At 39.4% G+C, this 72,089-nt stretch overlaps 3 protein-coding genes and 1 pseudogene across 5 annotated transcripts; 3 read left to right on the forward strand and 1 right to left on the reverse strand.

Moving 5' to 3' along the window:
- The first annotated feature begins 12,890 nt into the window (after positions 1-12,890).
- Positions 12,891-39,352, forward strand: LOC120107474 (actin-related protein 3). Its single transcript, XM_039120753.1, has 10 exons — positions 12,891-13,360; positions 16,064-16,298; positions 16,384-16,608; positions 19,876-20,022; positions 24,199-24,291; positions 26,788-26,907; positions 31,224-31,334; positions 31,422-31,547; positions 31,633-31,731; positions 38,817-39,352. Exons 1-10 carry the CDS (start codon positions 13,314-13,316, stop codon positions 38,895-38,897), a joined length of 1,284 nt encoding a protein of 427 aa, XP_038976681.1. The 5' UTR covers positions 12,891-13,313; the 3' UTR covers positions 38,898-39,352.
- An 8,325-nt stretch (positions 39,353-47,677) lies between these two features.
- Positions 47,678-48,191, forward strand: LOC103696245 (annotated as a pseudogene).
- Positions 48,192-54,118: 5,927 nt separating this feature from the next.
- Positions 54,119-65,642, reverse strand: LOC103718201 (mitochondrial inner membrane protease ATP23-like). 3 transcript variants are annotated; one of them, XM_039120746.1, is made up of 5 exons: positions 65,318-65,628; positions 65,031-65,155; positions 56,715-56,852; positions 56,485-56,568; positions 54,119-54,521 (listed from the first exon to the last, which is right to left on the reverse strand). In XM_039120746.1, exons 1-5 carry the CDS (start codon positions 65,436-65,438, stop codon positions 54,387-54,389), a joined length of 603 nt encoding a protein of 200 aa, XP_038976674.1. In that variant the 5' UTR covers positions 65,439-65,628; the 3' UTR covers positions 54,119-54,386. The 3 variants fall into 3 exon arrangements, with proteins under 3 accessions (XP_038976674.1, XP_038976676.1, XP_038976675.1); XM_039120748.1 differs by lacking the exon at positions 54,119-54,521 and adding an exon at positions 54,528-54,898 and having other exon boundaries at positions 65,318-65,639; XM_039120747.1 differs by lacking the exon at positions 54,119-54,521 and adding an exon at positions 54,905-56,013 and having other exon boundaries at positions 65,318-65,642.
- Positions 65,643-66,531: 889 nt separating this feature from the next.
- Positions 66,532-69,463, forward strand: LOC120103667 (cleavage and polyadenylation specificity factor subunit 6-like). Its single transcript, XM_039120751.1, has 2 exons — positions 66,532-66,783; positions 67,142-69,463. Exon 2 carries the CDS (start codon positions 67,198-67,200, stop codon positions 69,088-69,090), a length of 1,893 nt encoding a protein of 630 aa, XP_038976679.1. The 5' UTR covers positions 66,532-66,783; positions 67,142-67,197; the 3' UTR covers positions 69,091-69,463.
- Positions 69,464-72,089: the final 2,626 nt, after the last annotated feature.

Genomic DNA, 72,089 nt, shown 5'->3' on the forward strand with positions numbered 1-72,089 from the left:
ATCTCGGCCCGAGGAGCATTGACAGGCGTGTAGTTCTCGTACCTCCCCATGTACGTCCAAGGCCGTGGTGGAGACCTCGGTCGAAAAGGGGTCCTCTGCTGAGGTCGTCCCTGCTGCCGGGGCGGGCTCCTCAGCCGGAAGAGATTCTTCTCTCGACGGGGAGATCGACTCCTTTGTCGGCCGCGTTCCTCGCGGCGTTTCTTCTGCTTCTTTGAGGCGGGCTCAATTGCTCCCCGCCTGGAGGCGACCGCCTCCTCGGCCTTGGCGTACTTCGGGCTCGGGCTAGCATCTCCGTGAAGTCGGCCGGGAAGCTCTTTCTCGATGGAGAAGAGGAATCGGTAGGAGCGAACCCCAGTCTTCAAAGCCGACATGGCTATTGACTGGTCTAGCTCGCGAACTTCCCAGGTGGCGGCGGTAAAGCGGTCCAGATACTCCTTAAGGGATTCCCCCTCCTTCTGTTTGATGTCCAAGAGGGCATCTGACGTCCGTCGTTGGCGTCGGCTGGCAGCAAAATTAGTGGCAAACTGCCTGCCGAGTTGCTCAAAAGAGGATACCGTGTTCGACTTCAGTCCAGAGAACCAAAGCCGAGCGGTCCCTCGGAGGGTTGCTGGGAAGGCCTTGCAAAGTATGGCCTCCGAGGACCCTTGTAGGGCCATGAGGGCCCGATAGCTCTCCAAGTGGTCGAGAGGGTCGGTGATTCCGCTGTAGGGCTCCACCTGAGGCATTTTGAACCTCGTGGGAACCGGCTCGTCCTCGATCTGGCGGGAGAAGGGGGACTTGGTAGTGAACTCAAAGTCTCCCTCTTGCCTCGCCTTCTTGCTGTGGAGCGCCGCAATCTGGCGCTCCAGATGCTCAACTTTTCGGTCGAGCTCCCCCGCCCGCGGAATTGTTGCCGTGATCTGCGCCGGTTTGCGGTGGTCTGAGGCTGACTCAGCCTCAGAAGGCTGGGGTCTTCTGTTGAAATCTTCCCCCGGTAGCTCTCTCTGGGGGGAAGTCCGCTCTTCGTTGTTGGCTCTGGAGGAGCCATGCAAATTCTGGCCTGGGAGAACCAGGCCGTTGGGAGGAAATTCCGGCAGGACCTGGGCCTGCGGGGGAAGCATTGGTAAAGCCTCCTCGTGCCGTAAGCCTTGGACGGCGGCGGCCAGGGCCTGGACTTGCTGTACCAGGGCATTGACTGTTCCGGCTGGACCTAAGGAACTGGGTCAGCCGGAGTTGGAGAATTCTGGACGGAGCGTCCAGGACTTTGCGGGGGACGCCGGGAGATGTTGGAGGCTCCCTTGCTTCTCAACTTCATGATCGCTACTCGGGCCCTTCCTCTAGCGCCAACTGTTGCTGGAAATTGGACCCGGGGGCGATCGTCCGTCGAGGAGGGGGAGCTGTCGGCGGATGCGAGGGAGTGGTGATGCGTCGGCGGGCGGCGTCCTCTGTCGGGGTGCCTGCAGAAAAGCCGGTGGCCGGGTCTTCCGGCGCCGGCCCTCCGATGCTTAAGTCAGAGGGGGCAAAATAGTGTTCAAAGAAAATGGGAGCAGTAGTGTTTTTTCTCTCTCTCTGTGTTCCCCCCCTCCTTGAGAAGCAACGGTTTTCCTTTTATAGGGGGGGTTTACCTGCGATGTGACCGGACAAGGCCGTCGTACAGCTCGGCACGTTGCTTGATCTGGTGCACGGACAAGTAAATAATTACACTGATGTCGGAGGTAAGGCCGTCGTACGACCTGAGCCGTCACGCGATCGGGTGAATCATTGCATTGATGTCGGCGGTGAGGCTGGGGTCAGACTTATTATGGCGGACAGGACTCTGCGAGCTGATTTGCCGTGGAGAACTGAGGATCCGTAGATGAAAGGAGCCACGCGCATTAATTGTTGCGTAGGCCGGAGATTCACATTAATTGTTGCGTAGGCCGGAGATTCACATTAATTGTTGCGTGAACTGGGGATTTGCCGGGATCATGTGTAATAAATGCTGGGGCAGTGGCAGGATATGGCCCTTGGCCGGACCTCGGAGAGGTACGGCCGCGGCAGGTGGTCGACAAAGACAAGCCTTTGAGGTCGGAAGTCCTCTAGGTCGGATGATCCGGGATCGGACGTTCTGGGGTCAGGCGCCGACCTCAGTCGTCCGGGGTCGTCGACTGCGTAGTCTTCCGGTGGCAGGGTTATTGTATTACTGGGGGAAAACCGTATTCCCCCAACAGATCCTATCATGGATTACAAGCTTCAATTCACCAAAAAAATCTAGCAAACTTGCTGTGACCCAATCTAAAAAATTAATATGTTAAGCCAAATACAAAGAGTCCTCCTAAATAGGCTCATACTGGGTCCCGTTGCTTGCAATTATGATATGGTTGAAATGATAGTTGATCATAGTTAGCACATAAAATTTATGCTTTTAATAAACTTTTCATCCATTACCATGTCAGTGTAAGAACTTTAGATTATTTTCTTCACTCCAATTATAGCTTTTGCACTAGGCTTTATATTTTTTTGTTGCTTACCCGATATATTTTTTCTAAACATCAGCCCTTTATATGGTGATAAAAGAAACATTTGTTCATATCTTTGCTTGGGACTCCTATAAGACTTTAAATAACCTATTTGATTTGTTCCAATTAAAGACATTATATTAAACCAACTAAGACTAAAATCTAGATAAGTTATGCTTGAAAATTTTGCAGGCCCATACATACCCAATATACCATATCTTGACTAATATCAAGATAAGCTATGTTTGAACTTGCAGGTGGTGCATCCTACATTAGGCTAGGGGTGGTCAGGTTAGAGGCTAACAGGAGTCTACAGAGAATGAGAAGGAGATAGAGATGGAGTGCCAAGGTTGAAGATAGTGTTGAGGTGGATAATATATCCACCGATAATTCAGAATAATCACAACATCTATTTTTTATATATTTTTTTTGTTTCCTATCAATGATAAAATGAAAAATAGATTAAAACTAGAAAAAAAGGGGGAAGGGGGTTGATGCTTATGTCCTCTCCGGCGAGGCTGTGTTCTCTTAAGAAGCGAGGTTGTAGATCATAGGAAATATGCAGTTGTATTACTTGTTGGATCCAAAATAGGGATATTGCGGAATAAACTAAGCCAAAACCAAAGCTAACTAGAAGCAATATTCACACATGCAATATATCAAACACCTGAAGAGCAAAAAGAAAACACACCAAATTTACGTGGAAAACCCTCCAGTGTAGAGGAAAAAAAACCACGGAGCAAATTCAATCAATCTGCTATAATAGATATAGAGTTTACAATCCTCAAGTTTATGCCCAAAACTTGAGTTCACAATAAATTGGAAAAAACTCCAATATCACCTTCCTAAGAGTAACAATGATCTCACCCAAACCACCACAGTGTGATGAACCCAAGAATGTAATGAGATCCCTAACAATGAATACTATAAACTCTCTATAGCATCCAATACAACTCTTAGATAGAAACCCAATTTGTTAAATCTTCGTGTGAAAATCACACCCAAGAAAAAAAAGGGCAAGAAAAAGAACCTGTTTCTTTTTCCGTACGGCGCAAGCAAATCTTTGGATTTTCCTCTCGCGCCCTCCTCCTCCTTTTTTTCTTTTTCTCTGTCGTATGCTCCTTCCTCTTCTCTGTTTTCTTTTCTTTGTTTCTCAGCCGCAAGCTCCTCTATTTTTATGTTTGATGTGCCGCAGCCTTTGATTCACGCCTCCCTATTATATTCTTTCACGCGCACACTCCCAGGGTCTTGCAAAGGCAAACAAAGGTAAAGCCCTAATGGGCTTTCTGGGCCTCTCTAAGGGGGCTGGACCCACTTACAATCTCCCCTCCAGCCCACAGAGGAAGGAGACTATACTCTAACTTGCTAGTTAGAATCCATGCCAGCCAATCTGGCACAAAGTTTCAGCTTCTCTCTTGTCACAACTTTTGTCATCATGTCAGCTGGGTTCTTATCAGTGTGAATCTTCTGTAGTAGTACTAACTGTTCTGTAACTACCTGACGTAGCCAATGGTATCTCACATCTATGTGCTTCGTACGTGAATAATATGTAGCATTCTTGCTCAAATCTAATGCACTTTGACTGTCACAATGAACTACGTACTCATTTTGCTTCAAACCCAAATCTTGGAGAAACCGTCTCATCCAAAGCATCTTTTTTCTTGCTTCAGTAGCTGCAATATACTTAACCTCAGTGGTAGATAAGATAACACACTTCTGCAGTTTCGACTGCCAAGATACAGCTCTCCCTGCATAAGTAAACAAATATCCTGAAGTTGATCTTCTTCCATCAAGGTCACCTGCCATATCTGAATCTGTATAGCCCTCCAAAATTGGTTTTGAGCCCCCAAAAGTCAAGCACATCTTGGAGCTACCTCTCAAGTATCTGAAGATCCACTTCACTGCTTGCCAGTGATCTTTTTTAGGATTAACAAGGAACCTGCTAACAACTCCAACAGCATGAGCAATGTCTGAGCGTGTGCAAACCATAGCATACATCAAACTTTCGACTATAAAGGAGTAAGGAACTACTATCATGCTATCTTTCTCTTCCTTTGTAGAAGGACAAGTCTTCTTACTCAATCTGAAGTAACTACCAAGAGGTGTACTGACTGGTTTAGCCTGCTTCATGTTAAACCTTTCAAGTATTCGCTCAATATACTTCTCCTGTGATAACCACAGCTTCTTGATTTTCCTGTCACGAAAAATCTGAACATCTTGTCCTACTATCAACATGTCATCTACATATAACAGAAGAATAATGAATTTTTCATCAGAAAATTTTCTGACATACACACAATGATCTGCCTCTGTCTTGGTATAGCCATGACCCACTATGAATGAATCAAACTTCTTATACCATTGCCTTGGAGCCTGCTTTAACCCATACAGACTCTTCTTCAACCTGCAAACCATGTGCTCTTTTTTCTTTACTTAAATCCTTCTGGCTTAACCATGTAGATCTCTTCCTCCAAATCACCATGGAGAAAAGCAATCTTCACATCTAATTGCTCAAGTTCAAGATCTAAGCTAGCTGCCAAACCCAGAACAACTCGAATGGAACTCATCTTGACAACTGGAGAGAATATCTCATCAAAGTCAATACCTTTCTTCTGCTTGAAGCCTTTTACCACCAATCGAGCTTTGTACCTCACTAGCTTTTCACCATCCATCTTTAGCTTGAACACCCATTTGTTTCCTATAGCCCTTTTACCTTTAGGAAGCTCTACCAACTCATAAGTGTCATTCTTCTATAGAGAACTCATCTCTTCCTGCATAGCCGTCACCCAGCTCTGCTTGTCCTTATGAGTCTGCACTTCCTGAAAGCTCTCTGGCTCCCCCTCCTCAGTAAGCAAAACAAACTCTGATTTAGGGTATCTAGTTGATGAACGATGCTCTCTGGTAGACCTCCTAACCTGAGGCTCTACCGCAGTAGGCTGCTCCCCCTGCTCAACACTCTCTGGCAGAGTAGACTGCTTCCCCTGCTCAAACAAATCGTCCTCATCAACAACTGGCTCATCACCTTGGTCTTCAACTTGCATCTCTTCTCTATCAGTGGCACTTTCTGGAGGCAAAGAGATAGATATAAAGTCAGGAACACCTTCAACTATTTGACTGGGCTTCTTTACTTTTTCAAAATCTGCCAAGGTCTGGTCTTCATGAAAAACCACATTTCTGCTTTTGATGATCTTCTTCTTCTCTAGATCCCATAGCCTGTAGCCAAATTCTGCATCTCCATAACCAACAAATATGTAAGGAATAGCCTTATCATCAAGCTTTGCTCGTTGTTCCTTAGGCACATGTGCAAATGCCTTGCACCCAAATACCTTCAAATGAGAGTAGGAAACATCCTTTCCTATCCACACTTTTTCAGGAATATCAAAACCTAAAGGAACAGATGGAGACCGGTTGATTAAGTAGCACGCAGTAAGTACAGCTTCATCCCAGAATGACTTAGGCAGTTTAGCCATCCTCAACATACATCTGACCTTTTCTATAATGGTGCGATTCATCCTCTCTGCAATACCATTATGCTGTGGGGTATCAGGAACTGTCTTCTCATATCTAATACCATGCTCTGACCAAGAATTCTCAAACTCATTAGATGTGTACTCACCTCCATTAACTATACGAAGACACTTCAATGGCTTCTCTATTTCTCTCTCCACCAAGGCATGAAACTGCTTGAAGCACTTAAATACCTGGTCTTTTGTTCTTAAAATATAAACCCACACTTTTCGTGAAGCATCATCAATAAAGGTAATAAAATATTTACGACCACCTAAGGACTCTACTTCAATGGGACCACACACATCAGAATATACCAAATCCAATATGTTGGGTTTTCTACTAGAGGCTTTCTGAAAAGAAATTCTCTGATGCTTGCCAAGTAAACAGTAATCACAAAGATTCAATGACATACCTGTATGGAAAGGAATGAGGGACTTCCTTTCCAAAATCTGCAATCCCTTCTCACTCATGTGAGCCAGCCGTCTGTGCCACAGATCTGGTAAAGCATCGTCTTCAGTCATATTCACTGTACCACCACAACTTTACTTGTATTTTATAAAGTGTACAGCAAAGCTTTCCTCTAGCAAATACCATTGACCTCCTCGATAGTTTCCATCTCCTATTGCCAAAATAATTATCATACCCAGCTATATCAAGAGCATTAGTAGAGATCAGATTGAGACGCATATCTGAAACATGTCGCACATCCTTGAGTGTAAAGGAGCATCCAACATTGGTAACAAAACAGATATCACCAATTCCCACAATATCAGCATAACTGTCATTTCTCATCTTCACCCTGCCAAATTTACCTGCTCTGTAAGTAGTGAAAAGCTCTCTCCTTGGAGTGATATGACAGGAACATGGTGAGTCAATTACCCACTCCACATCGGGATCTGCAACATGACAACACTGGTCCTCTCCCACATAGAGAACTGCCACTGCTTCATCTGAAACATAAGCAGTGGTGTCTTCATTGCTGGCCTTCTTCTGATTCTTTTCCTCTTTCAATTTCTTTTTCCAAGCCTTGCAGTGTTTCTTCATATGACCCTCTTTATCACAGTAGTAGCACTTGATTTTTTCCTCTTGTACTAGACTGACTTCTGGAAGTACCGCGCCCCTTGAAATCTCTGCTCTTACCTCTTCTCCTGTTTTCTGTAACAAGAGCCTGTGCACTATCCTTACCCATATCTCTTCTTCTTGTTTCTTCATTAAACAAGTTATCTTTCACCAGAGTAAGTTGTAGCACCCTATCAGGAGCAGAGTTGCTAAGTGACACCACCAAAGTCTTCCAACTCTCAGGCAATGAACTCAACAGTAATAATGCCTGCAACTCATCATCTAGCACTATCTTCGTTGTGGTTAACTGATTCACCAAGTCTTGGAACTCACTCAAATGCTCAGTAGCAGATCTTCCCTCTTTCAACTTCAAATTCACAACCCTTCTAATTGCAAAGGCTTTGTTTTGGGCTGTCTTCTTCTCATAGAGACCCTCTAACTTCATCCAAAGACTGTAGGCATCTGTCTCTTGAGATATATGATGGAACACACTGAGATCAATCCACTGTCTGATATACCCAATAGCTTTTCTGTGCATCTTCTTCCAGTCACTATCACTAATGTCCTTTGACTTAGCATTAGCACCTTCAATGGGCTCATGTAAATCCTTACAGTAAAGGATATCCTCCATCATAGGCTTTCAAATAGAATAATTAGAAGCACTAAGTTTCATCATGGTACCAGAAGAATTCTCCATCTACTTCCACAATATCTCCACACCCACACAACCTCAGCTTTGATACCACTTGTTGGGTCCAAAATAGGGATATTATGGAATAAACTAAGCCAAAATCAAAGCTAACTAGAAGCGATAATCACACAGGCAATATATCAAACACCTGAAGAGCAGAAAGAAAACACACCAAATTTACGTGGAAAACCCTCCAGTGTAGAGGGAAAAAACTACGGGGCAAATCCAATTAATCCACCATAATAAATATAGAGTTTACAATCCTCAAGTTTATGCCCAAAACTTGAGTTCACAATAAATTGGGAAAAACTCCAATATCACCTTCCTAAGAGTAACAATGATCTCACCCAAACCACCACTGTGTAATGAACCCAAGAATGTAATGAGATCCCCAACAATAAATACTATAAACTCCCTATAGCATCCAATACAACTCTTAGATAGAAACCCAATTTGTTAAATCTCCGTGTGAAAATTACACCCAAGAAAAAAAAGGACAAAAAAAAGAACCTGTTTCTTTTTCCGTACGGCGCACGCAAATCTTTGGATTTTCCTCTCGCGCCCTCCTCCTCCTTTTTTTTCTTTTCTCTGCCGTATGCTCCTTCCTCTTCTCTGTTTTCTTTTCTTTGTTTCTCAGCCGCAATATCCCTGTTTTGGACCCAACATTACCGGTCTCTAAAACTTTAAAAATCAAATTGTCTGTGGATCACCTATTGTTATTAGTGCTATGACTATATAAATTAAGCTAATTAGTTAACTAAGAAATTTTCAGAAGTAAGTGTACTATGAGAAAGTTATAAGAGTCCTATGGGATATTTAATTTAGTTTAGCAGAAGTTGTATATGTGATGAAAAATTTGATTCTAAATGGCAAATCTAACCAATCTACATTGACTAGCTTAACCCTCTTGTTAAGTGCTTTGCTGATAGAGTATATGGGGGATCACTTGGCTTTTGTTATACTGATATTGGGTGTTGTGTATTACTTTCATCCTCTTGTTGTTCAGAGCATTGTATTACGTGATCATTAGCAGGTAGTTAGTTACTAATTTAAGTTAATAACTGTGACCATTTCTACAGGATAGCAGGATAGGAACTTTCGCTCCTATTTTTATTAGGAAAATTAATGATGCAGAAGATTATTAGTTTATTTTCTCAGCTTTCTCATTTTGCAATTCTTGCACGAAAGAAGTTATGTTAATTTGTAAGTTTGTTTGGTTAATTTCCTTAATAACTTGCAAATATTTTTTAAATCTACTTTAGTTTTAGATTGTAATGGGTTTTCTCAAATAATGCCAAGCGTACATGGCCTAATTGAGATGGATTTTTTTAAGGGTTGATCATGGATTGATGTTGCTGGAGATAAACTGCTGGAATAGTATATATTTGAGCAGGGCAGGATTTGGCTAATATACTTGTGGTTTTTCTTGGTTATCTTTTTTCTTCGTATGATCAGATTATTTTTTTGGTTCCTTTTTCTTTTGAGTGATGGAATTTGAATTTGATACTTTATAAATGAAAAAGAAATACATGCTGCACTAATTTTAGTTTCATTTGAATGTTATGGATTTTCTTTGTTATATAGAAAGTCAAGTGATCTTCAATTAACTGAATGGATATTTCTTCTTTTGATTAATTCAATTTTGCTCTTCATGTATTGACAGAGCAATTCATGCATAAAAACTGCTTACAACAATATGCTCAAATTAAGGTCATCCATACCTTTGCTAATATATCAAACTGTTAATGAAGGGCATCCACATGCATCACAATTCAGATCTACTATTTTGATAGATGGAGTGACTTTCATATCATCTCGGACATTTTCTCGTCAAAAAGAAGCAGAGCAAGATGTGGCAAAACTTGCTCTTGAAGGCATATCTAGGAAGATAAAGGATGAAGGAATTCCCCTAATTCATGCAGTATGTTGCATCTATCTAATCATTGTTTCATTTAAATTTGTCATTGCAACATTTTTACACTTCCAAATGTTGTGTAGTGTTTGTATGTTTTACTCCAACAATTGATATCACTAGTCTTGCAATTTGAGTTATTTGTTTCTTAATTTGTTTTGATACTTGTACAGAAAACAAGAGAGCTAACACAAAAAGAACTGCTATGATATTGTATTGAGATATCTAAGCCTACTTTTATTCGTTAATTATATTGTCTTCCACTAAGAAGATTAAGAAATTTTTTGTTCCTTCTTTGTTATTGCTTTGCTAAGTCGTGCATTTATTTGTGAATTCAGGATGTTGCTCATAAAGCAAAACAAGGGTTAGGCAGGCATATATGTTCCATGTAGGTAAATTTAAGATTACCGAACAAAAAGCATGAAAATCATAACTACAATGCTTTATAGGATATTTGCAGATCAGTTAATCATTAAAAAAAATGATGCAATGGATGTCATATCCGAAAATATCTTATCGAGAGATTTAAAGCTGCCTTTTATTCTTTAATTATATAGTCATACACTAAGAAGATTAAGAAATTTGTTTTTCCTTCTTTTTGATTGTTTTGCTAAGTCATGCATTTGTTTGTGAATTCAGTATGTTGCTCATAAAACAAAATAAGGTTTAGGTGAATTTAAGATTACCCAACATAAAGCATCAAGTTCATGGAATATAAATCATAACCACAATGTTTTATAGGATATTTTCAGGTCAGTTGATCATTTGAGAAAATGATGCAGTAGATGTCAGATGATTTGTTTGTTAGTCTCAAGTATTGTCTAAAGTTTCAGATCAATTATTCATGTAATAAAGGGCAAAGAATGTTGTATCATTTGTTTGTGTTTGAAATATATTACTAAGTAATTGGACTCCATCACTTTCACTTCATGTTACTTGTTGGGTGCAACCATTACATAATAATGTGTGCACATGTATGCGTTCACAAGTTCACTTGTGGAAGTGAGATGAGCTATGATATCTTATCTCTAACTTTGCGTTACTTAAAAATAAGAGCATTGCAAGTTAATTTCTCAGTAAATCAATATAACTTCTTACCATTTGGAATGGCGAGATAAGCTATTCTACCCACTTTGTTTTCATACTAAAAACTAATTGATATAGCTCTAGAACTGCTTGAAATTATCCCCTAACATTGTAAACTTTTACTTTGGAGCTTCATAATCTTTTGTTCAGTTATAACTAAATGCAATTATTTCTACTTTTGCTAATGTGAAGTCTACCACTATTTTGAGGTGTCTTTCTCTGCTATAATCAATATTGTCATTAATCATGATGAATGTTTTACCCATAAATTTTTTTTGAGCATCACAATATTGTAATAACCCAGGTCCTCACCTAAAATGGCTAGCCGAAGGTATTATTTGGGTTCCTTGATCCTATATAAGTATCCAAGATCTATCCAGCGAATAACCGATGTGGGACTAAACACACGCCTGCATGGGTCCTCATATACTTCCTCCGTTCAAGTTCCGATATCCTTGTCAGGTTAAGGATTCAAATCTATTCAAATCTAATAGAATAATAGATTGAAATCAGAATATAGAAAGAGATATCGGCATACTGGAAGAGACATAAGAATGAAACCAAGTGAGGATAAAAGTGATAAGAAATTGATTTGGATGGTATGGATTTTGCGCCAAAGATTTGGAAACATTCCCATTAGGAGATTTTTTCATCATAAAAAAAGACCTCTTTTAGTGAGTTCGTTTTAGGCCTCCAAATGCATTGGGCCGCCCCTGGATGGATACAAACATTTAGTATATATTATATATTAAAAATAAGACTTGGAATGTTAATGGTCATCCATCTTCCTTTCTCCTGTTGCTACATTTCTTGTTACCTTTTATTGCTAAAAGAAAGGACTTCTCAACTCCCCCTTACAATAGTTCTATTCCTAAGATCAAACAAATAATGAATAAGTAGAAAAGAAAGAGTTTTTAGCTCTAAAACTATCTGTTTGAGTCACCCATATTGTCCTCAATTTCAGGTATACATCCTAAGCTTAAAGGGTAATGTTGATATTGTGACCTTACTTTTTTAATTCCTACGTGCTTTTAATTCCTTGCTTAAAAGGATACATAATCTCGCCATATCTATTTTAACCTATTTTAAAGGGATTCACAACGGTCTCTAATGCTTTTCTTCTATCATATTAACTCTATTAAATATGAAAATCAATTAGATAGAAAACATATTCGCATTCCTAGTGCTAGTGTCCCCAATGAAGCATGATTTAAATGAAGATAAGATTTACTGACTGTTTACACCATATTTAGACCGATGGTTGTGATCTAAAGGTCGATAGACTAAGAAAAACGTAGGTTGAAATATACAAAATGCAAGCTAAATGAATGGGGCGGAGACCTAAGGGAGCGAAGAGTGGGTTAGTTATACACATCTTACCACTATCTAGAGTATGGAAGAAGTGGAATAGTTGTATCTATCTTATGACTACCTAGAATATGGGAGGAATAAGGACTTTTATGAGTTTTGTAATTCAGTTTCATCTCCCTTCTCCAAGAAGAGGTTTATATAGAGAATTTCATAAATTAAAGGTGCTAATAGAAAATAGGATTATAGTGTGTCATTCGTATTTGGCCATGTAGAAGATGTAGGTATGATGGTAAGATTAGTTTATACTTATTTGGAAGAGATTAGAGAAAACTTCTACAAAGACAGAGATTCTCCTGACAAGCAAAGGTTAGTAGGGTGAAAATGAATGTATTGATATAATTTACATTAGGGGCACATTTGGTTCGTGGCCAGAATAGAAGTTGAAATGGACTGAAATAAGAATTAGAATAGCCATATTCTTTGATGCATTTGGTTTATGACAGAAATTAGAATCAAATTTGAATACCTGAGGAGAGTATAGATTGGATTTATGAGGATTGGGACATTTCTATTTTTCTTAAAATTGGAAAAAGAATGGGAGCCATTTATTTCTATTCATCCTTCAACTAAATATATCCTAGATTTTCAGAAAAACAAGTCACAAAGTTAGTGTAGTTTATGTTTATGAGTGCACTGTATTGGGCGTAGCTCAAGCTATGCATTCCAAACCATTCTTCTCAGCCCAGGCTGGCCTGCCGAATGGGCCTTGCAGATCCACATATGTCACTCGCGTCCATTTCAAAATAGAGAGAGAGAGAGAGAGAGAGAGAGAGAGAGAGAGGTGTCAGAGGGAGAAAAACAGTAAGCAAAAGAAAGGCCGACGCACAGCCACAGAGCCGCCCAACGGATCCAAAGCGCGATCGTCGCTGCCCACAGTATTTAATATTTCTCGGGACATCCGCTGCGGCATCGGGATCGCAGTTAGGTAACGTGGCGGGGGCCTCACGCCGACACCCACCGCACGGATGGAATTGGAATCCCTTCCCCACCGTTGAGCCGCCGCTGTCGCTTCCGATCCACGCCTCTCTCTCTCTCTCTCTCCTCCCTGTCTCCCTTCCCCTCTTAGCGAGATTGTGGTTCTCACCGACGCGGCCAGAGCACCCGCCCTCATTCCTTCCGCCGCCCGCGGTCACTACCATGAGCGGATGCCCTAGGCGGCGCCACCTCTCGGATCTCGTCGGCAGATCCACCCCCTCCGCGCTCTCCAATGGACGCTGCTTCTCGGCCGGCCGTTGTCATCGACAACGGAACCGGGTAAACTCTTTTTCCCCAACTAGAGCTCTTTTGGTCGTGTACTGTGAGTTTGACTTGGATTGACTCATTTCTTCGGACAATTTTTTTTAGCTTTTTGCTCTTGTTTTGATACTTTGAGCACGGGATTAGTGTTAGTATTATTTGTTTTTGGTCTCAAGATGGTCGGAGAGGGAGTGGGGGGATTGGGAGCTGGGAATGTGGAAGATCCAGTTAGAACTTGGACTTCTTATTGTTGTTTTTTTCCCGAATAGACGTTACGTATCTGGTTCGGAGCTCTATGTGTGGTTGGTGTAGTTTGGAATGAGACTCTGTGTTATTGGATCTGGGGAAGCTAAGTTATATTTTTGAGATTGGATTGATTCTTTCGGAAGGATGAAACACTTGTATTCAAATGAAAATAATTCGATCTTTAGCAAGGGGGAGGTGATTTTTAGGTTAGATGTCATGGATTACCATTTTCTATTGAGTTTGCGGCTTGCGTGATATATTGAACTCATGTTACTGCTGCTCTTCTGTCAGTGTTACTTACTTGACCTTGTTTGCAATATGGGTGCAGTTAGTTAGTGGAGACTTGCTTTTAAGGAAAGCATGCACAGGTGTTGAGGCTTCTGTACAATGTGTGATCCTTCTTATGTTATATACCATAGAGGATCTGAATTTTGGTTGAGAAGATTCAATGAGTGTTTTGTAGTTTTTAAATGCAGCTTAACAGTTGTTAAAAGGCATGGTAACATTAGCAGTAACCCTTGATGCTCCATGGATAACAATGATAAGCGATAAAATGAAGGAGGAGGGATTGGAGAGCTGCTTTCTGTCTATGGTATGAACGAAGGGGAGCACTGCCAGAACAACTTCTTGGATCTCATATAATTGGGTAGAATGGGTAACTGCAAAAGAAAAGCTGAAAAGACCTAAAGCGGATTGTCAAAGAGTGGAATAATTGAAAAAATGCCTTAAATTTCATGTAAAATCCTAAAAGGAATGCAATTGTTCCCGTGCCTTCTTCTGTGATTTGTCCAATACGTTGTTTTTCAAAAACAGCCCCTTGGAACTTTACTTATCCCTGTAAACTTGTATCTAAAGCATATCTTGTTATTTTTTAACTAGATTTTGTATCAAACTTCATTTTGGCACTACTATTTTAACTCTCAGTCTGTTCTTTCCTCACAGTTTTTTACTTAGGGCTGCAGATGGATTTAGTTTTCCTGAAACTGAGCCAAACCAACCTGTGACGTGTTTTGAACCCACATGTCTTAATTGTAAAGCTTCGTCCAATTGATTGTCATGCATCAATGTGAAACACGAATAGGAACCTATCAGGATTGGAACCTAAAATTGGCACTATAAAAACCCATTACTAACTAATGATTTTCCAATTACATTAATGGCCCGTGGAATTTTATATCTTGGGTTCCAAGGAGCAATCTTTAATAAGTTATCAGTTGATTTGGATTACTGTTTGGGCAGATTTTTTTTTAGTTTGAATAATCCTGTCTATAGTTGATTTAGAAAACTATAAGATATTGAACATTTGCTGCTATGTGGTAGTCATTTTGCCATTCTCCATCACTTGTCTTGGAGTATACTATGCCTTGAAAAAACTAGAGCAGGGGAACAAATTAACCTTGTTGAAAATTCTGAGCAGAAACTGGCAGGATGGAAAAGCAAGATCGTATTTGATCGATGCAGAATAATGCAAATTAAACATCTTTGGTTTAATTTACTGTCTGCATAATTAATATTTGTGCATAGCTAGTCGATTGATTTGAAGTATCAACAGAGTTCTGCAGGGAAGAACATTGAAATAAAAAAGGCCACTCACTTCTTAATTGAAGGACGGTTTGTTAGTGCAAAGTTAAGGGAGTTCTTGGCTTATGACTGTACATCACAACAGTTATGGTAATTAGCCATGATAGCCAAAAGCTTTTGGAAGATGTGGTCAAGATCTGCTAGCACTGAGAATATGCTATGTAAATTATTGATTCTTTCTCCAATGGCATCCTTTTGTTTCCTACTATAAACATGAAGGATACTCAGCTTGGGAAAGGACTTTTTACATATAGATCCCCCTCCCAGTACTCTCCATTTGTTCTCTATATTTTTTTAGTGCAGCTGTAAACAAAGAAGCAATATGAATGTTCTGGTAGATTGTATGTTGCTGCTTCTAAATAAGAAGGCATCAGATGAGCAAGAAATTCAATATTCAATGAACTTGTTCACTTTATCTGAGTAGTTCTAAGGTCACTGTTGCTCAGAAAATAGTGAAGATGGTGGTTTTTTTTTTCTTTCTTTCTCCATAAAACCCTATTTTTCCTTCCTAAATGAGGGAGGCTCATCTGCTGTGGCAAATCCTGAACACTGCCATTGAAGTTGTTTTAGGACTACTTCCTGATCCCGAATCCAGGAAAACTTATGAATAAATTTGCCTAGAAAATGTTGATCTGCTCTCAAGATGAGAGGGGAGATACAGTTCACCTTTTTACTGATCACGTTATTGCATAGATGATGTAGAGGGGGATTCTAATATTTCATGTTTAACTACTTGGAGTGAATGGCATTTTGGATCTCTTCTATAAGTTCATTCATTTTCTTCATCAACATTTCCACACTCATAAGCAGGTCTTTTGTATTGCTTATGCTTGTCTGTTTTAACAATAAATCTTTCTGTTTATCTTGACTATTTCACATATTTCTTGCATTTAGGTACACAAAAATGGGATTTGCTGGCAATGTTGAACCATGCTTCATCATCCCTACAGTAGTTGCCGTCAACGAGTCTTTCTTAAACCCGTCAAGGAGTTCTAGTAAGGGAAATTGGCTAGCACAGCACAGTGCAGGTGTAATGGCTGATCTTGATTTTTTTATTGGAGAGGAGGCTTTATCTCAGTCTCGCTCTAGCAGTACATATAATCTTAGTTATCCTATACATCATGGCCAGGTATAATATCTGCTATCCAACTGTCATGTTTTCCAATTTATGCAGTCCTTGTGAACATTTTTGAGGTAACAGTGCCATTTTATAGGTAGAAAATTGGGATACAATGGAACGATTTTGGCAACAGTGTATTTTTAATTACTTGCGCTGTGATCCAGAAGATCATTATTTTCTATTGACCGAGAGCCCGCTGACTGCTCCGGAAAATCGTGAATACACAGGGGAAATCATGTTTGAGACATTTAATGTCCCTGGTCTGTATATTGCAGTCCAGCCTGTCCTTGCTCTTGCTGCTGGATATACTACTTCCAAGGTTGGCTCTAACAGCTACCTAGGCTGGTTTATTCCTCATTTAGCAACATATATTTTTCTGTATTTGCAGCTAAGATGATTGCTATAATAAGCCTTGGTAGAATTTTGTCACACTCTAATTTGGAAAAGTTAATGAGGTATATGTGTAAAAATGTATATATTGGATTAATTATCATGTTGTAAAGTAAGGATGTATTTTCCTATACATAACTGCATCACAAGAAATACTTTGATTATTTACGTTCCTTGTAATGATTGTGAGGAATCACCTTTTTTTTCACATATGCTAGAACATATTGTTTATATTTGCTATTTAAATTCTAATATTCTAAAACTATTACAGTTGTCAAATTTGGAAATACTCTTTTACTTTATAATCTATATCACCTCAGAACTTCAAACAAGTGTGCATGGGTTTTAGTTTCTCTTTAGATTTTGATATTCTGAGAAGCATGCCTGCAGGCAAGCAGTTGCATGATTAATACCATGGCTTGGAAGTGCAAGACTGTGTTTTAGTTTTGCCAATATAGGATTGCGAATAGTTGCTAAAGCATTTTCATTTATTTAGCACTTTAGGTTTATTTTCCTTCCCTGTTCTTCTTGGTACTCAATTCTTGGAAATTCATGTCTTTAGATTCAACCTGTAAGTGTGAGTTCTAATTGATTGAGTTTGTGAAGTCACTGGGCATTGTATACCAGTAACTTGGGTTGATCTGGCTCCTTCAGTATTTAAGCTGGTCTTCCTCTTATTTTAATTCCCGATAAAAGATCCAACCTGTAAGCATCTAAAAGCATTACATGACTCAAACTGTATCTATTTTTTTTTTTGAACTTTATGTCATGTTTGTACATCATATGTAATGTATGTCATCTTATACATGATTTAGCCAAATTTTTCTTAGGCTATACCTTCTCTAAATATATATTTCATGGGCTCTGGTTTATACCTATATCTTAATTTTCTTCTTATGTGCCATAATCTAAAGCAACTAAAACTAATTGTTAAGTTTGCACATTGTATGTAGACACATCTATTATACAATTATTAGAATTTTACTCTCTTCTCCTACTTCGGTCTCATTCTTTGTTCTGTTTTTCTTTGAAATTCTTTCTTAAATATTGATGATATAGAAACAGATCTGACCATCTTATTGCTGAGCAACCTTTGTTCCTTCCTATATATTTATCTTTTTTCTGGTAAACTTGGAATCCTTAATTGAATACAAGACAAGCCAAGTACTTAACGTAAATGTTCTTTTCTTCTAGAGTGTAGAGCTATCAAATTCTATTTTGTCCCTATTTTCCCCAAGTGCATGGGCTGATGCATATATAGCAAGTGACATTGTTTTCATGTAGTGTTAAACTTGTTTTTGTTAAGACTGAGGACCGCTTTAAGAGCTAGCTGAACATAAGCTGCTTATTCAATGAGATTTCGTCTTACATTCTCATCTTTGTTGACCGTGGGCCAGAAAATCACCTAGAATGTTATTCTTCCTACTGAAATTGGGAGCATAAGACCTATAATTTTGGTAAGCATAAATTCAAGGTGGTATGAGGGGTGGAACATCTAACATCACCTCCTAACCCTCTCAAAATGTCAAAGAGGAGGGATGGGTAAAGTGGCCTTACTTATTACAATGGAAGAATACTAACACACTTAAAACTAGGACACTGGGAACAGAAAAAAGCAAGCATAATTTCTATAAGAAGGTTGACGAATTGTTTGCTTTTATGTGCTTCCTTCATAGCTGAATTATAAGATTTAGTCCACGAGGTAGTTTGGTTTCACTGGAAAAGAGAGATTGCTATCTGAAAAACTGCTTTCTCAAGACCTGAGTAGATAAGTTATTTATAGAAAACAATGAAAATTATGGTTCTTTAGACCTAAGAAAAACATTTTTAACATAGAGATCTCAATCTGTCATTTGTTTCAACCTTTCACTGGTTGTATTTTGTCTTCTCTTTTTCTCCCTTTTCCTTTCCAATAGGTAAGCTAATTTGTTCCTTCATGTCTTAGTAATATTAATAAATTTTCCTTTCCATCATTGGTTTTGTACTAATATGATAAGCCATAGATAATTGTGTGGACGGAAGTCTAGCTTGACTGTGTGTGTGTATTTGTATATATTTCATTATTATTGTATTTAGTGGATGAGTGGGGTTCAATACCCTTAAAGTGAATAATATGAATTGGGCAGATCAAATAAAGTGGGAAAGTAGATAGCAGATGCCTGATGGCAACTTATGTCTCTCATCTTGGTTATTCTACCATGTTATCCGCTAACTTCCTGTAAAGGATTTTGAATTAAGGTATCCCTTCATATGAGTAAAGAAAAAAATTATAGGCAATCAGGATCATTTTTAATTTGGGCTTTTGTTGAACATGTTATCTTTATTCAAGGCAACAAAAGGTATCCAAAAATGGGTTTTCTCCCTAATTTCCTACAATATACCTCATATTCCTCTAGATGGGAATGCTGAAATGATGTTGATGAACCACTCTTCTCCGAATTCTTTTAAGGCAATCATCAAGTAGTATACAGCCAAATCAGTATCACTGCACATTTATGTTTTCACTGGAAGTTCCAGTATGGAAGAAAGAAATATTAGGAAAGCTTGAATGTATTTGGGGTAGGGCCACTAGCATTTAGGGCAATGTTGGTGTTGCTTAAAGGAAGTACTTTTTTAATTTTTAAAGCAAAAAATGTACTTACTGAAAAAACAAATGTTTGGTAATGTTATCTAAGGAGTGCTTCCACAAGAAGAAAAGTTAGAAAAGCTGTTTTAGGTGAAGCTAGATAACCTTTCTTCTAGCTTCTTCTTTTGTAAGAAGAAGATCTTTAAAAGCAGAAGCAACACCAAACATGCCCAAGTAAGCAGTACATATGTTTCTGCAGCGGTCGTAGCAGCACAAAATGTCGATATTGTAAAGGAATACATGTTCAGCCAAACTATCTCTTTGCATCAGCAGGTGATTCATTCTCTCATGTGCATGATAGAGAAAATAATGGTATCCAGTAAAAAGAAATGTAATTGGTAATTTCTATTTGACAAGCATGTGGTTATCGATTTACACAACTTAATTTGTTATCTTTTAACTTATTTTTCTTATGATGTATCTGCACATTGTTGTATAGCTATATTTAGAATTTTAGATACATGCATTTTCATTCCAAAAAACTGTTTTCTCTCTACATTTTCTTTTATGTTTTTGACATTAATATTGCATAGGATATTATTCATTAAGTTGGTCAGTTTGCTTTTTCAGTGTGAAATGACAGGGGTTGTAGTTGATGTGGGAGATGGAGCTACACATGTTGTGCCAGTTGCAGATGGTTATGTGATTGGGAGTAGCATCAAATCCATTCCTATCGCGGGCAAGGATGTTACTCAATTTATTCAGCAACTTTTGAGAGTACGAGGCTCATTAATTTAATCCCCTCTACCTTGTAGAAGTCACTAGAGCTGCAGTTTGCCTAATTACTATGACCCATTTGCAGCTTATTAACATGCAAGCAATAAATCTTATTATGAAATACATTCCAATTTAACCGAGTTCTTGTATATGACTAGTGATAAGAGATCAGGCTTATAAATTGGCTTGCTATATCAAGTACAATTCTTTATGAAACCTCATTAAAGTGTTCAATTTTCTATGTTAAATTTGATTATGCTTGCACAACTTTTCCTTGAACTATTGATCAAGATATGAAGTTGTGGTCATAAACTGATCTCTTTCAGTTGAAATGGGTTGGTCTCAGTTGGAACTTGGAATGGAGCCAAAACTGACACTCAAGACTTGGTTTCTCTCTAGTTTTGCTGGTTTCAGTGGTTTGCCTAAGTTTGGCCAAGACTAACCTAAACTAGCCGTAGATGTTTCTTTTTTTGAAGTTTTTTTGCTTTTGGCTGTTTATCATGTTGGAGTCATTTGGTTATTTCTTAAGTACAAAGGCTATATGATGTCAACTTTGGTTCGTTTTCCTTTCTTGTTTCCTGGCTTAAGACTAGGGAATGGATAATAAACATCATACTATGGTCATTTCCTTATTTCAGTAAGTGTGGAGGCAATATAGTGTCACTTTTCGGTCTTTTTATTTTCTTGAGATATCTGATATCTTAATAAAAGCCTATGATACTCTTAAAGACTACTACATGAATGCTGAATGAGAAAAAAGAGATCAATGTGGACAATTAAATATGAAACACCATTTTTCATAATAATAGCTTCTATTTTCTTATGTGAAAATAAATATAATATTCAGTAACTACATGAATTCAATTAAATAACCATTCAACCTTGAAAATATGACAAAGAAATGCCCACATTCTAAATATTTGTGAAATTTCCGGAAAATGATGAAGAAAAATTGAATAATCTAGGCTTTCAGAAGCTCTACTCTTGATTATTTTAATGAATTTTTGAACAGCTGAAGTTTTAGAATCAAATATCATGTTTTATATTTATAGTATCACTATATTTATGACTTTTGTTTAAATGGGACTTCATTTTAAAATGCTTTTCTCAAAAGACTTCGTCTCAAAATTGTTGAAATTACACAAATAAAGAGCCTATATAACACAAAACTAAGTAACTTCTCCTGGCTTGTTTTGTTTTTCTGTATTTGTTCTTTTTGAAACTTTTTTGATTTTCTTATTAAAACTTCAAAATTTTTGTAAACTTGGGTCTTGGTGGAAGTGGCTTTAGGAATATAATGAGTCCTATTTGTGCTTTTCTATGTAGTGCTCCCAAGCTTCTTTGGATATCTTTATGTCTCCTAAGCAAGGACGACAGAACCGGTACCAGGCACCGTATCTGTTGTCTGGTGGGATGAGTTTGTATGGGCCTATGCTGTGCCATGCTGGGCCTGTACCGACACATCTTCTATGGTAGGTAGGGCTGTTAATGAGCCGAGCTGCTTGGGCTCGGCTCGGGCTCCGCTCGGGCTCGGCTCGTTAGTCAAACGAGCCCGAGCCCAATATGAGGCTCGTTTACACCCGAGCCCGAGCCCGAGCAACTCACGAGCCCAAACGAGCTCTAGTCTCCCACTAACGAGCCGAGCCCGAGCCCAATATGAGGCTCGTTTACACCCGAGCCCGAGCCCGAGCAACTCACGAGCCCAAACGAGCTCTAGTCTTCCGCTGAAAAATCTTATTTCAGCACCATAATTCATAAAAATCTGACTATATAGAGAAAAATAGCCTGTTATCAAGCCCGAGCTTGAGCTCGAGCCCGATTACGAGCCCGAGGTCGGGCTTGTTCTGTAGCTCGTAATTGAAACAAGCTTTAGGAGCTTAATCCCAAGCCTTTGCTTTGCCAAGCAAGCTCGAGCTCGAGCCCAATACAGAGCTCGTTACCGAGCCCGAGCCCGAGCTTCTGTGAAACGAGCCGAGCCGAGCTCTCCCAGGCTCGGGCTCGGCTCGGCTCGTTAACAGCCCTACTATTGGTAGGGGAAAGGGAGAACAAGAGAGGAAGAGAGAGAGAGAGGAGAGAACTTCCTCTCCTTTTCCTCCCTTCCTCGCTCTCTCTCTCTCTTCCTCTTCTCCTTCTTTCCCTCCGGCGAGAACTCTCGATTTCAATGGCGGAATCGTCCCGGTCCGCCGCCGGTATGGCCCGCGATGCCCCGAACCGGGCAGTTCGGAATGATTCCACAGACCTTGCTCCTAAGGCTCTGAATGGATATGGATGACCACATCTCAAAGGAGGGTTTTCATTTTATCTATGGTCTAACACCAGTGTATTCTCAAGTCCAAGGACTTATTCTACTAAAAGACATGGAGATCCACTAGTTTTGACGGGAGAAGGGAAGATAAACAGTAATTTTTAATTTTCAAAAATTTGAAATTACACCAAATAAAAGCCCTTTTGTCAGTTATTTAATCCGTATCCTTGTTAATTAAGAATAAATCCACAATCTATTATTTAAGTTTTCTATATAAAATCTAATCATAATCATCATGATGTGGAGCTTGTGATGGTAGATATGCAAGGAGAGAAGTCCAAAAGACAAAAGTAAAAAAAAAAAAGAAAAATAGAGAAAACATATGATTTCCTCCTAGCTTGATAGATTTGCTGGCTTCAAATTGAGCTCTCAATAAATTACTTAGGCCCCTTTTGGGGGAGCTTTTGAAGGGTCACAAAATACTTTCTGGCCCTCCACAAGCACTTTTGGATGAAAAAGGGTATTTGGTAAAAATTTCGGAAAGTTGTTTTAGCTTTTTCAGAAAGCTAAAAACAGCTTTTTGGGAGAAGCTTCATTTTGGAGCTTTCTGAAAAAGCTGTTTTGAGCTGTATCGGAAAGCTATTTTTTTAACCAAAATACTTATAATAAAATATAGCAATTACATACTTTGTCCCTTTATAAACCTAAAAATTTGTTGGAGCCCTTACAAAGAATCTTAGCCGTGGATCAAACTTCCTTTCATGCAAGAAAAGGTATTCTTGTTTCCTATTATTGTATTATCCTATAAATATAATATTATATTACATTATATCATAATACATTAATATGTTATGTTAAATAATTTAATATTATGTTATATTATGAAAAATTAATGTACGCTAATAATTATAATATTTTGTACCTTTATTATTGTATTATACTATAAATATAATATAATATTCCATTATATCATAATATATTGATATGTTATGTTAAATAATTTAATATTATATTAAATTATTATTCTATAGTATACAATGTTATATTACTATATTATAATAATATTATATTATATTACGGTAATATTATACTATATCATACATTTATGTATTAATATATGTTATATTTTATTATGCTTTGTTGTATAATACTATGCAATGTCCTTTATGGTAATTTTGTCATACAAAAGTACTTTTTCAGTTTGTTTACCAAACATATATATTAAAGTGCCACAGCATTTTAGAAATGTAGTTACCAAACAGCAAACAACTTTTTATAAAAGCTTTACTTCAGAAAGTTTTACTTCCAAAAGCTCTACTGCCAACAGCTTCCCCAAACAGGGTCTTACTCCTCACTACTTCCTAAAAAAACTTTAAAAACATAATCTTTAAAATTCAAAGTAATTTGAAAAGAGAGATTTTCTTAGCCCAGTGTGACCTTAATTGCATCATACAGCCCATTGAACAATTACCATACAAGAAGCATCTCTTTTTCAAGCATTTCCCCCTTAATATGCGTGACATATACAAAATATCTGGAACAAATAGGAAAGAAACCCCAACGTGATTACTGTTCATAAACAGCCCATATTATGCTATAGGATTAATGAAAACAACATGTAACCACCTTGTCACATAAATCTAACTACCAGACTGGTCAACCTTTATAGACCTGCCTCCCCCACTCCCTCAAAAATAAAAAACTCATCCCTTCTTTCTATCTGTATATCTGCAAGCTTGCATGTAGAATTGATGTTTAGCATTGATCTGGTTCATTTGCATGTACTGACCTAGTCATATGATTCTACTTCTAGCATTGATGTAAGAAAACCACTTTATTGTTGGGTAGGAAAGTCATGTCTTTTTATTTTGAGATGCACGTTATATGTTTATGGTTTGGTGCTCATGATTGGCTAATTTTTTCATTCATAGGAAAGGGGAGAGCATATACCACCAGAAGACTCTTTTGAAGTAGCTCGGAAGGTGAAAGAAATGTATTGTTACACTTGTTCAGACTTAGTCAAGGTAATTTTTCTTTTCATAAGGTTTTTATTTGATAGCATTCTATTTTTAGTTCTGTAATTGAAATGTACTTTTCACTCTTATATTTTTGAGATTGTATCTGTCGAAGATAAATAATATTGTTTCTCGGTCAATATCACTATGGTTGCTGTAGAAATTGTAATTAGTCAATCTGACTTTTTACTAACTAAAGCAAATCTTACTGCTAGTGGTTTCAGTCTAACTTCTGATGATAATAATTAACTAGACAGAAGGTTATTGAAGTATTTGAAATGTTTTTATTGATCGAGATGTCTTGAAGAAAGTAGTCTAGTATTACTGGTTAAAATGTTACCTCATTGGTTTCAAACAAACCATAGAGTCAAGGATTGATGTCCCAGTGCATCTCAGTGCATCCTGCTGGTACTGTTCTGTTCCAACAAAAAATGGTACTCAGGATGCCCCCCAAGATGCTAGATCACTCATTTTTCGGGACGTCATACCGACTGGGATAAACCAGGACATTTATGTCCCGACACTTGGGATGGTGGTGGGCCCCAAGATGCCCTTTTTTATTTCTGATTTTTCCCTCTTCATTCTTATTGTTAGTGGTTGTTCTGGTTTGTCCAGACCTGTCGCGGTACCATATCAACTTGGGACCAAACCAGGATGGGTATTGGCGTGGCGACTTCAATCCTTGCCATAGATGATGGGCATAATTATTTATGCTTCTCCCGAATACTTGATATCAGCTTTACAGATCTTCTTTCACCAGTAGTTCCTACTAAGATTTGCCCCTGGTGTTATTTTTAATCTTTTCTGTTTTCGTTCCTATAACTTCTGTCCATGTTAGCTTAAGTCTTTTTATGTTCTTCTTAAACTCTTGAACATATGTTTTACTAATTCTGATTACTGGAGCCTCCTTATATTTTCCTTATGTATGGTTGTAACATCTAAATTGGCTCCATCATTTTGTTTTCAATTATTGTAACTCCTGCAGGCGCTCAGTTATATCTTTTCCTCGCTCTGTTCTTTCTATTTTTTACACCACCGTCTTACATTCTCATTACTGTTAAACTAGTCTATTTTTCCTCTTTGCCCAACATGCTAAGTCATACAACATCGTAGATCATTGCTTTCCTTATTGATGCAAATTTTCAGCAAAATATTAAGAGAAGTAGATTTAAATTATTATTATTTTTTGGATCTAGATTTTCAGTAAAGATCCAGTTTAGGACAATACTATATCAACTTCATACCATTTGTTTACAAATTTACGGTATCAACTTCTGAATTTGATCGTAAGCTGATACCAATCCTGCAACTTTGTTTTACCTATCGAACCTTCCACAGATTTTAAACCAAAAGCGACAAATTCTTCTTCTAGCTGCAAAAATTAAATGACAAGCATAACCCGTCACCGGTGCCTCAGACTTCATAAGCATAATATTTTCATTGTGTCTATAGTGCATGGGTCTTCTTAATTCTTCCTTCATATGAATGTTTCTTTACCTCTGCTGGTAGGTTTTTTCCTGCTCTCTTGGTAGAGTTTCACACAGAGCTTGGTATAAAGTATAATTCCAGCATGGAGGTCATTTTTGTAGTTACATCTTGAAAAAAGTTTGTTTATAATTTGAGGGAAACACTTCTATCTATGTTGGTTATAATCATGGTATGCCGTACTGACCCGAACCGGGCAGTGCAGAGCGTACTATACCATACTGATTTGTTACCGGTACTTGGTACGGATGGCGTACCGATATTCCGTCCCGTACCGTACCGACATTATGCTAGTGTGGCACCGGTATGGGGTCCGGTACTGAGACGACGAACCTTGGTTATAATGTCTAAACACATTTTCATTTCTCAGATTATGGTTATTCATAAATAGCTAAATGACTTGGGACTTTTCTTCTTTTGACCTTGCTTGTTGGTCATGGATTAACCTGTCGATTTTTCTGGTTCCAAAACTTGTAATTAGTAGTACTTGACCACAAAAGTACTTTGCTCTGCTATTACCAATTTTATCATCTTAAAGAACACGTTAGCGGCTTTTGTTATCAAATTAATGAAGAAAAATTTAATCTCTAAACATGCATTAGTTATAATATCTGCGGTAGCATGAGTTCTGTATAAGGATGATAAATTATTATTGTTTACGTGTTCGCATAGTTTGTCATTGTTCACTATCATTTACCTGTCGACTCAACTTATCATCTAATGTTATGTGATAGAATTGCTTGTTACACCAGTCCCTTGCTGGGTTCATATCATTGACCTATTGTTTCCTTTTTGAACTTTCCATTGAATAAATATTACTTGGACATGTTGATAATTTGAAACAAGTTTTGCTTTGCCTGATGGATCGGCTCTTTATCAGTACATTTATATTCAGAAGCAATTTATGCATCTGCTTCTAATCAGCTTGAGCACAATGCAAATATTTTACTGTTAATAGGATCTCAGAAGAAAAATCTCTAGCACTTTAATCAGTGATTATTTTATATCATATTGTCTTAGGAGTTCAATAAGTATGATAAGGAGCCTTCTAAGTATATCAAGCATTGGACTGGTGTTAAGCCGAAGACTAGAGCACCATACTCCTGTGATATAGGATATGAGCGCTTTCTTGGGCCTGAGGTAGGTTTTTCATTTTATCATCTTGTATCCACCTCATGCCACCATGTTTTTCTCTATGAATTATTTATGTTTATATGGAAAAAGTTTTCAGTCATTTTTTAGTTATCCACTTGACAGAAATTTACGGTATTCTGAAAGAGGATTATCTCTTTTAGACCTTTCTTGAGTTATTTGTTCTTGATATTTAATTTAAGCATGCTTCATCCATTATAATTTGTGGTGGGTATTCAGTAAATTTCTCTTAGACGTTAAAACAAAAAGTCATTTGAGCCAAAGATAAACCATGGAAGCCCAATAAAATCTGCAACTCGGAACTTTAATGTCCAGTAATTGAATACATATACAAATATGGGCATCAAGATGCCAATAAAATCTGCAACTCGGAACTTTAATGTCCAGTAATTGAATACATATACAAATATGGGCATCAAGATGCATATGTCAAGATGGATTTTAATGTCAAACCTGTAAGATCTTTTCATTTCTAAATTTGCTGTTTTGATCATATAAAATCCGAATCAAACCATCACTTGCTGCTGCTACTGCTACCACCATAATCATCACCACTTCACCACATGCACTGCCGCCAAGCTGGCTGATTGGTTCATAGCTGCTGCTCATGTTTTGCTTCCTGATGCTTTTCTTGCTTCCAGCAAAAATGTTACTGCTGATGTGCGATGTCTGCACTTTCTGTGTGATGTTTGCTTCTAAATGCTAGTATCATTTGCAATATTTGATGATCTGGTGGTATGTTGAGTTTACTGTATTCACCTTATTCAGTGTGAGATTGAGAGCCACAATCCATCCATGAATTGAGCCTTTTGAGCTCGGCATTTAGTCCATTCAAAAAATGTTTGTCATTTGGCATGTTATCCATCCATTTCGTGTGCTTCCAAGAAGGTATGCTTGATTCGCACATATTTTGGATTATTGCTTTCCAATCTGCATGTTTTTGAAACCCACTTTGCTTCTCCTGGGGAATTAAAAGAGATGAATGGAGTAAAGATAAGGGATTTTGTTTGCTCTGATATGACTTTGATCAGCTTGTATGGTCTCTTTGGATTAGGGTTCCATGAAGGCTTTAAAGCAGGTTGTAAACCGGCTGGGGGAACTATGACTTAAAATCTGTGCTTGCTGTCCTACCCACCCTCATATGAGAGAGAGAGAGAGAGAGGGAGACTGGTTCATAGGTTTGGATGAAAATTGAAGAAAGGGGAAGGACTGTTGCTTCATGGATTCACAGTGTAGAGTGGGAAATAGGATAACAGGCTAGGTTTCCTGGCAAGGTACGCGGTACCGACTGTACCGACGTACCCGTGGGCATCGGTACCGGTACGGTACCGAACCAAACCGAGCCGAACCGGTACTTTACTGATGGGGCTAAAAGCCAAAAAAAATTTGGACCCGGTACGGACTGGTCGGTTTGAGTCGGTACCGGATCGGTACGCGTCGGTACGCATCGGTACCGGTCGGTACGGTTCGGTACCGAAATATGTAGCCGTACCGTACCGGTACGGTCCGGTACCGATATGTACCGGCCGGTACCGACCTGTACCGATCGGTACGACAGACCATGTTTTCTGGCATTATAGGTCTTGTTTCTACTACCTATACACAAAAAACTACCAAAGTGCCATATTGTCAAAAGATAGGCTGATAGGAATAGTTGATTACATATGATAGTAGAAATCAAAGATTTATTAAGCCTTATATAGCTCTTGATTGCCTGAGTAGAAGAAACTTTTGAAAAACTTGAGCTTAAAACTTGTTAGAAACGTGGCTTAAATTACTTGGTGAAATTTCCTATAAATCAACTAAATTATTATGCAGGTGATCCATACTTGCATGAGAACTCAATATTCAATGTCAGATGATGCATCCTAACCAAAGTTTTGTATACTAGTCGCGTTTAACCAACTTGTGCGGCGAGTTGTATGTATGGATAGAGAATTGGTTTGAACATATTATTTTAATACCAATCAAATTTGAGAAAGAATAAGATGCTTTTCTTTGGCCCAAATGACCCGATTTCAATGAGGCAAGCCAATGATGTGTTTTTGTTTTTTAAAAGGTTTTTACAATTATACCCTTTGAGATATGCAAAATTGCAGGAGTCATGGATACCCTTTCAAAGTCATTATTTCTTTTATATACTTGAGGGCCCATTCTTTGGGGGTTTAAAAACTTACCTAAGATTCTGTATTTTTCTGGGTGAGTGTTTCTCAGGCAATATTTAGAGAGGAAAATAATTTACTCATGTTCTTTTATGAATTGGAAAGTGTCTCCGAAATCTATTACCCATGCTTTTTTGCATTACTATTTTCTTGAGTAAGTTGCTAAGATCTATCCATATTTTCCATAATATTCTGTCTATATATATTATATTTATAATAAAATATAATGATTATTTATAATATATAATATTATTATTGTATATAGTACACGTAATATTTTTCTAGTTATCCCTTGCTCAATAAGTCCTATGCCTAGATCTAACCTATGGTTTCTCGCACCCCCATTTCTAAGCTTGAATCTCGACCATCTAGGTCATGGCCCATGTTGCCATGTTGGCAACTTCCACCACCACCTCTTTCACTGGCCCTTACGTCTCCTCATCTACCCACCTCCTTGAGATCACTCTGCTCCAACACTACTCAACAGTATCCTAGCCATTCGAGCCAAGGCACATGGCAACCCCTCCCACTACCCACCTTCGTCTCCCCTTTTCTCCTTCCTCTCCTTTGCTTACACGCTCTCTCTTTTGCCCATGGAATTCTTCACGCCGCTACCTCTTTTTCCATTGCTTCTTTCTCCTTTAACTCTTTGTTCACCCCCACCCACCTCTTTGGCCTCTCGAGATGTAGCCCCATCATTTGGACCTTGCATGGTTCCTAATTGTCTGGGCCAAGCCCCATGCGAACCCCTTCACCATCTCGTCTTCCTCCACCCACCTTTCTCTCGTCCTTTCTGAACCTCTTCTTTTCTTATGGTGGCCCCTGCCCACCACGACCACCTCTGCCATTCCCTTCCTCTCTTTATCCTACCAAAGCCCAATAACTGTCCTAATCCCAACCCAAATTCCTCTTTTTTTTTCTTCTTTCCCCTCCTAATCCTTTGCACACCCCTTCCCCGCTTATGGTGGCGCCTCCCACCACCACCTCCTTTGCTTTCCCCATCTTCTCCTTATCCTACCTAGGCCAGATCCAATCCTAATCTCAACTTGTCCCCCTTCTTTTATTCCTCCTTCCCCACTAATTTCGTTCCTTTCCCGGCTTTGGCAAATCTAAGGCCAATGTCCGTGATGGAGGGTCTGAGGAAGGTCGTGGATATTGAGTTTGAGGATATGTGGAAAGAGAGTGGAAAAAGGTCTAATTAAAATCCCATAACAAGGGTATAATGGTCATTTGAATTTTCAATTCATTTTCAACCCAGTTAAAACCCAATTAAACTAGCATTGCTCGATGGATTGTGATGGTGGGGATGGACATGCCAAATGAATAACCCTTTTAAGGATACACAAGTAAATAATGATTTTGAAAAGGCATCCATGTAATTTCACATATTTATAAGTGTATACCTAAAATCCCTTTTATGACTATTTATAAGTCTAATATCTTGTCATAAACTTTTAATACATGGTTGAAGCCTTGTATTACAATTCATGCAATTAGAACCTATAAAACATCATCAAATCATATACTTGTTTTCATATTATTCTTTTAATTTTCTTGATTTTATATGGTTTTAGAAATTTCTCCTAGTCTGGAGGTTACCAAAAATTAAATTTGTCAAAGTTGTAACCTAAAACCAAAACAATTTGATTCTAAATGAATGTGTTCTGTCCAATATGCTAGGCATATGTCTCTGACACTGAAGTTTTAAAGTTTTACCAAAACCATATCTGCAGGGTTGACGACAACCTTTGGTTGTTCTTTATATTAATATTTAAAGGAAGAGATTAAGTTATTTACATTGTCCGCCAAGAGCAGACCATTCAAGGCAGGTCCTTATCTTGATCAAGAATATCCCCGGTACACTGCAATCATTCTCAGAATTCTTTTCTCAAGTAGGTTTAATAATTCTCTCCCAAAAATATGTATCAAATTATCTAACCTGCACTCGCTATTGCAAAGAGGAACAGTCATGGGCAAAAGCTTATAAGTAGACCATTAAGCTGAGCAATCATTTTTATTTTCTATTGCTTGATATTACTTGCTGACGTTACTAGGTTTTACATTAATAAAATATTTCGAAAATTATAATGCTTGCTAACGATTTCCAACACAAAATATTTTATTGTTTTATATTATATGCAGATTTTCTTCCATCCTGAGATACACAGTAGTGATTTTACCACTCCTTTACCTGCTGTAATTGATAAGTGCATTCAGTCATCCCCAATTGACACAAGGAGGGCCTTGTATAAGGTATATGAGATGATACTATTGTCATACCATAGTCTTATTTCTAAGCGTTCATGCACTTTATAAATGACTCTATAATCACCGTTCCAGAATATAGTGTTATCTGGAGGATCAACCATGTTCAAGGACTTCCATAGAAGATTGCAACGAGATCTAAAAAGGATAGTGGATACACGAATTGTTGCATCTGATGCCCGATTTGGTGGGGATGTTAAAGTAGGCAAACTCTCTTTCTCTCTCTCTCTATATATATATATATGTGTGTGTGTTGGGCTGATTATTTTAATCTTTTTTGTTCCAGTCTCAGCCCATTGAAGTTAATATAGTTAGCCATCCTATCCAGAGATTTGCCGTTTGGTTTGGAGGTTCAGTACTTGCATCTACACCTGAATTTTATCAGGTATCTCTCTCTCTCTCTCTCTCCCTCTCCCTCTCCCTCTCCCTCTCCCTCTCTCCATATTGTCATAACATATTGAATTGTATGTCCTTGTGAGGGGAAAATAAGGGCTCACTATGTCATTTGATTACTAGTAAAAATAAAATAAAATAGATTACAAGCTTTATGTTGCAGATATATTGCAATTCATGAACATTGAACATGATGTTCATGGTCCTAAATTATTTCCTGAAGAAATAAAATTTAAGCATCAAATAATTTGAATCAGTGTTTTAAAACCATCAAACTGGACTGACATTTTTCTTGGTCAAGTCATGGGTCAATGGTTCCACCATGGTGCAATTGCAATCCAAGTGATTGTCCTAACTTTCCATTTCCTAGATCCTGATCTAAGTTACCATGAGGTGGTGCTGCCACCTAGTTGGAATGAACATATCTTGAAATTGGATGTTCCTAAGAAGTTCTAGTGAATTTTATTGTTTCATTAGTGCAACAAACCAAGACCTCACCCAAATTGGAAGGTGTTTTTTGGGTTTCTTAGCCATTTATAAGTACCTAGGATTGTATAACCAATATGAAATTAAATACACGCCCACCTGGGTCCTCACACACTCCCTCATTTAAGTCCCGGTATCCTCATTGGGTTAAGCATCCAAATCCAGGCAAAGCCAATCACAAACACTACGATTGGCTGGTGCTGCAATGTCTCCTATTCATAAACGGGTCGTAAGTTGGGTTCACTCTGATACCATTTATAACAACGCAGAACCTCACTCAAAAAGACTAGTTAGAAGGTATTATTTTGGTTTCTTGTCCCTATATAAGTACCTAAGATTTTCATAGTTTACAACCAATGTGGGACTAGACATATGCCCACACTGGTCAAAATAATATAATAAAATTTTGTAGATTTTTGTATTTTTTTATTTTTTAATTGTTCCCCAACCCATGCCATCATTGTACCATCAAAATGTGCTACTATTCCATTCAATAGTAAGGAAGTGACTAAGAGCTCTACTCCTAGATAAGTTAAAAGAAAGTTGCTCTACTCTCTCCTTTCCTCTTTGTTTTTGCTTTGTCATCCATCTCCTCTTTGCATCCATATACTATCACTAAAAGATGAGGATTGTTTAGTTATAGTTTTCCATTCCTTAATGATGAGGTCTACAACATACAATATTTTCGAACTTCACACTCTGACTGTAGTAGGCATGTTTGTTCTCCTCTCCTCATTTCCCATTGGCTTGTCTTTCAAGTGCAGCATCATCCCTAGCCATTACTCAGAAGCCTCTCAAAACCTATTCATCCCAAATGTATAGAGGAAATGTGGGAGATTCATGTGGATCCTCTCACTCTGCAGACACCAAGCCCTTTACCTAGATCTACTTGAGCCCTTGGCCCGAGTATGATCACTATTGGTTGTTGACCAAACAAGTAGTTCTACTTATCCTACTCACTTTGAAGAGTCCAATTTTGCAATGAAGAATCTGAATCAAGATTGTAAAGACCATGAAATCACTGACCTAGAGTTTGAGGGCACTAATGGAGCTGATTTCACATATGAGTGGAGGAGCTGATTGTTAGGCCAGGTCTTGATTGCAATTTCTGCAGTGTCTTAGATCGAATTAGGGGGCATTAGTACTTTCAGAGAACTCGAGATGGTAACTGGTATGGCTAGATATTTACCAACATAGCGCAGTAAGTTTGGTACAATATCAAACTGGGCTGTCATTGGCATGAGGGATGATGGAGAAACAATGATGACAAGGGAGATGGGACAAAAAATAGAACAGCCTGGCAAAAGAAAGTAAGACAAAAGGAGAAGACCATCAACTTTTATAAACTTTAGGGATACAGATGTCATTTCCAGGTTATTGATTGGTGTTAGTGGCATTTTGATGTTATGACGATGTTAAAGGGGAGAGAAATTTCACCCATGTTTATGTTTGCCTAATTTGTAGGTTGAAACAATATAATGTAGCTCATGTTATAAAAATCTGTAATTCGCACATGTGCTTGATTATGGGTACTAGTAATAATGTTTATAGAACTTTGATGAACGAATAATTCCTTGAAATACTTCCCTAGGTGGATAAATGATAAATATTTGAATGAGAATGAAAGACATGTATGGTAGGGATCAAAGGAAACCCTTAAATCACTATCAGTTTATCTCAAATAATCATCTGTTCATTTGTCTCCTACAAAAACAATTAAAAAGAGAATCTTTTCACATTTTAATTTTCACTATATAGAGCTGAGATATTAACTAATAGAAAACTTTTAATTGAAACTTGAAAGTATATACAAATGTTTTCTTTTTCTTTTGCCTTATCTTTAGTGCATCTGAGTCATCATTTTGTGTCAGTCAATTGTTTTTATTATTCTTTCCTATTGCATGAAACATAAGACACTTACTAATAGGAATGTCAATTGACTATAACCACCCAAGATGTTTTTAAGGCTAGCCTATCTTCAGCCAAGTATTGATAGTCAACTAGAGACCAATAGCTTGCGCCATGTCTGTAATTCAGGCATAGTTTCTCATGGAGCTCTGTATAGATCAGACCTACATCATCATCATCGCCACCAGCGTCGTCATCATCGCAACTGCTGTGATCACCGTCATCATCATGAGGACGAGCTCAAGGAGGAGGAGGATGTTCTATTGGATTTGTTTAGCTTATTTCTGTGGCTAGTCATCAACCTCCAATGAGTTGGTGCCTTGGGTAAGAAAAGGACCTGCCATGAAACTTTGAAGGATAACTGGTGGATAGGGAGACTCACTTTAGCATGTGCAACCTAGAAGCAACTTACAAATTTCATTGGACGTGATAGAGAGGGAAAATGATGATATAAACAAAAGGCAAATGAAATAAAATACTAGCGACACATAGGCACATGCATGTGAGTGCACACATGCATACAGTGAATCTTTACATTCATATTTTTAATGATTGTAATAAGCTAAGAGTTCGGTATGCATCTAGGTTTATGCTATCACTTGAGTTGTATTGCACCATTTTGGTCTGCTAAGACTAAATGCTGTATGCTAAGGAGTGCCAACTTAGGGTTGAGTGTAAAGCTCTTGATGGTCGGGGTTTGGATCAGCCCACCAACTACCCAAGTATGAGCTGATCTAACTTAATTAGTCTGTGACCAGGATAGAACCTGAAAATCTTTAGGCCTTACTGCCACAGCAGAGGCCCAAATGAGCCTGACAAGAGAGAAATAACATCTTTGTTGCATCCCATGCCCTCCTCTACTGGTCCCTTTCCTTGTGATCCCTAATCCTGATCCTTCTAAGTCAAATACTAAGATTGGATGATAGAAAAAAAATTTGAGAAATAGGTCTTCTTTTGGGATTGAGAGAGAAAGGAAACTAGGCTCAAGGAGCTATTATTATGTCTAGAACATAGAGACATTGAGGTTACATACAATACCCATTGAATCTCCAAATATATAAACATCATGATCCCATGGACATGTTACGAAGCACCCCCCCCCCCCCCCCCCCCCCCCCCCCCCCCCCAAAACCAATTTGCCCCAATCCTTATTGTGCTTACCTAATTGGTTAGGCCATGGGAGGACGGCAAGATTGTGAAGGCAAGCATGGTGGTTGAAGGATGTTGATCCATTCAATTAATGGTCAGGATTCAATTCATAACATCTACCTGATTGTGTATATTATATGTCTAACATAATAAATAGTCATGTTGTGGCTTGGAACTGGGCCAAGGCTTGCTCGAACCCAGCCTAATATTGATTCTGGTCCTAGTTTTTAGGCTTGGGCCCAACCCAGACCCCATATTATTGGGCCCAAGGCCTGGTAAGTGGGACCTTGCCTGTTCCATTTATGCTCCTACTCCAAGGTTGAGTATACACGGCAATTGTATTCAAAAGATTAGGCCTTGACAAACCACTTATGTCAACCCAGCTATTACGATTCTTGATTGTTAACAAACTTCAACTGAGGTTGTAGGATTATATGATTATTGTTTATCCCTATAGGATAAACTACCATAATCAGCCATCGTAAGGAGGGTTTTCAGATTTCCTGGCAAGTTTGTATGGAATGATTTTTCTATGTGAATTTAATGCAAGCTAGTTTCAATAGAAACCTAGATGGTTTCATGTCACATATTGTCTTGTTGTTACTAACAATATTCTGATTTAAAATGCAACACTTACAACGACTGATCTGACAGAAGCACGGGTAATTATAAACCTAATGTTTAGTAGGGGTTGCAACACTGAATGCTATATGGTATATCAACATCATGACATATGGTCTTTGATGTTTGGGCTGATCAAAGGCTTAAATGTTTAGCTAGCATATAACCTGCGTGATATGCGGGGTGCAGTTTTCCTTCTTTTTCCAAATTTATTCTATTTCATTTATTGATTCCATTATAGCTATTCGATATGCAATTCAAAAATAGTTGGAAAAAGGGAAAAAAACTGCACCCTGCGCATCACGCGGGTTCTAGGCTAGTATCCTTCTAAGCCCCAATGCTAAAAGCCTATTTTATTTAAGAAGCCCTAGAATTTACTTAAGTTTCATATATCTTCCAATAAAATTCCTAAATCTCAACTTCATTCTAGTAAGAGGAACTGTTCGAGTGCAGCATTACCCCATCAAGAAAAGGAAAAAATTCACTGCAGCCCTTTGCTGCTTATGTTTTTCTCAGCCCATCACTGTCTAGTTTTTTCTCAGCGGCTCTTTTCTTCCATGACTTCTTAGCAAATCACTCACTCTCATTGTCTTATGTCACACTAAATTATTGTATCGGCTCCAAACCTCTATATTTTCCAAGAGGTAGCTCTCTACTGTTCAAAAATTGCAGATGCTCTGGAATTCAAGAACCCCTGCATGGTTATGCAGAACCTATCTATTGAACTTTTACCAAATATGTTTCAGTTTATATACCATAGATTTAGATCCTTAAAAGAATCCCATTCATAATAAATGCTGCTATAATACTGCCACTACACACACATATATCCACTCCTACGCATATTCCCTCTACCGTTCCCTCCCCTATAACGCAAATAAATAAATAAATAAATAAATAAATATATATATATATATATATATATATATATATATATATATATATATATATATATATCCACTCCTACGCATATTCCCTCTACCGTTCCCTCCCCTATAACGCAAAAACCTCCCTTATTTTTTTTCATCCATCCTCCGTAGATAACTACGATAGCTTAATCCACACTACACTTTTTTGCTTGGAGTCGAGGTCTGAGGATAGAGTATTCCCACTTTCCTTATCTCATTTAGTGTAAGCATAGTTAGTTGAAATGTATCCCCCTAGTATTCCTATAAGTGTCATATAAAAGTTACTTTAATCAAACATTAAAAGATACTTCGCTAACTTCCTTTTACCTACCAACCTTCCATTTTACAACATAACAAATACTAAGTAATGATATCTTTGAGTTTTACATAAACAATGGTAGTCTGAAACCCCAACATGATGAGATGTTTCTTCCTGTTTTAACCTAGAAGCTAAGCAAACTGAGGTTCCAATAAAGGATGTGAATCTAATGATGCCCATAAGATATAACGAAACATGCAACATACAACTCAAAATGCTTTAGTGCATCATATTAACGATTTGTAATGCTTATCTCTTTGGGGTTTCATAGTACTCATGGATGATACTACACAGAGACCAGTTTTCTAAATTCTTGTAGATAAACACACCTCCATGTACCTGATAAAGTATTTCAAACATACTAAAAACAAAATGACTAACAAAGATTATCCATCCATAATTAAGAAAGTAAGCTAAAATTTGTGAAAAATAGATCCAAAAATTTCAAGCTCCATTTTTCATGATGACTGATAAAAAATCTAACTTTCGTACTTCTGGTCTAATATCAACTTTGTTATTCTTGGTGTTCGGTAAATACAATGGTCATCAGTAATTGAAGTAATCATATAACAAATACTGATCTCTCACCTGAGAGTGCCTGCCATGGTCCCCGGGGTCCTCTACACCCCCTGAAGATAACAAATTTCAGATCAATTCAAGTTCTAATGAAGCCAACAGATGACAGCAAGCAAGAAAATTTAAGAAAAACTCCCTAACAATCATTCGATCTGGCCAGGGCCATCAACCGAATGGCCACCTCTCAAATTCGGCAGGATCGATAGATTGACCGTTGGCATCAAACAAATCCTCACTGTAATCATTCCCCTTGGTGCTTGTCCTCCTGTCAATCAGGTGGTCTATCTCATTTCTGTCCTCATACTTGTAGCTCCCGATGCTCGAGCTCTCGTAATTGTTGCCGTGGTTGCCGTTCGTCCACAGCATCATGTATGCCTGCTCCTAGACCAAAAATTCTCCGAATCCAAGAACCTCAGAAACTTCAGCTCAAATCCTAAGACAAAGATCTGGAAACAAGGAGAGAGGATCGAGGAGGCTCACCTGTTCTTGGAGCACACGGGCTAGGATGAGGTTGGCGTTGATTTGGCTGAGGCCAATGAACGACGTTCAGGAAGGCGGCCTCGCGAGTAGTGGTCACCTTTGCGGCAGGCTCAGCCTCCCCCTCCACTGGCGGTGGAGGGTTAGGGCTAGGGTTTTCATCGGTAATATTGTCTTTGGCGCCTCTCTCTTTCGAGTTCTTCAGAGAGAGAGAGAGAGAGAGAGAGAGAGAGAGAATGGAAAAGTGATGTGTTCCCGACGAAATGCCCTTCCATTTTTCCGAACTACAAAAGTACCTTATATTCCGCATGAAAGTAAGTATTGTTTGGACACGCGGCGATGGAGAGCTATACCATTTGTACATGTGGCAGACAAAGAGCTTTGTCGAGGTAGAGTCTCCATTTTAGTATATATATGTTTATGTATATGTATGTATGTATGTATGTATGTATGTTAGATGTGTTTATTATGAATTTCAAGAGTTCACTCTGCCTATGCTGTCCATAGCGGAACATCATTTTTCACCTTATAGTCCACATCCTTGCTGCACTTTCTTTTCCTGATCCTCCCACTTGTCCACCTCTGTTGTACCTAATAATGCTGGATATAATCAGGATGCTTATATTTATGCAGGCTTGCCACACGAAAGCAGAATATGAAGAATATGGTGCAAGCATATGTCGAACAAATCCTGTCTTCAAAGGAATGTATTGAAATAGAAAAAGATCATGTCTGATAAATGTAAGGTTCATCTCTGTGAAGCTATTTAGCGGACAACATTACTCTCCTCTGGAGCTCCCCGGTGCATCCCTATCTGTACAGCTGAGAAGATCATGGAGGGAGGGCCTTCATATGAGTTGTACAATACTTGTATCAGTAGAAAGCCTCAGGTTTAGTGCTGCCAATTGATTCTATATTGATTTCATGAAGTATTTATATATTTGATAAAACAAAAGAAAAGGGGAAGTTCCCGCTTGTACCCTAGCACAATACTTTGAGCTACTAGATACTGAGCAAGAACCTGAGCTGCACGACCTTTGTAGTGTACGGCATAGCTAATTCAACACCATTTTTTCGGTATAATCACTTGCAAGTAGATCTAAGCAACAAGCTGAACTTTGCAGACTCTTAATTCACATTCTTGAAAACAACATTGGACTTTGCATCAAGTCATCTGTACTGTGAGGGATTGCATAATGTTTGATCAATATTGCAGAACTTTGTGGATGTTTCTTAAATACAAGACTATATTCACACTTATATGCAGGTGGCTCGTAGCTGTTACCAACACCCACCAGAGAAAAAAATACATAAAAATTAAAATAAAATAAAATAATCAGGCTTTTCAAGCTCGAGCCGAGGCCAACCCGCACTACTCCCACCATTGTCTCATGGTTCTGAATGTAGCTATGGAATTCCTTGTATTGCCATTCATTCTTCCATTGCAAGGTTGGACTTTGGTTCCCATTGTCCATCTATATCTACATACTTATGTCTATACTCTATTGAAGGAAAATAGGCACCCTTTCATTCAAAAAAGAACCAGGAAACTAAGCCCCTCACAAGAGAGAACCTACCAGATATAAACTCAACTAAAAAGTAAGCAGTAAGTGCGGGCCTAAAGTGCAGAAAGATAGGATTACAACAAAAGCAATTACGACTACACCAGAAGATACTTCTTAGCAAGGATTGTTGAACCGTTGCCAAGAATTATATCGGTCATAAACTGGTTCGGTACAATATGCAGATACGATGTGTACTAGTATGTACTCTACTGATCCGATGTGTATCAGAACTAAGGGATCCAAGTTTCCTATGCCTTGATCTAATCTAGAAAGATTCTCGAATCCAAATTTTGTGTTTCTTGATCTCAAATATGATGATTTGGTTATTTTAGATGCAAATCATCATTGATTGAGAGATGGGGAGGCTGAAGGGCCTTGGATCTATAACCTTCAAGAATGTGTAGTTAATGAGATATGCTTACTAGAACCAAAGCGAGGAAGAGGGAGAGGGGAGAAGGAAAGAAGAGAGATAGACATGCTTTCCTAGGCTACGGACAATGCCTCCCTCAAATCCAAGCCCCCAATCCCTCAATCCAACCTAGAAAGGTCCTCTAATAGAAACTTCTTGATCTCAGGTCTGACGGCTTGGATGCTTTTTGGTGTATATCATCATCAATAGGAGATGGGGATGCTGAGGGGCTTCAGATAGATGACCTTTAGGAATGACTAGTGGATGAGCAATGCTTTTCAGAACCAAGTGAGAGAGAGAAAGGGTGGTGAGAGAGAAGAGAGATCAACTGGCTTGGGCCACAAAGGATACCTCCCTCGAATTTAAGGCCATGATCCCTAGATCCATCCAAGAAATATCCTCAAATCCAAGCACCATCCGAGAAATATCCTCAATTCCAAGCTTTTTGATCTTAGATCTGATGGCTTGGTTTCTTTATGGTACATACCATCATCGATTGAGAGATCTAGAAGGGTCCTTAGATTCGATGTGGAGCAAGATCCATCACATCAGAAAATCGAGTCGCAAGCAAAACTTTCTAGGGGCTTAACATGGTCATACAACGTCCGGTTGAGATGATCTTTGTTTTTTTTAAATGGGGCAACTATTTGAAATCTACGTCATGATGCCATGCCCTTTAGGAGGTGGTGCCAATAGCGATTAAACCCAAATTGCATCGTTTGGGGGCTAGAAATGGGCTTTGTTTTTTTTAAATGGGGCAACTATTTGAAATCTACGTCATGATGCCATTCCCTTTAGGAGGTGGTGCCAATAGCGATTAAACCCAAATTGCATCGTTTGGGGGCTAGAAATGGGCCAGTCAAACTAAAAGTTTTCTTTTCAGGTAAAACTTTGACCAAACATATTTCAATCCTATAAGAATCAAATAGAATAACAGAAGATAGAGTATATGTAGAAGTCGAGATCTACCTTCTGCAGAATTTTAGATTTTTCGAGTTTACTTTTACTAATCATGTCTATTTTAGGAAAGAGAATCCAATTAGAACAAGATGAATCCGACCCAAATTGTGTAAGGATGAACCTCACCATTATAAATAGAGGCTGTGTACCTTAATTTTAAATGATCAATAAAAGAAAAAAGAATAAGTCCTACTTTTACAAGTCTTCCACCTTTTTTTTTAAGAGATTCGAGTGGAACAGATTAAGAAAATTCTTCCTTCTCCCTGATCGAATCAGACCAGAAGGTCGAGAGGCTTAAGATCCATGACCTTCATGAAGGAACAACAAATGAAGGATGCTATCAAGGGGGTAGATAGGCAAACTCTCGATGGGAGGAGCATCAACATTAACGAGGCACAATCCCGAGACACTACAGGTTCTGTAGCTGTGGATGTTGCTGTGAGAGTGGAATAGCGATATTCAAAATATTGGAGAAGGATAGGACGATAAAACGAGAGAAGAGAGCAATAAGGAGATGCGCTAGAAGCTTCAAGAGTGGGTGGAGTCGACTGGAAGTTTTGAGAGAGAGCGAGAAGTGGAGTGTGCCAATGAGGAGATGAATTGATGAGGAGATGAGCTAGAACAAAAAAATAAACTATCCCAAACCAAACCGAAGGGCCCTTTTTTACCAGTAATTGATCGATTTGGGACAACACACCCCAAACCGAATAGTTTGAGATGGTTGCTCGTTCTTGCTTCTTACATTTATATTTCTAGACCACAATAGGCTAAATATAACAGACAATAAAGGCAACAACTAGCTTGTTTAAAACACATCCACCACAATACAATGGGTGGCAACATAGACTATCACTTGCCAGAGAAGCCATTGCCTTCCATGGTAAACCAGAAACCGATTGCTCCTCTTGTCATCACAACCGCCAAACATAATAACATGGCTACCTCTTATTGTTACTACTCCAAACAATTTTTATTTGCCATAACTCATTAACCAACGCTACTATTCGTCATTTCAATTATTAAAGTAAGCCAAGTTCACTATTAGTAATACCTTGGCTCTCTTGAGAGACCTTCACAACGTAGTATGCTTGCCAGCAAACCACCACCTTGAAACGATGAAATCCAGAGAAGAAAGTAGGAAAGAAAAAAGGCGCAGGCCAAACCTACATCTAGTTATATCTCATCAGAAGGACAAGATTTGGCCTCCCTTTTAACCCACATCCTACTAGATGGTTGCCTCCTTTGCCATCATAAGGCCTATCCTCAGAAAAGAAAAACACTATGAGCCTGTTTGAGAAATGTAGCAGGATTGGAGTAAATTCTTGTTGGATTCATGGAGTAGATAGTCTATTTAGGTAGGGTCCATATCAACCCTATACTTTTTATCTCAAGTTCAGTGGGAGAAAAAAAAAAAAATCTTCATGGATTCTTTTTTTTTCTTAGTAGACCATCATGCCTGATTTCTATAGGAAATCTTGTCTGATCTTGCTGAATTTTCCAAATAGGCCCTAAAAGGACAAAAAAAGAGGGGGAAGATAAGAGAGCAGGGAGAAAAGAGTAGGAAAATGGAATAGAGAAAGTGAAAAAGAGGGGAAGGAAAATCGGAAGATCAAGCCGTTGAGCAAACACAAAAAATTTAAAAAAGTAAGAGAGAAAAAGGAGCAAGAGAAGAGAAAAGGAAAGAGGAGCAAAAAGAAGGAAAGAAGGGGAAAAGAGGAGGGAGAGGATGGTCAATAAAAGGTGGGCAAACAACAAGAATGGACTAGGGTTAGAAAGATAATAAGGTTGCTACTCCTCTTAAGATAAAAATCAATGATGGCCAATCAAATTAAAGATCGATCATGGTTAAAAATGCTTAGAGATCAAAAAATTGCATCTTTTGGTAGTCCCTAATCTATAATCAAGTTGGTGCAAAAATAATGATTAAAATGATGTGAGTCCACCATATTTTGCTATGATTTAAGTATTACAAATATTAGTTTTCAATCTATATATTTGAACATTTGTAGATCATGATATATCCATAAGATGGCTTCTTAATTTAAATGCTTTATCATGTATTTTAGAATAGTAATAAATGAAAATCAACCATTTGTGTGTCCACATAATGTGTATGTTAGAGACTACTAAAATATGTGATTTTTAATCTCTAGATATTTTTTGTAATATAAATCACAATTAATATTATGGATTTTTAATTGGATGCTCCATTTTTTATTTCGGACTTGAGAGGAAAAGTAAACTTTTCTCCTAGAAGAAGCGTGTATGTGTATATTCATCTTGAGAGAAGAGGGCATCTACTCCTCTCAATTTTTAAAGCAATAATATGTCATCCAATAATAAAGATCCATTAAGTAAAATGGATCTTTATTAATCGTGATCTATGCCATTAAAATGTGTAGAAATAAAAATCACTTATACTATGAAATCATATTTTATTATAACCCAAGCATTAAAATTTATTGATTCTTAATCGATGGCATTTTAATATGTTTAGATCATGATCAATAAAATAGATTTTCAACTGTTATATCATATATTTTAATGAACTAACATAATGGAAACTTTTCATTTTGGTATTCATATGATTTATAGCTTAGAGACCAACAAAATATATGCTTTTTGATTTCAAGGCACTTTAATAACGTATATCATAATCAATTTTTTGGATTTACAATTGGGATGCTCCACTGTTGAATTTGAAATTGAGAGTTGATACCATCTCCTTTGGAGAGGAGCAAATCCATACACACACACACATAGAGAAAGAGAGAGAGAGAGCATGGGTGGGAAAAATTAATCCAACGCACAAAACCTAACCCAACTTGATCCTATTTGGATCGGGTTGGCGTCAAGAGTTTTTAATTAGTGTTGGGTATAAGGTAGATTTTTTAATCCAAACTTCAAATGAGTTAGGTAAAGCTTTGACCCGACTTAGATCATTAGGCTAGAGTTATATTTGGATTGAAATAGTTTATGTTGGGTTGAGTCATCATCTTGGATAAGAATTTTTTAATGGTTGATTTTTTTGATACTAATTATTTAAATTATTTTAAAAATTACTAAGTCGGTAAGAATTGCAAATATTGGATTGGATAGTTCTATTTGGGATAAATTCTTGCAAGATAGAGTATGTCTGTTAGGTCCCAGCCCGTGAGAAGGAAAAAAAGAAGTTGGAATGGAGATAGTTGATTTGAAGCCTCTCTTTGGGTGAGAGGAAAACCCTCACATATGTCCTCTACTCTGGGTGAGAGAAACCCATCCACACACTCACAAACCCACGTAAAGAAAAACCCATAACATCCAATGTACATTGGAAATAAATATAAAAAAAATAACTCCTCTCCATGTTTGCTCACTCAATCTCCCATTTATCCTCCCGCCATAACTCCTTGATAATTGACTTGTGAAAGGTGACTTATGAAAGGCTGGGCCTTCACTTCATCAACTCGTTTTTCCATATCTTCACATGGGATCTGGGTGCATGGCATCCACTTAACTCGTTCCCCACGTCCTCGCGTGGAAGCTGAGTGCATGGCGTTCGCTCCCAATCTCAAATGTGCTCCGCTTTCTATCTTCGCAACAGAACCATCACCGGATTGATTCTTTCTTCTGCGAACTTGGCGCTGCGTTTCATGTGTCGACCACGTGGTCGATGGCTACCAAATAGCAGGATCCATCATCCCTCCCCCCTTCGGCCAAAATCATGTCCACAAGGTTTGCTTTCCAACGATAATCTTTGATGGTTGCTGGCTCCATCGCCATGATAGTCGACTTTGCCCCTGCTGGGTCCTTCCACATCCTCCATGCGATTTGCTTCTATCAGATAGGCATGTGGAGTCTTGCACCGATGCATCGGAGTGAACTTCTCGTTGCATTTGAAGTAGAGTCCTCGTTCCCATCATTGCTGCATCTCCTTCCATGATATTGTCGGATCGGTGCTGGAGCAGAAAGCCACGATGCAGGAGTAGACGAGTTTGATAGTCCACCGCTATGGGCTGCATTTTGCTTTTGCTCCAGCCTCTCCTGCATTCGAGCAATTGTAATTGCTTCCCACAGGGAATGAGGTTGTCTCATGCATACCTCCTTCATGATCCCTTCCTTGAGTCCTCCGACGAAAGTGCCAAGGAGTGCGTCCTGTGGCCAGCCCCGAACTCGGTTAGCCAACTTCTCAAACTCATGTTGGTACTCCCTCACTAAGCCTTGTTGCTGAACACGGGAGAGCTTTTCATTGAAGTTCACATACTTGTTGGGGCTGAATCGAGCCAACAACTCTCGTTCAAACACCCTCTAAGTGATGATGGCTTCTTCATCCTGGTATGCTTTCCTCAACCATTGCCACCAGCGGTTGGCCTCCTCGTCGAGATAGAATGAAGCATTGCATCCATCGATTGGCCGAAACTCCTTGGCCATCGAAATATTGCTCCGCACGGTCCAACCAGACAATTGAGTCATCTCTAATGAACCGTGGAAGATCCATTCTCGGGTGTCATTAGGGACCTGCATACTCCTCCACTCGTTCGATACCTCCTCCTCTTGGTGAAGTTGGTAGTGGTGACAGCTGCTCGGATGGCGGTTGTGGCTGCACGGTGATTTGGAGATGGCGGACAACCTCCAAGACCTCAGTGAGCCGCCCATCCACCCGTTCCTCCAAGCCACGCAACTCATCTTGTCGGATGCTTAGCTCGGCTTCCATCCGCTCGATCCTCTCCTTGTTCATCATGGCTCTGATACCAGATGTTAGGTCCCAGCCCGTGGGAAGGAGAAAAAGAAGTTGGAATGGAGATAGTTGATTTGAAAGGCTCTCTTCGGGTGAAAGGAAAACCTTTATATGTGTCCTCTACTCTGGGTGAGAGGAACCCATCCACACACTCACAAACCCACGTAAAGAAAAACCCATAACATCCACTGTACATTGGAAATAAATATAAAGAAAATAACTCTCCTCCACGTTCACTCACTCAACCTCCTATTTATCCTCCCACCATAACTCCTTGATAACTGACTTGTGAAAGGTGACTTGTGAAAGGCTGGAACGTCACTTCATCAACTCGTTTTCCCACGTCTTCGCGTGGAAGCTGAGGGCAGGGCGTCCGCTCCCAGTCTCGAACGTGCTCCGCTTCCCTTGTCTTCGCAACGAAACTATCACCGGAACGATTCTTCCTTCTGCGAACCCGGCGCTGCGTTCCACATGTCGACCACGCGGTCGATGGCTACCAAATAGCGGGATCCATCAATGCTAGAGTCAAATGTTTAATTCAAATAAATGATTGGTGGAAATAGGTCGAGTGGTCTTGACAGATCAGGTGGGTTGGATCGAGTATAGGCTATGCTTTTGTTTGTCGTTGTCCTTGCCGAACGTAACCTGAACCCGATGCAACGCATTGCGAAGGGGGGGACCTAGTTTTAATCCACTTTTGTGATCAATAAAAATTTTTATTCTGGATTTGAGTCGAAGGGGGCAAAAAAGTGTTCAGTTTGTTTCCTGCCTTTGAGAGCCAACGGATTAAATAGTAGGCTGGATGCAGTGCAAACATAAGAGTTAGGCTACTGGGGCCAGCATTTTCCATTTTTTAAATGGTTGTCCAGTAAAATGTTCGTTACAACTGATTAATGATGAGTAAACTTTTTTTTCATCCCTAGTCCAATTCTTTCAATCAACATCAATGATGAGATCAATATTTAAGTTTGAACAATTTTGATGGGTCCTAGTCAGAGGAAGGAGCTAGTCGAGAAAGAGAGAGAGAGATGGTTTATTTACTCCTCTCTTCGGGTGAGAGAAAAATCTATGCAAGCAACGCTCTACCTTTTTCTTGAGGTGAGAGCAACTCGATTACAACAAAAAAAGAAAGCAATACTCAGAACTCAACTATCTCCTCCTCCTTCCCAGCTCTTAATCGCCTCCCCATGACGTGATACCGGAGCCTTCACTCATTAGCACCGTTCCCCGTGTCCTCGCTTTGGAGCATAGCTACTACCTTTCTTCCCACGTCTATGTGGAAGCCAAGCCATCATGCGTCATCACCGTTCCCCACGTCCTCACTTCGGAGCACCTCTACCGTCTTTCTTCCCACGTTCTCATAGGAGCCGGGCCATCATGTGTCAACACCGCGCCCAAAGTCCGCGCTTCGGAGAGCATGCATGGTGGTTCTTCCTCCTCCGTCTTCGCGACATGGTTCTTCCTCGTCCGTCTTCACGACATGGCTATCAGCGGAGCAGGGCCGGCCCGACCCTTAGGCGACCTAGGCGGTCGCCTAAGGCCCCGGCCTAAAGGAAGGCCCCGCAAGGCATAGGCTCAAAGAAGAGCGAAGCGAAAATTTTAAACTTCGCTGCTATAGTGCTACGGCTACTTCCCGCCGCACTAGGGGCTACTCTCCATTGCACCAGGGGCTACTTCTCATCGCACCAGAGGCATCAGAGGCTGAAAAGACATGGAAAACATTCTGAAAAGCGTGGAAACAGAGTGAAAAACAGAGGTCCCATCGCACTGTTGCAGGCTTGCAGCCAGGAAAGAGAAACTCCATTGACTCTTCTGGTCTTCTCCTTTGTTCCTTTGATGTACCTTTGAGGACATCCTCTTCGAGGAGGTGGTGAAGAGGAGGGGCACCGTGACGTGGTCGATCCACCGGCCGACAACCATCTTCGGCTTCTCCCCATCGAGCCTCATGAATTTGGTGGAGACTCTCTGCGTCTACGCCGCCATTTTCCGCCAAAAGGGGGCTCCTCTCCTGTGGCTAGGGGGCCGGGTGGCTTGGGAGGGGTTTAGCAATGCCTCCGATGCCGACCTTATCGCCGAGCAGCAGATCTGGACGGCGGTTGATTCATATGCCAAGAACGAGGCCTTCAACTATAGCAACGCGGATGTGTTCAAGTGGAAGCACTTTGTGGCCGTTGCTGGAGAAGGCGTTTGGAGTGGAGTGGGTCCGATACCGGGGGGAGGAGGCTCGATTTAAGCTAGTGGACGCCATGAAGAGAAAAGAAGCATTGTGGGAGGAGATGGTGGCAGACCCCGGGTTTGCACCGACGAGGTTGGAGGACCCAGCAGAGCTCTCGCTCCATTTTTCTTCCAAGTAAGAAACCAACAGCTTACCTCCCTCTCCATCTCTACCTGTCTCTCTTGTGCATTAATCGTTTTTTGTTGCCTATCAACTGGTTGTTGAATTGCCTTGCTTTGTTCTATGGATTATTTTTTATCGACGGACTCTATGTTGAGATCACTTTCTTGTATACCCCTTCTTTAAAAATTTTGGTTGCCAATGATTTGTCCAAGTTACTCTTTTCCATGGGCTTATATGAGGAGAAATTTGAAATAGGGTAAAGAGAAATTTGGAAGCTTTGGCCTTTTACAGTGTTTTTTTTCCCTTCTTCCTTTGTTGGTGGAGGAAAACATTGAGCTACATCCGCATTTTTTTTTATAAGAAAGGTACATAAGCAGTATTGCCAAGCATTATCTAATTTATTTAATCAGTTTCATGGGCTCTTTTTTAGAGTAATTACTTTTCCGTGCTTCCATTCAAAAATTATATTAAACTGAAGAGGCTTCTTGTCTATTTTTGTTAGATTCATGCATCTTTGTTGAAATAATGTACTTGACAGCAATCTATTTCTATATCATTTTTTTAAGCATTTTATACATATTAAAAAAAAATATTATAAAAAAAAGGCCTCCTTCATTGAGTTTGCCTTAGGCCCCCAAATGTATTGGGCCGCCCCTGCAGCGGAGCCACGTGCATGGCCCCTCGTCGAGAGCCCTCCTACTTCCCACTTCATCGTGGTAAACTCCTCCGTTTTCTCCTACGAACCAGACACGGAGCTGTCAAGGCCTTGGCTGTCGAGGTGGCTATCGAGGTCCTGGCTGATGGTGACCAGGTAATGTGGATTCGGCCTACGAACTTGCTGAGGCCTGGCAGGTTTGGGAAGCTCATCGCCCCCATCATCCCCTCCCCCTTCAAGCAAAATCTTGTCCTCAAGGTTCGCTCCGGGATACTGCTCCTTCATCAATTCATACTCTTCCCAGGTGGTGTGTTCTTTAAGAAATGAGCGCCACTGTACGAGGATTTCTTCTATAAGCTTTCCTCCCTTGCAGACCCATCGGTAATCCTTAACCAGTTCAGGCTCGAGCATCAAGTTCCCGTCCTCTTTTATTGGTGGCAGATCAATACAGGGGGTCTGACCTTCTCCTATTTTCCTTTTGAGGAGCGAGACATGGAACACCGGATGGACTTTAGCAGTCTTTGGTAGCGCCAACCGGTATGCTACTGACCCTATACACTTGGTAGGGGCCGAAGTACTTCTGAGCTAGCTTTTGGTGAGCTCATCGGAAGACGGTCTGTTGCCGATAGGGAGGAAGTTTTAAGTACACCCAATCTCCTTCTTCAAAGATAACTTCCCTTCGCTTCCTGTCTGCCTATTGTTTCATGTGGTTCTGCACCTTCTCCAAGTTTTTCTTCAGCTCCTTCAGCAATTGATCGCGGTCGACTAGGTTTTTGTCGATCTCATCGACGGCTGAAGCTCCTTCTATATACTGGGCAATTGAAGGTGGAGCTCTCCCGTATAAGGCTTGAAACGGAGTCATCCTGGTGGTCGAATAGAAGATGGTGTTGTACCAATACTCCGCCCAAGCTAGGTTGGCCTCCCATGACTTGGGAAACTGACTGTATAAGGTACTGCTCCACACATCTATTCACCACTTCAGTCTGGTCGTCCGACTATGGATGATAAGCTGAACTCATCTTAAGAGAGGTCCCTGGAGTTTGAAGAACTCTCGCCAGAAGGCGCTCACAAACACAAGGTCTCGGTCACTCATGATGGACTGCGGCATCCCATGTAATCGGCTGATTTGATTCACAAAAAGCTCGGCCACCCCCTTAGCAGTATATGGATGGGAGAGAGACAAGAAATGAACGTATTTGGTTAGCCGATCAATGACGACTAGGATCATGTCCTTGCCCCTAAAACGCGGTAACCTTTCAATGAAGTCCAAGGAGACGTCTTCCCAAACTTGCGTCGGTGTTGGTAGAGGTTGCAGTAACCCAGTCGGAGCCTGTGCTTCATACTTATGCTGCTGGCAGACCGCACACTCTGCTACAAACCTTTGAATATCCTTCTTCATTGATTCCCAGTGGAAAGCTTGAGATATTCGTTTATAGGTTCTCAACACCCCGAATGACCGCCGATCTTGGTGTTATAGAATTCCTCCATTAATTTGGAACACAGGGATGACCTTGGTGGAATCAGAACCTTGTCCTTATAATATAAAATTCCTTCCTTAAGTCGGTAATCTTTCATGTGGTCCAGCGCGGCGTCAAGCTGCTTGAGTTGGCTTCGCAAATAAGAGTCTGTCAATGGTGCAACAATGATCCCGTAGTCCTTGACGAACTTCTGGTAATACCCCGTCAGCTCAAGAAATCCTCGCAGTTCTGTCACTGAAGTTGGTTGTGGCCATTCCAGCATAGCTCGAATGTTCGTGGCATCCACCTATACTCCCTTCGCCGAAACAATGTGGCCGAGGTACTCGATCGACTTCCTATTGCCCAAAAGAACATTTGGAGGGCTTGAGGTAAAACTGGTGTTCAGCGAGGATCTTGAGGGTTTCATTCAGATGAACTAAATGCAATTTCCAAGTTGCACTGTAGACCAAAATGTCATCGAAGAAAACCAAGACAAACTTACGCTGGAACCTCCGAAAAATTGAGTTCATTACTGTCTGGAATGTGGATGGGGCATTGCACAGCCCGAAGGGCATTACCAAGTACTCAAAATGTCCATTATGGGTGCGGAAAGGCTGTCTTCAGAACATCATCGGGGTGAACACGGATCTGGTGATAACTCGATCTGAGATCGAGTTTGGAGAAGTACCGTGCTCCATGAAGTTCATCGAGCATGTCATCAATGGTTGGGATGGGGAACCTATCTTTGACGGTGGCCACGTTGAGTGCTCGGTAGTCTGTGTAGAACCTCCAGGTTCCGTCTTTCTTCTTCACTAGGAGCACCGAGGAAGAGAATGGACTCTAGCTCTCCCAGATGATCCTAGCTTCCAGCATGTCAGTCACTTGTCTTTCTATCTCGTTCTTCTGATAATAGGCATACCGGTAAGGTCGCACATTGATTGCTGAGGTTCCTTCTCGCAAGGAAATTCGGTGGACGAATTCTTGCTCCAGTGGCAACCTTCAAGGCTCTTCAAAGAGTGCTGAGTACCAGCTCAACAACTGCTGGAGTTCCGTTGGTTGTTCGTCCTTAGTTGCGAGTTGGTGGTTGTCCCCATCTTTGACAAAGATGGCGAACAATTGGGTCTTTCTTGTTACTTCTCGCTGCATCCCTTGGTGATCTAGACCTTGGGCAAGTCTAGGGGATTATCCAGATAGTTCACACTCATGGCTGTCCCACCGAAATTTCATTGTCAAATGCTTCCAATCATAGAGCACCGGGCTGAGCAGGGCGAGCCATTGTATACCTAGAATGGCATCCAGCCCTACTATTGGTAGTGTATAAAAATTCACCAAGAACCTCTTGCCTTGCAACTCCATCTCCACCGGCTGACACTTCGCTTGGCTTTGAAGAGTTTCCCCATTCGCGACTCGGACCCCAAACTTCTTGATAGCGTCCACCGGAAGTTGGAACACTTGGGCGACGCGATCACTTATGAAGTTGTGGGTCGACCCGCTATTGATGAGGATGGTTAGCGGATGTCCTCGGATATGAGCAGTTACCCGCATCGTCTTTGGCCCACTCCACCCTGTTAGCGCCTGCAGAGAGATCACTGGTTGCGCATCCTCTTCTGCTTGGTCTTGGCTATATGGGTCTGTGTCACCATGGCCGGGTCCTCCTGACTCCTCCTCACGGTCAGCTTCAATCAGATAGGTTGGAGAGTCTTGCACCGGTGCCCAGGAGTAAACTTCTCGCTGCATTTGAAGCAAAGCCATCGTTCCCATCGTTGCTGCATTTCCTCCCATGAGATGCGTCGGATTGGAGCTGGAGCGGAGAGTCGTGGTGCAGGGACAGACGGGTTCGGAAGTCATGGGACTCTGACTGTTCGTGATGCAAGGCTACGGGCTGCTTTCCGCCTTTGTTCCAACCTCTCCTCCCGCATTCGAGCAATCGTAATTGCTTCTCGCAGAGAACTGGATCGTCTCATGTGTACCTCTTTCGCGATCTCTTTCTTGAGCCCTCCGACGAAGGTGCCAATGAGCGCGTCCGGCGGCCACCCTTTGACATGGTTAGCCAGCTTCTTGAACTCCTGCTGGTATTCTCTCACTATTCTGTGTTGTTGGATGCGTGAGAACTTCTCGCTCGTTGGGTCCAAACTGAGCTAATAATTCACGCTCGAACACCCCCCAGGTGACTACGGTTCCTTCGTCTTGGTATGTGCAATGCAGCCACTGCCACCGGTGATTGGCTTCCTCGTCTAAGTAGAACGAAACCGTGGTCACTCGCTTGTTGGCTGGGACGCCCTGGCCGTCGAAGTATTGTTCAGCTCGATCGAGTTAGACAATGGGGTCATCCCCAGTGAACCGTAGAAAGTCCATTCGTGGATGGCGTTGGAGGTTGGACCCCTACGAGTTCCTCCCTTCGATCGAAGCCTCTGTCTCGTGGCGACGGTGGAAGCGCTGCGGCCTACTCGAGCGGTGTTGGTGGCAGAATCGAGAATTGAAGGTGGTGGATGGCCTCCAAGACTTCCGTGAAACGCCCCTCCACATGTGCCTCCAAGCCGCGTAGCTCCTCCTGCATCGAGCTCATCTCGGCTTCAAGGTGCTCGATTCTTTCCTTATTCGATATACTCCCGGCTCTGATATCAGTTGATAAGTCCTAGTCAGAGGAAGGAGTTAGGAGAGAGAGAGAGAGAGAGAGAGAGAGAGAGAGAGAGAGAGAGATGGTTTATTTACTCCTCTCTTCGGGTGAGAGAAAAACCCAGGCAAGCGAAGCTCTACTTTTTTCTTGGGGTGAGAGCAACCCGGTTGCAACAAAAAAAGAAAGCAATACTCAGAACTCAACCATCTCCTCCTCCTTCCTAGCTCTTAATCCCCTTCTCATGACGTGATACCTGAGCCTTCACTCATCAGCACCATTCCCCACGTCCTCGCTTCGAAGCATAGCTACTACCTTTCTTCCCACGTCCACGTGGAAGCCAAGCCATCGTGCGTCATCACCGTTCCCCACGTCCTCGCTTCGGAGCGCCTCTACTGCCTTTCTTCCCATGTTCTCATGAGAGCCGGGCCATTGCGCGTCAATACCATGTCCAACATCCGTGCTTCGGAGAGCATGCATGGTGGTTCTTCCTCCTCTGTCTCCGCGACATGGTTCTTCCTCCTCCGTCTTCAAGACGTGGCTATCAGCTGAGCCACATACATGGCCCCTCGTCGAGAGCCCTCCTACTTCCCGCTTCATCGTGGTAGACTCCTCCGTTTTCTCCTGCAAACCAGGCGCGGAGTTGTCAAGGCCTTGGCTGTCGAGGTGGCTATCAAAGTCCTAGCTGATGGCGACCAGGTAATATAGGTTCGGTCTACGGACTCGCTGAGGCCTAGCAGGTTTGGGAAGCTCATCGCCCCCATCAAATTTCAAATCAAAATATGGCCTAGTCAAAACAGATGGAGCCATGCAAGACCTAGAACTGAGCCAACAAAGAAGAGGGAGTAGTGTCTTCAGTTCCAACAAGAAAATTGTAATGGATTCTGAGTCGCACAAGATAGACATTAAACAGATCCTCGCAATCAGCTTTTGCATTAACCGGCCAGAGCCTTCCTACATTGGCAATAACTTCAGAGCCAAATGCTCCTGTCATCCAACAAATCAGACAATAATACCATAAAAGCTGTAACACTGGTTTCATAAATAGTTGTTGGTCCTGCCTTAACCACTCTAAATAGCAGCACCATTTTGATTAAAAATTTAACATGGCCTACAGCTATCAGAGGACATCATCATGAAGATCCATGGTTTCTGATTTGACATGGCCATTTATAGGATTAATTAGAGATGCTTGCTGTTTGTCTGACACATCTATGTCACAAAAATAGTTTTGCTTTCTAATCCCATAACCTAATTTTCAGCATTACAATAGCATCAATCCAATAAAACAATTTTATTGGCAAATGGTTTACATGAAATTAAACATCACCGCCTGTAAAGCAAAAAAAGAAAACAGGCATAAAATTAAATGAAAGGTGATTGTTACAACATAAAAATCCAAAAATGGAGGGGATCTCATTGGCATGAGAAGGCAGCTACCCCTGTGCTTCCCTGGGGGAAATGTCGGCAAACTATTTCAAGGTTTTATGGAGCTCTTTCAAATGGAAAGGTATCATTGTAACAGATATCCCAGACAGCCCCAATGGCATCTCTTGCAGCTGCATCTGAGCAGTGTGGATTTTTCTGGACAGACTTCAGAGCACGCCTTTGCACACATTCCTTCAGATGCCCCGCAACAGAAGACGACAGTAAGTAGAATACAATTAGAAGAACCATTATAGAAGTGGTGCTGAAAATAGAAAGCAAGAGAGAGAATTTGGATGACCAGAAATGCTCTATTGACATGTTGTATTGGAACTTGGTAGTTTATCAAAAAATGAAAGTGAAGACTGAAAACATGATAAACAAAGATGGACCTCCCCGCTGGAACAGGTACAATTGACAAAGCGGTTTTCAGTTCACCACAACACCTGAAGCCAGTTTGGATGCCTGCATATCTAGTTCAAGGATAAACCACGTGGACTGAAAGTGAGGAATCAAGTAGGGGTAGGGAGAGAAGAAAACATCACCATGTAGGATCTTGAGAGTTGCAAGTCCTGAAAAAATAGGATACTGTAAATTACAACTCTAAAGACCTGATTTTTGAGGATTCTGTGATTGGGGACTTCTCTGTTGCGACTCCTCTCACATCCAATGACCCTTTAAACTTTTAACAAGAAAGGATTTATCCAATAGACAAGACACACAACCATCCAAATAGGCCCTTAGTTTCCATGCTCAACAACATAGTGCTGAGACATCTATTTTCTTAAGTTGCAACACCTATCTGAACTTAGACATAATATAAAGTTCAAGAAAGGAGTGGGGTATTTTTTAAGGCATAATACATTGTTCGAGAAAGAAGTGGGGCAGATTGTAGAAAACTTAGACAAGGTGCATGTACATGTAAACTAAACTCCAAGATAAGTACCCAACAACAGCAGGCACAAGCTCTCTTCCTGTCCACTTTAATGGTATGATGACCCAAAAACAAGAGAAAACTTTTAAGAGCTTATCAACAGGCATACATCAATTAGCAATATCTAGATCAAAGTATAATCAGTTTTGAAATCAGAAATTGAGCGTTCCAGCTAGTTCACTTCTATGTCTATTTAGTACTCAAAACAAATTTCTAATGTATGAAATCATGTAGGACATAACCCTTAAATACGATTCAAAGTCAGACCATGATAGATGCCTCAAGGCTAGTTGTTTAGGCTCTTACAATTGCAACATATAACTAAGATATCTTTTACAATTGTGTTAATTTTTGAAGGTAGTAATAATTACAACAATGAGATATTTCGCATCATGAAAAGAAAGCAATACAGAATTTGAAGTCATACACAGAAGGGTGCAGATGAATCAGAATGGTTCTGGATTTGCTTAACACCAATCAGTCATGATTGATAAACATCACTAATTCTAGGGCCAAACCTAATGACTTAAAACATGGATCATGTCATGTTGGAACGGATCATTAAATTATCTCTAATCATGCTGGTGAATCTCTCTTTTATTAAAAAGCAAAGACAGAAGAGTCAGTTGAATTAGTAGGTCTGATCCAATTTTATACAAGTCAAACTGCACAAAACCCAACATAAATTAGCTTGGATTGACTTCTTTCAGGTTGGACCAGATTCAGGTTCTGAAGGATCAATTTATTGAGGGCCTGCAATTTATTAAAAACAAGATACGAAGTAGGTCAAAAGTATAAAATGATTACCCAGTTTTCATTCATACAAGCCATTGCGTTGAAAAGACTTATGTTGACATTGGATATATCCTTGCTAGGGATAAATAGTTGAATAAAAAAAAATCATACCAACCCAAAAAGCTGGGATTATGCTCACTAATTACAGTTACGGTCATATTCTTTTCTCAGAGAGAAATATCTGCTCTAATAGTAACTCTTTCCTGAAGGCTCCGAGGGACGGGCAGAAGAATACAACATGCTTTTAAGTAACAGAGCAGCCATTATCATGAGTATTTCTTTATCTGTTATCCCTATTGTAGTTCTAAGAGGTCCAAATTAACACAATCTATGGTGATATGACAAAGTTATGCACAAAGTATGGTGATATGACAAAGTTAGGCACAAAGTATGGTGATATTCTAAGTTCTAGAATAATGAAAAACTCACTTGTTCATGACCTCGTATTTTCATAAATCCTCGCAGCAATTCTCGTTTGTAATGGCAATCCCCGCTAAGATGATTAGCTCGAATCTGGATGAATAAGTAAGAGAATATATGAACAACCTCAAAACACTTCAATTTAAAATTATTTAAGGCATTGCTCCTTGCACTTAATCTTAGCAAGTAACAAAATCAATTGTCAATTAAATTCCAGAACACGTATGAATTTCGTGGACCTCAGAGCAAGCATGGTGAGCACAATTTTTCCAGTCCATGTTCTTTGCACGGCAATCATCACAAGCATGGATTAGCTCATGAATCAAAACTTGATTGATCTCATCTTGGAAAGTCATATGATTACAACAAATAGTTATCTGAAATAAAAGAACAGGAGGGTTAGTCCATTTAAGATGCTCACCATTAGAACAAAGTATTACAGAGAAACTTAAACAATGATACCATTCTTAATTCTGATTTTTAAACAATTATAGACAATAATTACCAGTTAGAACTACTTAATTTTTCAAATAGAAAAACTATGAATCTACTAATAGAAACTAACAGAACACACAATACAAGTTAGCAGTTGCAACACAAGCACATGAATATTGTCACCCTATCAGTGTGACCAAAGAAAAACAAAGCAGGTAAAGCCAAGATTTTCTGTCTCAGTACTGAACCTTGTACACGTACCTTACCTATACGGGTCAGGTTGGTCCAGTATGCCCTTATACAAGCACAAGGTACACTAGGACTTTAACAGATCAGTTATTGGTATATCAAAATCTGTATCAATATTTATTCAACAGTTTTGAATATGAATACGAATATGAATATTAAATGGATGCTATAATTAGAATACCTATTTGTCTAAATGGATACAGATGCAAATAAGATATTAATCATATTTATATCCATGTCAAATGGATATGCATATAAATCAGATTAAATAACCGATACAAATTGGATTTTTGAGCAAAATTTAACAATGACAATTATCAGATTATAAAATGTGGGCATATATATTTTTTTAAAGGTCAGCTACCTTGCATGGAAAATTTATAAATTAAAAGCCTTCTTCTTGGTCACCAAGAATGTAAGCTCATTAATATCAATGTTAGGCAAACATCCATGCACCTCCAAAAAAAAAAAGATTGCTCTTTCACTAGCATATTAAATATATGGATATCCATCTGAAAACTTTTTAAATATCCAGATATCGGAAGCCGAATCTCGGAGTCTGATAAACTCAATATCTGGTCCAAGTCCAATTTCAAATAAAAACTTAGAATCAGTATTTATATCCTTATCCGAAAAAATTTCTATCTCCATATCTGAATCGCTCAGATTTTATCCACTTTCAGTCCTATGGTATGCTATCCAAGTCAAGATAGCAGCTGTATACCATGCGTCTATACAGGGTCATATTGAGCCCATCTACTATCCTAGTAGTCTACGGCGTTGATACAGTATGCCTCGTATCCATTGGTGCTGAAAGCCTTAACATAAACTAGGCCAACATTTTCTACTTCAGTAAAAACATGCTAAGAGATTTTTACTGTTCCTTGGCTCAATGTTTGTAACCTAAAAATGTACCAACTTCCCTCTATCAATTCTTGCCTTCAAGGATTCTCTGTCCAACCAAGAAGTCTTGCAATTTCGATATCTCACATAGACTTCTGGTATCTTTTAGAAGGACAGTAGGTGCAACTAGTAAGTAGTAACAGTTCACGTATCAATCATTTAGTGTGAAGCAGGATAAATATTAAGTTTCTTAATAATTTCAGTAAAGTATGAGTTTGTGACAAGTCCTCTTCTTTTTTCCTTAATAAAATGCATGCGAGCTTTTTCCAGCAAAAACTTTTTAAAATCAACTTAGTATCATTCAACATATTTATATATTTTCTAAGTGTTTATACATATGTATACATATATATACCAAACATACATATGTATGCATGTATGTTTAAACACTTAGAAATATGTATTTATGTATGTAATTATACATATACCATATGCATGCACGCACGCATGTATGTATATATGCATGCGCATATGTATTTATTTTCTATGTATGTCATTGCTTATATTTTATCCCACAATTTACTTTACATTCCTTTATCCATAAGATGAATTGACTAAAAAAATCCTTGTTCACATGAAGGAAAGAAGATGACATGCATTATCATATCAATATCTTTATATCTTTCTAATGTAATTCTAACATGTCTCTTCTTATTGTTTTCTTGATAAGATGATTATATAAAATTTTATCCACATGATGGAAAGATAAATATATTATCATGTTGTAAGCCTTTCTAGCACTCCTTAAGAAAACAAGTAAAAGAATAATTAATAAAAAACATGTTTCTGTCTAGACTGAAAAACCAAGAGTAGTGCTATCATCTCAGCTATTATAAGATATCAATGAATTCATAAATTTGTTTTCAACATTATTATCTAGAAAAGCATATATCGGTTGATGCGATAAAATGTATCTATTAACATGGTATCTTCGTTTTATCTTAGCCCAAATCTTACTTACATGGGAAAAACTTGTCATAAATATCTAAATATCAACTTGCTTTGGATTTTTGGCAAGTTCAGTTTATATGAACAAAAAAAAAAAAAACGTTACATATGTATCATATGACCAGCGTTGGCGGAACCGTCCAAATCTATTCGGCTTAGGGTGTATCAAGCTTACCAATGACCAAGGTATGCGGTAGGGGTACCGGTCGCCTACCGGACCGGTACGGTACCGGTATCGGACCGGCGAACAGAGGGGCACCGCAGAAGGAAAAAAAGAGTTCGCGAGCGTGCGCACCCACGTTAGAAGCCACAGAGTGGCTTAAATGCCACTTTGTGGCATCCGTGTGGGTGCGCTGCCCTGCACGGGCGGAATCATGCACAGGAACCGCGCATGGGCACGGTTCCCAGTGCGCAAACGTGCTGCCCCAGTGCGAGGCCCGGTTCGCCTGGTATTGGGCTTGTATTGGTACAAATCGGTTCGCACCGGTACAATGGATTTACCGCTCAGCTCCGACGGGGCCGAAACCATTTTCCACCAACCAAACCGGACCAGTTCGGTACAAACTGAACCGGCCGGTACGGGCCGGTTCAGCATACCATGCCAATGGTAGACCGGGACGGTTCCATCCTTCAAATTGAGAAACTGGCGAAGGAGAGGGAAAAAGAAAGAGAAAAAAAGAGAGAGAAAGAGGAGGATGGAGGAGCCGATGGAAGGCCAGGGAGGGTGGCGGAGGCCGGAGCGGTGGCCTCTGCCCTTCGGTTCTCTATTTCGTTCCAAATAGAGGTTCCAAAAGGGGCCCTTTTTTATTTCGGATGAATCACCCTTTTTTATTTCGAACAAATCAAGGGAACTGGAGGGCGGAGCCCCTCCTCCACCCCTCTGTTGCCCTTCGTCGGCCGGTCGCTGCCCTCCCTTCCTCTCTCCCTCCTCCCCCTCTCTCTTTCTCTCTCCTATTCTCCCTCTTCCCCACCCTTTCTATCGTGTCAAGCCGCGCTCCACTGGTCTTCTCCCTCCCTTCCTCCCTCTCCCTCCCTCCCCCTCTTTTCCTCTCTTCCGTTCTCCCTCTCCCCCGCCTTTTTTGCTGTGTTGATATAGAATGTCACGGAGGTGTATTGAACATGCTGCTGGAAAACCGGTATGGGACCTCGGTACTAGCACAACAATCCTCGATCATATTTGTAACTACTGACAGCAATATTAGTGCCATATTGAATAAGTTAAAAACCATATCTTCAACCCTACTTTTAAATCTCAATGTCATTTCAAAAATTTTGAGTTTCTACAACATGCTTCAATTTTTTATAAGTACTATGAAATCTAACAAATATCCCACCTTATTTTTCTTTAGAAATTTGTTTTTACATTAGTTCTGAAAAATGTTTGACTTGTGTTTTTCTAATGAAAATTATGAAATCATAAAGCTTTTTAACTTGATATTTTTGAGCTCATACATACATTCTTTTTAAAACTTCTTCTATATCTGTTTTGTTCCATTTGAGCTTTCTAATAAATGTTCCATATGGAATTTGCACAATTCTTTTACATTGAAAAACAATACCATATTTGAAATATATCTGAGCCTTTAGCAAGGTAGTATATGTGGACCTTCAGTCGAGTGGTACATTAGGCCCTGTTCAAGTTATCAATAAGTACATATCTAACACTCTGGTTAGATGATATATGCAGCCTCATCCAAATTATTGATAAGGACATTTATGGATGCTTAGGCAAGTGTTATATGTGGACCTCCAGGATATATGTAGCGTCATGCAATTTACCATTGAGGATACATACAGTCTAGTATGTATTAGCAGCGACAATTTATAGGGTCTTGAAGGAATAAATGAACTTTAAAGAAAATGTGATCTACGTGAATTTACTGATTTTTTTATATAAATTTATGTGTTCAAATCCTTTTATAGTATCTCAGTCCTTAATTTGATATGTCATTACCATTTTCTTTCATTAACTCTTCACTTGAACATTCTGCTGACTTTGATTTATGCGCTATGTCCTAAAAGCCATTTGCTTACAACATAAACTTAAATTCTTTTAATTGTCGCAAAGTAATTTAGTTGCATAGCTTCAATTATCATCAAACCTTTTCAGAGTGGCTGGTGATGATTGGAGTGGGCATTTTGAAAAGGAATTAGTTTTTGGAGTGCCTTTCTGGGTCTGGGGTTTGCTGATGCAGCAGTGACAAACCAACAACTTAGCGCAGTAATGCACTACTGTTTGTAACTCATAAAGGTGTTTCGTTGGGTATGATAAACTATGTTAAAGTTTGTCATACAGTTTTTATCTAAGATCTAAGATTGTAGATATGCTAGATTTTATCTACGATCAAAAGTTCATCATACAGTTTTAGTAGTGCTCTATTCGACATATGATGGTTTAAGTAAGGCGTAATACAATTGCTACTTCACCTATATTTGATCAACTATAGTAGTTGTACCTTGAGATTTAAAAAAGTATAGTCATAAAAAAGTGTTGAACTTTTCAAGTTACATGATATGTCAGTCTTTAGAACATCAAAGTGGATTCAAAGATGCAACCTTGTTAGTACATTCAACTTGCTTGCATGCTTCCCCAACCACTTTCAAGTTGACTTCTCTCACATCATTAATATCCACATAAAACTAAAGCCTTGCTAGCAAGACCACAAATACAACTTATCAACTGTCGTTAATCATCAAGCTAATCATAATTGGCATCCCATGTATGCTATTAAGATAGGAATCAAACAATAAATCATAGATGGGAGCTAGATCAGAACAAATCATGTATCAAATCGTAGATCATAAGATTTTTCTTGATTCCTTTCGAAACTTTTTATCACATAAAAGAAATTCAAAAATCAAAACTTAAGTCAACTATAGAGTAGACAAATGGAGAATGAAAGGTCGTACATATAAAATGTCCAGTTTCCACCATCATAAGCCTATAAATAGAACGTATAATGAAACAAACATTTTTGTCTACTTATTCAAGATGTTTATATAAAATATATCAATCAATTATCCTTTTAGGTAGTTGTTTTATAAACAACAAGGATAAGATTTAAACATATGGTTGTAAAATATGTTATTTTCCTCCTTACTCCATGAACCCAACTATAAATTTGCTAATTTTACTCCTCAATAATTAGTTATTTTTGATAATTAATTTATAAGCCATGTAGCCAAATAAATTATAAAGGCTTCTACATGATTTCATATGTAAATAGCATAACCAATGTGGTTCTTATGATCCATGCACTGTGTTGTCCATGATATCAATCTAGATCCTATGGTACAAATTGATTCTGGTCTAAGGATGAGATCTAGATCAATTGAAGCCACTTCGATCTATATCATAAGATCCAGCTCGCAAATAGTAAGTTTTTAACAAAATAGACCCCATAAAAGGGAAGCATGCAATAAGCTTTAAGTCTTGAAATTTATCGATTAATCCTATGGATCACTTTGCATGATCCTATATTTTTCAATCTAAAATTATGATGCTTTACTCATTTGAATTTCTTCCTAGATTACAATGTAATAATAAGACTGTGTTTTGGACTATGTTAACCCATAAAAGAATAAGCATATGCTTTGAATTGCTTCCCGAACTAAAATGCCAAAACAAAATCATTTTCTTCATTACAAACATTTGCTTGCTTGCATAATGTCTTTTGCTAGCTTAGATAGCCTAGAGAACCTTTAAGATAGCTACATCTTCAATGAGGTATTGAAGGCATGCAAATACCTTGGGAATCCGTGACTTCCTTGTGCACCATGTCAGCACTCCCTTCACACATTTATCACATAGCAATGTCAACTTTCCCAAAACACCCTAGCGAATCCTTAGGCTCTTTTGTTAACCACTATATAGCTAGATTCTATAGACAATAGATGCATTTTTTTTTTCCTAAAAAGGTCCAGCTTCTATCATAAGGTACAAAGAATAGTCTAAAACTTAATATCAAGATTTGACAAAACTACTAACAAGGAAACCCGTGCAAACCAAACAATCTTGCAAAAGATAGCAAGCAAAATGAAAAGAATTCTGTTTTTCCGCATGAGATGAATCGTGCCACCTTTATTAGCAGACTATCTCAACCTTTAATCATGATAAAATCATGTGAAGTGATCACAAAAAATTGTGCAACAATTGACCATTGAGCACTTTGGTTGGCAGCAATTTGGCTAAATATACAAGAAGTACGAACCTACCACATTAGGATATCGTAACAATTTATGACTTAGAACCATGGACCAATATCCTAGAAAGAAACTGTAGTCTTAGGTGTTTCTTGCTTTGACGCTAATTGAACTAAAAACGAGCAGCACAGAACAGCATGAAGACCAGGTACCCTAAAGTGACATTGTTACCAAGAGCAATATACAAGCAAGAGCACCAAGCAAAAAAGGAAAATATTATACAACAACAAATCTGTTTTTTATTATGATGGTTCACCAAGTTTCAACATTTAAATTACCCAAGAGGCATTTTAAAAGTATCAAAATATGAAGTCTGCTTTGAAATGATCTAAACCTTCTAGTTTTTGAGTAGGCTGCACCTTCAAAAAAAGATGCAGAAATAATGAAAACAAACAAAAAAAAAAAAAGAGTGGTAAATTCCAGCCAAAGTTGATCATGGGCTGGGCCTCGGGCCTAAACTCTATTCATTTTTAATCGAGCTTCGGGTTGGGCTTATGTAAAATTTGACATTTTCTATGCCCAAGCCCGGCCCATAATTAGCTATGATTCCAGGTCACATCTGAAATTTTCAACTCCATGCCAATGTTCCTTCTCTTAGGTCAGATGAGTTTTTTGATTGAAAGAAAGTATTTGGGAAGAGTAGATATATGATTAAGTTATGTAAAGAAAGCATATAGAAAAAGGGCAAGAAGATAAACAAAGAGAAGGATAAGATGAGGAGAAAGACAAAATAAAAGAAATTATACATATCTTGGCAAATTGTGAAGTTAGGCTTGATTTTGAATAGAAATAGCAGTGAGGGACAGAGTTTTCAACTGGCCAATTTTTTCTGGATCTGGGCACTAGAGGCTTCTACATGGTTGCTAGTTTAATCCATTATCATCTAGAATTACCAGTGAATCTTCATTTTGATCAGCAGAGGTGATTTTTAAGTAGACGATGTGAATTAAAAAAATCAATATGGCCAATAAATAAGGGAAGCTACGGTAAAAGATATGGGGGATAATAATGAAATAACTTTAACTCTCCAAAAAATAAGAATATATATTTTTCAGACATATAACAAATTAAGATAAGCATATCAGGTTATGTATGCATCTGACATGAAGAATTCATCATTTAAGGATCTGATTGGTTAGCTGATATCCAGTTCCCTTGTTAGTTCCTCAAATATGTAATCATGTGCAGAATACAATTAAGTTGGTGAAGATAACGTCATCAAAAATTTTTCCCTCATCCACTACAACTCCTGTTCATCCAAAGCTACTCTTCTTCCCCATAGTAATGCCCCTAAATCCTTAACTTGGAATATTCTAAAGAAATAACAAGGGAGCCTTTTTCTCTTTTGATAAACTGTATCTTAGACTTCAATTAAAAAAAAAAATGCATTCCACATCTTGACTAAACTTCCCACTGGAAGTCGATTAGAAGCACAAATAAAAATAACACTAATTTTATTATGTTAAACAAGAACCAAAAACTGCTTGCCTTATGTACATGCCATCCATGCCAGAACAATGTCAGATCCACCATTGCATCTTCGGTACATGAAAAGATAGAAGTTTGCAATACTAAGATCATTGTTTCAACAACAATCCAACATCAAGTCTTATGCTTCGATGAACATGAATTAGGTAACCTTCATCCACTATAATCGAAGCACGAATTCTACCAGCTTCCCACCCATAATGGCCAACCCCTCTTCATAAAATGTTCAAAAATCGGTTCCCTCAAAACTATCAATAGAACGAGAAAATTCAACAAATTGACAATGAAGGAACAAAGGAAGGATAACGAAAGAGGGAAAACGTAAATACCCCACGCTTGCTAGCATAACCGCCGGCAGAGCCTTGGTCTCTGCAGTTGATCGCCAGGAGAAGCCGCATCCAGACGGGGCAGCCAGCTTTCTCCATCTGCTCCCGGAGAAACCTCACCGTCGGATCTATATATAAAAAAAAAAAGAAAACCAGCACCAATGCATATAAATTATTTGTCGAAATGCTAGCATCTAATCTATGCTTCAAACATCGATGGACAAGAATAAGAGAGAGAGAGAGAGAGAGAGAGAGAGAGAGAGAGAGAGAGAGAGAGAGAGGAGTTGTACGTTTGAGGCCCTCGCGGATCCTATCTGTGCACCCCTCCTGGGACATGCCGGCGTTGGGGTTGTTGGTCTCGTCGCTGGTGCTCGCGGAGACGATGGGCACGGCCGCGGCCTCGCCCTCCATCACTGCGTCAGGCTCTCTCCGGCGGCCGCGAGAGGAAAGAGAAAAGAAAGTGTTTTTTTTTTTTTTTGCTGTTTTGTTTCTTCAAGATTTTTCAGGGTTTTTCTGTGGAGGGCGAGTTTAGCTCGCGCCGCGCAGGTTGCAGGCAAGCCTGGGACACGTGTGACCGAAAAATAATTAAAAACTAGGAAGGAACCGCGCTGCGGTTTTTTTAATACATACTTCTCATATATATAAGCGGTATTATCAACTTTCGGCCCCTACTTATATGGTATTTTGTCTAAGAGAGGTAGTCAAAGAGTTAGAGATGTAGAGCTTTTTCTTTTTTATGTCTGAAATATCTTTATGAGCCCATTGATGACTAGAGATTGGTGGTCCAAAGTTTTTATCTGTATGCAAAAGTATTATGAGTTTATATTATGACTTGAGAGGTTTGATCTCCTAAAAAGATAGCATCACAGATTGCCTTCATATCAGGGGCTGCACTTATATTTTTATTTTTATTTTATTTATCTGCATGCTTATTTATCTATTTGCTTGTTATCTTCAAGCAACATCGTGTGTGTAGACACTTTTCCATCCAAAAATGCATATGAAATTTGTACTTTTTAATCATTTTCTTGTTTATTAGCTTTGCGCTACAAAAACAAATCATTAACTAAAGTTGTTTAATAGGACAATATTGGACAATTTTAAGTACGATAATTTCGGCAAAGTTGCCCAAAAAAGATTGGAGATGTTTTCTTCTTTTACAGGCAACAATAGCATGAAAGCTTAAAAATCTCTTTGAGAAATAAACATGTCATTCATGTGAATCCAAAGTTCATATATCCCAAAACATGCTAATGGTATGTAGTCACAAGTTTAAGTTGCAAATAAAATCTCTTTGTTAGAATTTGGAGAATTAAGAATATTGTTGCCCATGAACCCTTTCTAATAATAAATAAATAAAAAATTAATGTCTCATGAGTGGAACTGATGAAGCGGGTTCAGGTTTGGTTTGATTTGGTTGGATCTTGGACTCGGACCGGTCCAACAAAACCGGTTGATTCATAACCCTAGAGGATATAAAAACGGGTGGGGTGGAGCCATCGGACCTTCCAACCTCTCTTCTCTCCATTCCCCTTCCAAGTCAAAAGAGAAAAAAGGGAAAAAGAAGGCGAGACAGCGGCATCCGCTAAACCCCAAATCTGTGCGTCGGCCGCCGCCCGCCGCCGGACGGATCCGGCCATCTCTCGAGAAAAGAAAAACAAGAAGGCAAGAAGACGAAAAATAGGGAAAAAAAGAAGAAGAAAGATAGAGACGAGAGAGAGAGAGAGAGGCAATTTTTCATCAAGAACTTCAATAGGTATATGATTCCCATCATGCCCCACCCATGATTGTTCTAACTTTAGAAATCTCAAATCAATCGACTACCTTCTTGGCCTTTTTCTCCTGCAATTTTATTGTGTCGATTTTGTTGTATTATTAGTCTGAATGCTATTGTTTTCGCTTATGTTACTCGATTTCTTTCCTTTAATGTTTGTGGTATTATTTTTAAACTTATTTAGCTGTTTTCTTTTGCTTTTTGGCCAATTATTGTTTTGGTTATGCTGTACATATGAGATGTTGTTAGCTAGATGGATTTATTATATCTGAAATAGTGGATATACTGTTAATTCCGTTGAACTCTCGATTAAAAGGAAAAAATTATTGGGTATTATCAGGTAGGGTTTCGGAGATTTCGTTTACCAGTTGATTTTTGCTGGACGGTATAGTGTTTATGGATCCTATGATGGAAGAGCAGTTGGATTATGGGGATGAGGAGTATGGGGGAAGCCAGAAATTGCAGTACCAGGGAAGTGGAGGAGCGATCCCGGCAATTGCAGAGGAGGAGATGATGGGGGAGGATGATGAGTATGATGATCTCTATAATGATGTCAACATTGGTGAGGATTTCATGCAGACCATGCAGCAAAGGCGCGAGCCACCTGTTTCTCTCAGCAATGGTGGATTACTTAACCAGAAGACAGATGGCCCTGGTTCAGCCACTCCCCAGATGGGAGGCCAGGCCAGTGTGAGCATCGCAGGACTTGGGGAGGAAGGGAAGGAGCTGAAGCCTGCTTATGGGCCCCTGGAAACTGAGCAGAAGTCTGGTGGGTTGCTTGCTAGAAAGGGATTGGAAGAGGGGAGTGGTGATTTTCCTGAAGGGTTTTCTCATCAAGGAAGTAAGGCTCCAGAGACTGTCCAAGAGAGTAATGTAGGGAATGCTGGGTTTCATGGAAATTCTGCAGCACCTTCGCCACCAAAACCTGGTATGGATCCCAAGTATGCTGGTGGGCCTTTGTCACTAACATCAGATTCGGCGAGAAGTGGTGTCAGGAACCCCCAGCCGGTGCCTGTGAATCAGGCAGTAACAACTGCCGCATACCATGTGGTGATGAATGATAATTCAAGGTCAGGAATGGGATTGGTGGGTAATGATGGCGCAGCCATGCTCGTTGTGGGGGACCTGCACTGGTGGACAACTGATGCTCAGCTTGAGAGTGTGATGTCGCAGTATGGGAGGGTGAAGGAGATCAAGTTCTTTGAAGAGAGAGCTAGTGGGAAGTCGAAGGGTTACTGTCAGGTTGAGTTCTATGATGCTACAGCTGCAGCTGCCTGTAAGGAAGGAATGTATGGTCATGCTTTTAATGGGCGAACTTGTGTGGTGGAATATGCTTCTCCTCAGATTTTGAAGCAGATGGGTGCAGCTTATACGAGCAGACAATCTCAAGCACAACCTCAGCAACAGGGAAGGAGGCAGATGAATAGTGGGATGGGTAGAGGTGGTGGATGGGGTGGTCGAGGTGGACAGGGACCGCCCAACAGGGGTCAAGGCAATGCTGGGCCCATGAGGGGAAGGGGAGCTATGGGTGCAAAAGGAATGGGGGGGCCTGGTGGTGGATTTGGGACTGGGGCCACTGGTGGCCCATATGGGCCTGCAGGAGGGATGATGCACCCGCAGGGAATGATGGGTGCAGCATTTGACCCGACATACATGGGTGGAGGCGGCCCTTATGGAGGCTTTTCTGGTCCTGCTTTTCCTGGGATGATGCCTCCTTTCCAAGCAGTGAGCAGTGTTGGCCTTCCCGGAGTGGCACCTCATGTTAACCCAGCTTTCTTTGGCCGTGGGATGTCTGGAAATGCAATGGGAATGATGGGTGGCAATGGGATGGAAGGGCATTCTGCAGGGATGTGGACTGATATGGGCATAGGTGGGTGGACAGGGGAGGATCATGGAAGAAGGACAAGGGAATCAAGTTATGGTGGTGATGATGTTGCTGCTGACTATGGCTATGGGGAGGTGAACAATGAGAGAGTTGAGAGATCAAATGCATCTCGAGAGAAGGAAAGAGGTTCAGAGCGGGACTGGTCAGGGAGCTCTGAGAGGAGGTATCGTGATGAGAGGGAAAAAGAGCGGGACAGGTCTGATAAGGAACGATACAGGGAGGAGAAAGACAGGTATATGGACCATAGGCAGAGGGATAGAGATTGGGATAACGAAGGTGACTGGGATGGAGGGCATTCTTCTTCCAGGTCTCGAAACAAGTCACGGACGGTGCAAGAAGAATATTACAGGTCTCACTCTAGGGATGCGGACTATGGAAAAAGACGTCGCCTACCTTCGGATTGAAGGATGTTTTCAAAGAACTGATGACGGCAACTGGTTTCATATTCCTGGGGTCAATCTTGGGTGCTGACTGCTGCTTGCCACTACTCTCGCTGCTAATGGTTGGTACCGCATGCAGGCTAGCCCCTGGGATGAAAAGTAAGTTAATGATAGTGGTATAGAAGGAAGACTGTCTACTTTTATGTTTGCTTATATCAGAACATTCTTCGCTGCAACAATTAACATCCATGTGCGTAAGACAATTAATAGTATTTCTTAGCCTTTTGAACCTTCCAGAGGTTGGCCGTAACTGGCTACGACTTTGCCAGAGTTCTTTTATCTTGAATAATTACTATATAAAACACATGACTTGGTGTTTATAATATCCTTTTACTAATGGTGTCGTGAATGTGTGATGATACAATTACCTTTCTTTACTTATTTTCTTCCATACTCAGGTGAACCGTCAGGTCCACTTTGTACACTCATGCTGTAGCATGAAGTTAAACTATTTTAAGTTCAACTTGGTAGTTATTCATGATGGTTTCTGACAATCAACTGTTTTTATACTGTTAGATATTTTTTTAATTGCGAATTGGTGAAAGATTTACATCAGACAAAACTGATTGTTTATTACCTGAATCCTTGAATATGTATCTGTACTGACACATGCATCCGTACAGATATGTATCTGTGCTGACATTGTTCTATAATATGTTTTCATGTGCATGTCTGCATAGATTGTTTGGTTTATTTTGTTATGGTTTTCTGCTATTACTGATTTAACTTATGTTTGTGTTCATTCTACAATTAATTGTTGGAATAACTGGAAAGCATTTCATCTTTTTAACTTTCGATGTGTTCTTTTTATTGCCTGTTTAACATAATGATTAAACCTTTTTAGGCATCCAATACCCTGTTGTGCTGTATTCTTGAAGAAGATTACTGCCATGTTATGACTTAGATGTTTCCGGGACAGCTTAGCCTTTGTTCTTGTCATTAAAATTTTAGAGGACCACTGAAGGACCAATTTTCTGTTTTGCCTTGCATTGGTATTAATACATGCCCAGAGTTTGCATATATGTACATCCGAGAAATTGCTTAGCTGGCATTTTTTTTCCTGTGGGTCAAATATTCCAGGGAAACCTGATGTGTCTAACATTAGGTCTTGTCTATGAGAATATTTGCAGAGTAATTGCTCGTAGATTTATAGTTTCTTATTTTATTGTCACAGTGGTTTTGTTTGGTTTCTGTAGTTTATCAGTATGCTGTGGAAATTAGTGATATTTTTGGTTTGATACTATTTATCTTGTTTATGTATTTTTTCCATTTCCTTAAATGGTACTTATGAGATTATATAGATAGTAATGGATTGCTTTAAGAAACAAGTAAAATGCAGCTTGATCTTTCCTTGTTGACATTTCTTGCTGCAGAATGTCTATTGTCAACTATGACTAGAAATATGTAAGATTAAATTCTCTTTTAAAATTATGTTTTTAAATTTTTTGTGTGTATATGTAAGATTAAATTTTGTTTTTAAATTGTGTACATATGTGTATATATATATATATATATATATATATATATATATATATATATATATATATATATATATGTAGGTACATATATGTGTGTATATATATGGGTAGAGCTAATATATAGGCGCTCACACAACAACCCACATAAGGTAGGTCCTGACCTTATGATTGGGGGCCAAGTACTAATGATTTGAGCCATTGGATGTGATTTAATATCCCTAACTGCTTACTATTGAAAATTGTGTGATTTGAAGATCCTTACCCTATATATCATTCGTGCATCCAGTGATCAATAATGGACAATTTAAATAATAAAAATAATGTATATTTTTGCTCACTAGATGTATAGGCTAAGGATTGCCGAAGCATATGGTCTATTGACAGTAAACAATTTAAAGATAGTTGATCACATCCAACGGCTCGAATCATTGGTCCTAGGCCCCCAATCATCGAGTTAGGACCGACCTTATTTGAATGTTCTATGGGTTCCCACAGAACAATCAAATAAGTTGATATATATATATATATATATATATATATATATATATATATATATATATATATATATATATATATATATATATATATATATATATATACCTACCTTTTTTTCTTTTAGCAATAAGTTGAGATTTATGTTGCATTGGTGACTTTTGGAGTTGTACTTTATTATTTATACTATCAATGAAAAATTAATTTGCATTTTACTGTTTCTTTATCCTAACATGCTTTGTACTATGTGCATAGGAGACAATTTTATCAAGTTTTTTTTTTTTTTTGACAAGGAAGCAAGAATATTTCAAGTTACATGCTGGGTTATATGGTTAGGATATGCTTAATTTAAATATCCTTTTTAGAAATAAAAAAAGATTCCACATACTTCCTTGATGCACGGGCTGCTTGAGGGGTTTCTTTAAAAGGATGAGGGAAACGAATTTTCTTCTTGGTTTCCTCCTCCTCCTCCTCCTCCTTTTCCTCCTCCTTCTTCCAGGGTGAAGGTTGTTTTCTTAATTATGGGTGGTTAGACGTAGAGTTTATGATGTTGATGTTTCTGTACAAGAGTGGATGGATTTGAGTGCTTACTGATTGATGGTGTTTTTTTGATGTTGAAGTTATTGTATGAAGAATGGACTTTGATCTTATGAATTTTTGTGCTAATCCATTATGCTTTATGGATGTTCTTATACATATGTGTTAAACTATAAGAAGGATATATTTAACTATAACTGTATACAAGCTGTACTGCATCCTTTTCTTTTAAAAGATTGCCATATCTATGTATCTGTATTGTGTTATATCCATATCTTTTTCATTTGTTCATGCCTCATAGTTTTTAAAGTTCTACTAAAAATATGCAACCCCGTGTTTAGAAAATCCACTCCTATCATCCTTATTGTCGGCACAATTTTGTACGTTTGCCTTTTTCACCCAAGGTCAATCAGGGCATTACCTTAATATGCTGGTCTTTTGTGCACCAACAGTGCT

Source organism: Phoenix dactylifera, unplaced genomic scaffold, assembly GCF_009389715.1.
Source record: "Phoenix dactylifera cultivar Barhee BC4 unplaced genomic scaffold, palm_55x_up_171113_PBpolish2nd_filt_p 000876F, whole genome shotgun sequence".
NCBI classification, from domain to species: domain Eukaryota; kingdom Viridiplantae; phylum Streptophyta; class Magnoliopsida; order Arecales; family Arecaceae; genus Phoenix; species Phoenix dactylifera.

Excerpts from the sequence above, each read along its gene's own strand:
- LOC120107474 (XM_039120753.1), top strand. The coding sequence starts at position 13,314 with ATGGACGCTGCTTCTCGGCCGGCCGTTGTCATCGACAACGGAACCGG. Across the intron at positions 26,908-31,223 it reads AGCGCTTTCTTGGGCCTGAG|ATTTTCTTCCATCCTGAGAT; the intron begins GTAGGTTTTTCA and ends TATTATATGCAG. Across the intron at positions 31,732-38,816 it reads CTACACCTGAATTTTATCAG|GCTTGCCACACGAAAGCAGA; the intron begins GTATCTCTCTCT and ends ATATTTATGCAG.
- LOC103718201 (XM_039120746.1), bottom strand. The coding sequence starts at position 65,438 with ATGGAGGGCGAGGCCGCGGCCGTGCCCATCGTCTCCGCGAGCACCAGC. Across the intron at positions 56,569-56,714 it reads CTCACCATGCTTGCTCTGAG|ATTCGAGCTAATCATCTTAG; the intron begins GTCCACGAAATT and ends TTATTCATCCAG. Across the intron at positions 54,522-56,484 it reads AAATACGAGGTCATGAACAA|GAATGTGTGCAAAGGCGTGC; the intron begins GTGAGTTTTTCA and ends GGGCATCTGAAG.
- LOC120103667 (XM_039120751.1), top strand. The coding sequence starts at position 67,198 with ATGGATCCTATGATGGAAGAGCAGTTGGATTATGGGGATGAGGAGTAT.